Source organism: Dromiciops gliroides, chromosome 1 (genome assembly GCF_019393635.1).
Source record: "Dromiciops gliroides isolate mDroGli1 chromosome 1, mDroGli1.pri, whole genome shotgun sequence".
Classification (NCBI taxonomy): Eukaryota; Metazoa; Chordata; class Mammalia; order Microbiotheria; family Microbiotheriidae; genus Dromiciops; species Dromiciops gliroides.
The window spans coordinates 680,568,307-680,639,836 of record NC_057861.1 but is presented as its reverse complement, the minus strand read 5'-3'; the positions used below and the strand labels follow the sequence as shown (position 1 = coordinate 680,639,836).

Genomic DNA, 71,530 nt, shown 5'->3' with positions numbered 1-71,530 from the left:
TTTCATAATACCAATGCTTTATAAAGTTATTAGTTAAAGGCAAAAGCAGGTAAAGATAAATCAAAACAGAAAGTCAACAAAAATGAAGCATTAACATACTTACAAACATAAAATTTCTTACCCAATGTGAAGATCAGAAGGTTGAGGGGTTCAGCAATCCCTTCGTGGTCACCAAACTGTGATGTTTAAAATCTAAATTGTGGTCACCTTAAATTAGAAGCTTTAGCAACAGTCCTTGGGCATTAAACATTTATTAAAACATACAGATATTCCCATGGAGTTCAGAAAGTTAAGAAAAAAGCCTATTTAGCCTAGAGTTCCAGCCTAGTCTGGTTCTTCCTCAAGTCCTCTGCCACAAGCCTGCTTCAATCATGATCTCTCTCCAGCAAGCTGATTGTGGAAGCTTTTTATAGGTCTGGAACAGAGGCAATCCTTACACACTGCTTCAAGCTGATTGGTTGGCATCATCCAAATCCATTGGTTCTGAAGGTGTTCTCAAGTTGTGATTACAATCCAGTTAACTTGAAGTAGGCTAATCAGCAGTTAATCACTCTCACTTGATTCAATCAGTCTAGATTAATCTCCAGGTGGGTCTTTGAGTATCTGCTAAATCTCATTATTTCATCACACTAATATGGATAGAATGGGGACTCAAACTGGTAGTATTAGAGAAGAGAGACCTAAAACCCCTCAGAAGTAGCCCTAGAACCAGAAAAGAGAAGTATAGTTGCCTAACTCTGAGATAGTGAGCCCAGAGCCAGAGAGTAGTGATTACACATATATCATTTCATATTTAGCATTTACAGGGTTCAGTATCAGTAGCAAGACATTTTCTCACGGAAGCCCTCCTGCTGTTTTGTGGAAAACTAGATTTCTGTACAATAAATACAGTGTAGGAAACCTGTCCCACATGATCTCTGAGGTCCTTTTTTCCTATACTAATATTCTGTATTTCCAAAATAGAGCTAAACCTGTCTAAATAAAACCCACTTTATTCAGCATCATAAATTGAAGGTAGGAATGGAGAGTTTCCTAAGTGCTAGGAGGGAAGTGAATATGGCAGGTTCGTTGTAGGACTACGGAATCAGAGTGTCAAAAATAGAAGGTATCTTACAGATCAGGTAACACCATGATCAATTTTCAAAGGAAGAAAGGGAGGCCCTGTCCCTTGTCCAAAGTCAAACAGTTAACTAGGGATGAATGTGGGGTTCAAACCCAGGCCTACTGAGCTTGAAAACCTTGGGTTAGTCAAAGGTCTCACAAGTGCTCTTGCTGCCACACCACAAACTAAGATGCTGACCAAAAAAAAGTACTAGAAAGGTCTCTTTTGGGGGCAGCTAGGTGGCGCAGTGGTTAAGCACCGGCCCTGGATTCAGGAGGACCTGAGTTCAAGTCCGGCCTCAGACACTTGACACTTACTAGCTGTGTGACCCTGGGCAAGTCACTTTACCCCCATTGCCTGCAAAAAAAAAAAAAAAAGGTCTCTTTTAGCTCTAAATCCATGATTCTATAATGCTAAGAAAATACAAATTATGAAATACTCTAGATTCTTCTAGTCTTTCCAATCTTTTCCTTCAATATGTCTGATCTTGGTCTCTTCCTCACCCTATCCAGAGTCAGTGAAGTTGAAACAACTGTATTTGAAGTCAAAGGACATGAGTTTGATTACTACCTTAATGACATTGGGCTGACCTCTCTTGGCCTCAATTCCCTCATCTACAAAATGAGGATGTGATTCTGAGCAACCTCTAAGGTTTTTTCTTGGTCTAAATCTATAATCTTGTGATTCTGAGATTCACCACCACTAACTCCATAGTCCTTATGATCTCAAGCCTAATGTTCTCTGACCAGTTCCTTCTGGACTTCCATTTCCATTTTTTGTTCCTTCCAAACAATGTAATATAGTACTTCTAAACTCACCCTTATAAAACCACTACCATTTTGTTATTATATTGTTCAGACCCTATAATGTCACCCTATAATCTATAGTGCCAAGTCCAAACTCCTCTGCCTGGTATTCAAGGCTTTACATAAACTGGATCCACCAAACCCAGCCAAACTTATCTCCTACAACTCCTGAGTATGAACCTTCTACTTCAGAATCTGACCTCCTGGGGGCAGCTAGGTGGCACAGTGGATAGATCACCACCCCTGGAGTCAGGAGGACCTGAGTTCAAATCCAGCCTCAGACACTTAACCCTTACTAGTTGTGTGACCCTGGGCAAGTCACTTAACCCCAATTGCCTCACCAAAAAAAAGAAAAAAGAAACTGACTTCAATAACGTTCTCACAAAAAGACCTGTTTACCATGCATAACTTTATTCCCACTAACTCCCCACCACCACAACCACCACCTCCACTTCTGAAAAACCTTCTGCTATTCCCTTTTCCTGCTCATATCCTACCAGTTTCTCTTAAATCCTAACTTCTTAGGAACTCCCAGCACCAAAGAATCCTTCCTTCCTTTGCCACCCACAATATTCACTAGTCTCTATAATATTAAATCTCATAGTTGGATTCTATTTAGAAACTTATATACTGCCATGTACCGTGTTTCATGTGTGGCACTCATCTGCCCAGTTAAATTGACTTTGGGGGAAGAAGGAAGTCATCTGCTCCTTTTGTTTCACACACATTCTTGTTTTTTTTGTTTTTTGGGGGGTTTGGGGTTTTTTTAGTGAGGTAATTGGGGTTAAGTGACTTGCCCAGGGTCACGTGGCTAATAAGTGTTAAGTGTCTGAGGCTGGATTTGAACTCAGGTCCTCCTGAATCCAGGGCCAATGCTCTATCCACTGCGCCACCTAGCTGCCCCTCACACATACATTCTTAGAAGCATCCTGGGCACCTAGAAGATGTTCCTAAAAGACAGTCATCACTCATTATCCAGCATGGTTGGGATGTTCTATCCACTACTTCAGGGGTCATGTATTAATTTTCCACGTAAATAAAGTTTACCCTTTTTAATACCAATTTTTTTATTGGGAATCTTTTTTTAATGTATCACATACTTCTCCACCATGCTTTTTCTTACAGGTAATCACTGGTCAAAATACTATAAAACAATTGATGTGACCCTGCAAACATATCAGAGGTCATACATATGCCAGAATAATGTTTGTACATTGAGGCTAAAGTCAAGCTTGTCTATCTCAACAAGTTCAAACAACCGTTATCCTTCAGCTGACCTTGTTATGAAGTGTTCTTCATTCCCCTCAGCAGTAACCCAGGGCAAAGTAGCAGCCAATTTAAGGGGCAGCTAGGTGGTTCGTTGGATAGAGTGCTGGGCCTGAAGTCAGCAAGACGAGTTCAAATCTGGCCCCAGATAATCACTAGCCGTGTGACTCTGGACAAGTCATTTAACCTCTGTCTACCTCCGTTTTCTGCTCTTTAAAACAGAGATAATAACAGTACCTACTTCCCAGGGTTGTTGTAAGGATCAAATGAGATATTTGTAAAGTGTTTAGCAAAGTGCCTGGCACCTAGAAGGTGCTTAATAAATGCTCATTTCCTTCCTTCCTCTGTGATTTGACAATTTGATGGGTAATAGATGTTACAGACTGAGCTCAGTGTCATTTTTAACCAGCATCACATCATGCTCCTCTCCCTTGACTCCCAAGGTAATTTCAAGTAAGTTAGTTTTTTAAATTCTGAACTGCCTGTTGATTTTCCTCCTATTTTGTTTTTTCCTCTCTTGTTCATTAGTGGGACTGGCAAATGAGGTTTTGGTTTTGGCTTGGGGGTGGGAGATTGCTGTTTCTTTGCCTTCTTAAAAAGAATATATTGAGACTCCCAGGAATTATGTGACACAACCATGGTCATTACTAAGTAGGATTAAAACCCAAGTCTTCTAAGTCCAAATCAAATCTCCTTCCTTGAGGTAATATTGACATTTTCAGTGAATGAACAGTACATTTTATGATGAAGAATCAGCACTGTATGCTTCATCTTCTGTCAACATTGTTTCCTATGCATGAGGGAATGGGAGGTTTGATTGAGGGGGAAGAGTGATCTTATCTACATGGACAAGACTTCAGGAGATAAGTAAAACTATCATGGTATGAAATCATAAGATTTAGACTTGAAAGGGGTCCTGGACATCACTTTAGAGTTGAAAAAAAAGACCCAGAAAATAAGACCCAAAAAAAGGAAGAGACTTTCCCAGCAGGAGATAAGTTCTTTGAGGACGAAGATAGTTTGATTTTGGACGTTACATTCCAAGCACCTAACATATGTTAAGGGCCAAAATTCTAGCTAGTCTGTCTAAATATCTAATGAGTGGTCACCAATAAATTATAAGTTGTAGCAAGAGTTAGGCTGTTAAGCATTTATTAAGGAGAATAAGAATTTGGTAAAGAGAGAGAGAAAGGCCTAGATTCCTATCTATTAAAGGGAGAGCACATTTCTAGCTCCCTTCTCCACCAGCGTCCTCAGGAAAATAGAGTGAGACAGAGCGCCAGTCTCTTCCTTCTTCCTCCCACTAGCCAACGTCACTTCCTGACGCCAAAGAAAAGACTCCTGGTCTTGCCCTCAAAGACCGTCACTTCATGGGCTGAACTCTTCTACAGTAAGTCTCAAGCAGGTGGCGTCATTCCAATCATTACACATAGGACTTTGTACATGGTAAGTTTTTAATAAATGCTTATTGGATTGAATTTTGTTGAATTTCCCCATGGTCACACAGGTAGTAACAGAGCTGAAATTCAAATCTAGATCTAATGACAAATTCAGCACTTTTTACACTAGGGTAGGCTGTTCTGTCACCACCACCACCACCATCTCCATAAAGTTAGGGTGCTATACTAAGGACCTTGGAGTACCATGGAGGCAATGAGGTGATGAGGGAGGGGGACAGGGAATAGAAACAATGTAACATAGAAGGGGATTGCAGAAAGGAAGGTGAGAAGGTTCCAAAAACAAATTTTACCTAATCTGAAATGCTCCCTAGCAGGTTCTAAGGAGCTTGGTTCACCAAATAAAAGAGAAGAATATTTCTTTCCTCCTCCTTCTGCTATTTCTTCTGGTACACAGAATTCTGACTAATGCTTTAATTTAGCTATATTTTCCTCATTGTTATTGTTATCATCCCCATCTCATCATCCTGAATTTAGAGATGATGTGCTAAACAAGCTATTAGGACAAGCATGGGAATCTGACTGTCATTCATAAGAAATAGTATTTTACAGGGAAAGCATTTCATAGAACATTAGAACTCTCAGGGGTCACTAAGGTCACCTAGTCCAAGGGTTTTGAACCTTTTTGTCTGTCAAGGACATCTTTGGTAGTTTAGTGAAGCCTATGGACCCCTTCTGAGAACAGTATTTTTCAAGGCAGAAAAATACTGCCTTGGACTACATAGGACTACAAAGGAAAGCAATTACATTGAAATATACTTATCAAATGTTTAAGTTTACAGACTTCAGATTTTTAAAAATCCTGAAGTTCAGCCCATTCCTTTCTTATAAGGCAAACTAAGGTCCATTCATATATAATGACTTGTCCAAGGTTAGATGAACATGAGGAGTTAGTGAGCCAGGACTAGATATAGTCTCCGGTAATGCCCAGAATACACAGAATACAGAAAGGCCAAGAAGTAATGACATTGTATTACAAGGTTAGCAACAGCTGCAGCCTTGCCAATACCTGAGCCCTTCCCTATTCTCAATCAGTCAATCAATAAACAGTTATTAAGCGCCTACTTTGTGCCAGGCACTGTGCTAAGAGCTGCAGATACAAAAAGAGACACAAGACAGTTCCTGCCCTCAAGGAGCTCACAATCTAACAGGAAAGACAAAATGCAAACAAATATATACAAAGAGGGACAGCCAGGTAGAGCAGTGGATAGAGCACTGGCCCTGGATTCAGGAGGACCTGAGTTCAAATCTGACCTCAGACACTTGACACTTACTAGCTGTGTGACCTTGGGCAAGTCACTTAACCCCAATTGCCTCACACAAAAAAATAAATAAATGCAAATCAATCTATATACAAAATAAATAGGAAATAATTAACCAGGGGAACTATTAGAATTAAGAGGTACTGGAGAATGTCAGAGGTTACAGGGCCTGAGTAATCAGAGGTCACAGGGCACTAACACATTGATTCTAATCTCTGATCTCCTGCTAAAAATGTGTGACTTTGAATAAGACATTTCCTCTTCCTGGGCTTTAGTTTCTTCTTTTGTAAAATTAGAGGATTGGATTAGATCACCCCAAATTAACTCCCAAAGGCAGCCAGGTGGCACAGTGGATAGAGTGCCCAGCCTGGAATCAAGAAGACTTCCTGAATTCAAATCTAGCCTCTGAAATGTACTAGCTGTGTGACCCTGGGCAAGTCACTTAACCCTGTTTGCCTCAGTTCCTCATCTGTAAAATGAGCTGAAGAAGGAAACAGTAAACCACTCCAGCATCTTTGCCAAAGCTAAACACAATTGAAAAATGACTTAATGACAAAACTACCTCGCAGTTCTAACTAGCTGTTATTTTAATATCATTTCTGTAGGAAAATGTGCTCTAAGATCCAATAGAACAATATCCGAAATTTCTGAACACAAACTTTTCATAATTTAGGGACTGCCTATATAAAAACCTAATGGAATGTGAACAAGAAGCATAAAGGCCCTGTTAAATCAGATCCTGACCTTAATTTCTTAGGATTTTTTAATGCACAGAAGTAAGTTGAGATTACCTAAACAGTAATTAATCAACAGTAAGAGAAAGGTCTGCCAAAACAAAAGGTCTTTCATGGACATAATTAATGATTCCAACTAATTTTAGAAATGTGGTTGTAATTCGTTAGTAAATGTATTATTAGATGCAAACGTCTTATTACACTCTCTACCATTAAATCATCAGGGAATATTTTAGCTCACGGATTTGATGTCATTTTAATACATAGCTTTGTAGATATATATACCGAGAGACCTGGCAGCATCAGATACATTTTTCATAAATTGAGTAGATAAATTTGACACTAATTATAGTTAGAAAATGATCAGCTAACCATGAAATATTACAAGTCAGAATGATGAAATAACAAGTTAACCATTTGAAAGAAAAAAAATTGAGAGGAACAAGGGGGCAACTAGGTGGCAAAGTAGATAAATCACAAGCCCTGGATTCAGGAGGACCTGAGTTCAAATCCAGCCTCAGACACTTGACACTTACTAGCTGTGTGACCTTAGGCAAATCACTTAACCCTCATTGCCCCACAAAAACAAACAAAAAATAATAATAATAAAAAGAGAGGAATAAGTATTTATTAAATGCCTACTATCTTCTAGGTGCTAGGCTAAGTATTTTATAAATATTATCTCATTTGATCCCCACGACAACCCTGGGAGGCAGGCGCTATTATTATCCCTGTTTTACAATCGAAGAAACTGAGGCAGACAGAGGTTTAAAGATTTACTCAGGGTCACACAGCTAATAGGTATCTGAAGTCACATTTGGATTCAGGTTTTCCTGACTCTAGGCCCAGCACTCTATCCCCTTTACCACCTACTTACTTTGAAGGGCAAAGTAACCACAGGCGAGTAAAAATGTGACACCAAAATAAGCCGATGAAGTAATCTGAATAGTTTTATCATCTCCATTTTACAGAAGAAGAAACTGAGAGGGGTAGCATGACATAAAGGAAAGACCAGTGGCCCAGGTATGAGGGAAGACCTGCATTTAAATCCTACTTCTCCAATGTACTGACTAGCATGTCACCTCTGGAAAATCATGTAATCTTTCTGAGCCTCAGTTTCCTCATCTGTAAAATTAGGATAATAGTACCTGTAAGTATCTACTTTGCAGGATTTTTGCAAAGATCAAATGAGGTCATATAGAATGTTCCAAAAGGCTTAGGACAGTTTCAAGCTTTAATTGCTTTAATAGCTTATGCCCTGTATATGTTAAATGCAGCCCTTAAAGCACTACAAATATCAATTGTTATTAAATTTTTAGTGTAATGATAACATTTAATATTGTCCTTTAGGACTAGTGTATTGGGAAAACCAAAGAATTTGGAGTCAGAGGACCTGAATTTAAATTTGTCCTTGACACAGCACCTGTGTGACCTTAGGCAAGTCACTGTCCCTTTCTAGGCTTCAGTTTCGTTCTATGTAAAATGTGTATATATTAGGCATTAACAGGACAAATCAGTCTCCTTCACTGGTGTCGAGTGAAGTAAGAAATGCTGTGGGCCTCCTGTTTGGGGAGGGGCCGTGTATTCACAGGAAACAAGGTAGTAGTCCAGGTAGGTCCTATAAAGTTACCATTTAGCAAAATGTCAAGGCTGATTTGAATGATGTGGCACCTCCTTTACCTCCTTTTACTTCCTCTACCTATAGTATCACTTTCTTTTAAAAGCCAGATGAATATTACCTTTGAGGGGCAGCTAGTTAGTATAATGTATCCAGTTCTGGACTTGGAATTAGGATAGACCTGAGTTCAAATCCTACCTCTGACATTTACTACCTATGTGACCCTGGGTAAATCATTTCACTTCTCCCAGACTCAGTTTTTTTCATCTATAAAATGGGAGTGATAATCGTATCTCCCTTCCAGGATTGTTATAAGGATGAAATGAAATCATGTGTGCAGAGATACAAACACTTTTAAGTGCTTACTACAAACCTTAAAGTGTGTTATAAGGAGGAGGAGGATTGGGGAGGAGGTAGAGGAAGGGGAGGAGGAGGAGGAGGATTGAGGGATAGCCTTATTATCATCATCATCATCATCGTCATTATTATTACTACCACGACCTTGCAAGTAATAACACTCTAATACAGGTCCTTCCCTTTGGTCTCATCACCAGGCTTGCTTGCAATACTGTCATTAATGGGAGGAAAAGATTTTCAATCTTCTAACTCTTTCTTCCATGAAAGAGCTCTTTCTTCCACGTTGTTAAAAAAAAAAAAAACCATTCCAGTTCAATCAACCTGGGGCTAAACTGTTCTAGGAGATAGAAAAAAATATGTCTGAACACTAGGGCAGCCAGTTGTTTGGAAAGTAAGCTTATTATCCACAAACAAAACTGACTTTTTCTAAAGGGCATGTTAATGACCCAAGTCATCCTGATTATTTTCCTGGATTGAGCTCCTTATTAAAAGCAAACATGCTGTGTGGAATGTTTTCTTTCTGCCTTCAACATAACACTAGCCAAAAACAAGGAAGGGGGAAGGAAAGGAACAGAGGCACATAATAAAACCATTAGGGTTGGTGGGGTTTTTTTTTTTCAATTTATTTTCATTTCCTCCAAGAATATTCTATTCTGTTGCCTCATCCTGGCATCAAAACCACCCAGGGTTCTTGAAGCCTATGCCAAGTGCACAGTGCAGGTCATGATGAGGTGTCTGACAAACCTATAATCTCCACAAACAGATATGACCACTCCTACCACAAATCGTGGATCTAGTCAGATCTTAAATGTCTGGGGTTCCCTGGAATTTTCTCAAAACCTCATCAGCCTTTTAGGGCTCTCAGAAGAAATTCACATAGCATTCCACAGTAAGAATCCTGAGATTTGAGAGCTAGAAGAGAACTCAGGAAAGGGCTAGTCCAACTCTTTCAATTTATGGATGAGAAAAATGAAAGCCAGAGGTGAAGTGAAGATCATACAGTGAATAACATTTCTGCAGTGCCACTGGCTGAATCCCATCCCCCTCCCCCAACTTGTGCTTTTTTATCTTGAATTTGTCTAGGAGGCCATGACTTCCTGGAAGGCAAAGAACCAGGTGCTTTAAAGTAATAGCAATGTATACAAGTGCTTTAATAAAACGATGATGATGATAGCTGTTGTTTACAAGACACTGAAAAGTTTGCAAAGCACTTTATAGGCTCACTGTGTGTGTGTGTGTCTGCCTGTCTCTCCCTCTCTGTCTCTCTCTGCCTCTCTGTCTCTGTGTACGTCTCTGTCTCTGTCTCTCTCTGTCTCTGTCTCTCTCTGTCTCTGTCTCTGTCTCTCTGTCTCTCTGTCTCTCTATCTCTGTCTCTCTGTCTCTGTCTCTGTCTCTCTGTCTCTCTGTCTCTCTGCCTCTCTCTCTCTCTCTCCCCCTCCCTCCCTCCCTCTCTCCCCCTCTCCCCACAGCAGCCTACTGAGGCCAGTGCTATTATTAACCCCATTGTTGGGGGATACAAATACCTACCATAATCATTCCCAGCACATGGTCTCATTCACTCTCACCCTTTGTTTCCAGAAATGCTCCTTGGGGAAGGTCCTCTGATTAAATACAAGAAGCCAGGTCACAAAGACATGTTGTTTTCTGTGTGGTGAGGACCGGGCTCTATTGTTAGACGCAAAGTCCCAGGCCTGCTGGCGCCAGTGGGAGCATGCTGTGGCCATACCCAGAGACCAAATCCCAGCCCCTAACATCCAGGGTGAGCCCAGCTCTTCCATCAAGGGATTCCATTCTTCCCGAACTCCTTTCAGTTACCTTAGCCATCCTACACAAGTGAAGACGCACTAAGGGAAGTCACAGCTTCACTGACTACACTTTTTTTTTCCTCAAGAAAGGCAGTATTGGAGGCAGCTAGGTGGCCCAGTGGCCTGGCCCCAGATTCAGGAGGACCTGAGTTCAAATCCAGTCTCAGATACTTGATACTTACCCTGGGCAAGTCACTTAACCCTCATTGCCCCACCAAAAAAAAATTAATAATAATGCAGTATTACTAAAGCCTCCTGTTGAGTTTTCATCACCCTAGTGAGAAATAGATTACAACCAGAGAGTTATGTATGGTGCTCTGGCTGAAATTTCTCCCAAGCTTTTCGTTTCCAAGAACACCTAACCAAGTCATACAGACTCAGAATTCCCAGTGAGTCCATTGGCTTTGGAATCCATTAGAATGGGAGGTCCTTAAGGGAAGGAACTATGGTTTTTTGCCTTTCTTTTTATCCCCAGTGCTTAGCCCTGTGCTTAGCACATAGTAAGTACTTAACAAACGTTCATTGAGAGACTGGTTTTGGCTTAGTAAAGGAAACACTGGTAGAAGCTTGTGAGAAATTGATTTAAATACACTATTACCCCCAACAATATCAGGGATAAAGAGAACCTGGGACCAGTTACAAGGAAATCAGCAAAAAAAAAAAAAAAAGCCAGATTGTAACACTGGTTTTAACTTTAAAAATATATTATTAAGGGGGCAGCTAGGTGGTGCAATGGATAAAGCACTGGGCCTGGATTCAGGAGGACCTGAGTTCAAATCTGACCTCAGACACTTAACACTTACTAGCTGTGTGACCCTAGGCAAATCACTTAACCCCAATTGCCTCACCAAAAAACAAAACAAAACAAAAAATAAAGTCACAGGATACAAGCATAATGAAATAATTCATTTACAGGTTGAGAGTAGATGAATAACAATAATAAGGGCTAACCCCTGAAATAATAGATCTTAAACTCTTGTAAACCTTAAAGGATTATATAAATAGGAGCTATTAAATATACTACCACCCCAACCACTTTTAAAAAGTGAATTTGGAATGATATCCTAAAAATGTGAAAATAGATATGAAAATATATTAAATACATAAATTTTGAAATATAAAAATATATTAAAAATACATAAATCAGAAGCTATTTGAACCTAACAAATAAAAATTTCTACTGCCATGAACCCCACCCCCCATCCCACCGCAAAAAAAAAAAAAAAACACTGCTTTGAGTGCCTCAGAAAAAAATGATGAGCAATATGACATCAGGTCATGGGGGGAGAAGGGAAAATAGGAGAAACCGGAGAAGAATAGAATCAGGTGGAGGAAACCAGACTATGGGTACAGGACTGTATTCTTTAGTAAGATTATGGAAAGTGAAGAAATAAATGAACTGAAAATGCAATAGTAAAATGAAAAAAAAGGGGGAGAGAGATGATAAGGCAACCTCCAGAACCAAGAAATGCTCCAAAGTGCTTTAGCAAGAGCCATGTCATTTATTAATTAGACATGTCCTATACTGAGTTTGTTCCTTTTAAAGCCAGAACTAGCACCAGCTGCTGTCAATAAAAAGAAATATTTAAATTGGGGTCAAAGGGAAAAGAATGTTGAGATATATGCACTGAAAGGGTAAAGAAAATAGACAAGTAACTTCTGGGAATTGATTTTTAAATGGAAGTAGTTTCAATGTCAGACATGATGTGTCCCAGATAAAGAAAATAATGAACAAGTTCTCACCAGGGGGAAAAAAAAAACTTGTAAAACTGAATTCTTGAGCTAAATCATGGAGAGCTTTAAATGTCAGGTAGGTAATGGGGAGCTACTGAAGGTTTTGAACAAAAAGAGTCACTCCAAGCAAGAAACTTTGAGACCAGAAGGTAGATGAGAATTCTTACAGTTTATAAGAAGTATCTTACGCTTCTCTCAGCTTCTTTTATCACATTGTTTGTATAGGAAGAAGCCATTTCTGTAAACTCCTAGAGGGCGGGACCATCGTCAATATCTATTTTTATAAATGAATCAGTATGGGGGCAGCTAGGTGGTGCAGTGGATAGAGCACTGTCTCTGGATTCAGGAGTACCTGAGTTCAAATCTGGCCTCAGACACTTAACACTTACTAGCTATGTGACCCTAGACAAGTCACTTAACCCCAACTGCCCTGCAAAATAAATAAATAAATAGATCAGTGAGGGGCAGCTAGGTGGTGCAGTGGATAGAGCACCAGCCTTGGAATCAGGAGGACCTGAGTTCAAATCCAGCCTCAAACACTTGACACTTACTAGCTTGTGACCCTGAGCAAGTCACTTAACCCCAATTGCCTCAAAATAAAAATAAATGAATCAGGGGCAGCTAGGTGGCACAGTGGATAGAGCACCTGCCCTGGAGTCAGGAGTACCTGAGTTCAAATCCGGCCTCAGACACTTAACACTTACTAGCTGTGTGACCCTGGGCAAGTCACTTAACCACAATTGCCTCACCCAAAAAAAAAAAAAAAATGAATCAGTGAATCAAGAAGCACTTATTGGGGCAGCTAGGTGGCGCAGTGGATAAAGCACCGGCCCTGGATTCAGGAGTTCCTGAGTTCAAATCTGGGCAAGTCACTTAACCCCCATTGCCCCGCAAAAAAAAAAAAAAAAAAAAGCACTTATAAAGCACTCTCTGTGGGCAGAGAATTATGATAAGTACAAGGGAAACAAATACAGAAGAAGCAAGACAGTGCTGGTTCTCAAGCAGCTCCCATTTTAATGGGGAGAGAACACACCTGGGAGGTTTCAGCTGAAAGTCAAATGGAAAGCTTGGGGTAAAGAAGCAAAGAAAATGCAAATATGTCTTCTTTAATGTGATTCTCACTGCAAAAACCATATCCATTTATGATCTTGAGCTATTTGACTTTCCATGTTGAAAACTTTCTTTTCTCCATGTTAAGTGGCTGTGGCTACCTAGCGAAGAAAGTTTGTAACACCTATGTAGGAAGCTTCCAGGTCACATCTCCACAAAGGTAGCTCCCTTTGGATGATGGCTATAGGGACCTGGGTGGAAACAGGCCTGGTGGTCTGGGCAGCACTGTTATTCCCTGGGCTTTGGGGCTAACCTGCTCCTCCATGGCAATTGGTATTGCTATCAATGGTAATGGTGGGTTGAGGGGTGGATAGTGGACCCCTTCTCCCCCAAAAGTCCCTCCCTTTTATGATCATTGGCTGACCTAGAAGAAGTGTCAGTGGTCTAGGGAGTGCTACTAGACCTAGGGCCCTTGAGCTCTCATCCCTGGGCTATCTCCACCAGAGAATGAGGTAGAAGGATATCATCTTAGCTCATGCTGCCTTCTGTGTCTACTTCAAGACGCTTTTGCTGCTTCAACCAACTGCTCCACACACTGGGGCTGGGTCTAATGCCTCCAAAATGAGCCCAAGAATGATAAGAAGAGAATACAACCAAGGATGTCTTCAGGAAGCCACCCACATGACAATAATAGCTGTCATTTATATATTGCTTTAGGGTTTTACAAGTGTTCTCTCTCTACATACATGATATATATTACATATATTTATACACATCCTGCACACACATATTTATTTGTTGTTGTTCAGTTGTTTCAGTCATGTCTGACTCTTTGTGACCCTATTTGGAGTTTTCTTGGCAAAAATACTGGAGTGGTTTGCCATTTCTTTCTCTAGCTCATTTTATAGATGAGGAAACTGAGGCAAAAAAGTTTAAGTGACTTGCCCAGGGTCACACAACTATTAAATGTCTGAGGCAGGATTTGAACTCAGGTCTTCCTGACTCCAGTCCAGGCACTCCATCCCCTGTATCACCTGGCTGTCCCATGCATATTTATACATATATGTGTATATATAAATATATGTATATATACACATATATGAAATCTCATTTGAGTTTCTCAGTAACACTGTGAGGGAAATACTACTATTATTTCCATTTTAGTAATGAGGAAACTGAGGTTAAAAGGTTGAGTGACTTGTCCAGGGTCACACATCTAGGGAATTGACTAAAGCAGAACTAACACCAAGTTTTCCTAACTCCAGAGCTAGCATTTCATCAACACCACACTGCCTCCCTGATAGTTGTCAGTCATAGCAAAGAGAGAGCATCTGTGATGATCTTCTGAGAAGTTCTTCCCAGGACTTGCCATATCACCATATCAAGCCTTGCTGATGCTCATAGCAATGGACAATCCCCAGCCCTCTCTCCTAGTCAAGAGAAGGAAAATGAATTCCATTCACCCCTTACCTGCCTCAAGGCAAAGTCCATGTGTCAAACCTCGCACCCCATGTCAGACCCTTCCACTGAGTCTTTTTGCAGGAAAGGAAAGTACAAATGGGGAGGAACAGGGGGCATCTAGATGGCACAGTGGATAGAGCACCGGCCCTGGATTCAGGAGTACCTGAGTTCAAATCCGGCCTCAGACACTTAACACTCACTAGCTGTGTGACCTTGGGCAAGTCACTTAACCCCAATTGCCTCACCAAAAAAAAAAAAATGGGGAGGAACAAAGATGGTGGCCACTTCTGGCACTCATACGTGATGACAAAGGTTCATGAACCCATTAAACAAATGTTTTAAATTATATATGATCAGAATTTTACTTATTTTGAGTCAGTCAAAGTGAGATCAACAGAGCAAAAACTAGGCAACTGGTACTTTGCCCTGGAGTATAAACATTCAAGGAGACATGATGCTTCCTCCCCACAGATTTATTGCGCTTTGCTGACCTGTATTGTTCCACACAACTGCTCCTGCTCCTTCCTTCAGCCCCAGGCTGCCACCCTTAGGATCCCATCACTGTGTCACTCTCCCAGTGTCTGCCTTCACCCATCACTATCCCCTCCCCCATCTTCTCCTGAGGCCTGGAGATTGAGGGATGCCTATCAATGATATCATGAAAGTTGGAATTGGACTCTCTGGGGACAAGCTACCCTTTCTCCCAATAATGTCACACCCAGGAAGATCTGTTTTCTGTGCCCCTACCCCCACCACAATTAACTGAATCTTCCCTGAATGTAGGTATTCCTAATTGTGGCTCTGAAAATCCAGCTTGCAACACAGTTATAGCTCTTAAAATGAGCTAAGAATCATAAATATGGATTTGTAGGATACAAAATTTAACTGAGAACAATTGTTTGACGCAAGTGAATCATCCTATGGAGACTGAACTGCCTATCACATTTGCTTCTCCTGGAGGCCACTTTTCAAAGGTTCCATTACCAATTAACCATGGTAATAACTTTTTATTCTCACTTCCTTCTATTTCTTTTCTTTTACCACTAAATGAAAAGAATTGATTCCAAATAAAAATTATTCTGAAGTTTTCCTGTTAAATTTCAGGCCATCGGGGATTCAGTTAAGTAGCATTTACTTGACCTTTGTAATATTAGATACTCCAAATGATCAAATTTGGAACTGTGATTATATGCTCCATTTGCCAAGAAGAGGACAACATTCTCTGATACTGTTTTTGGGGGGGGGTGTTTGTTTTTTGGGGGTTTTTTGACAAGGCAGTTAAGTGACTTGCTTAGGGTCACACAGCTTGTAAGTGTCAAATGTCTGAGGCCGGATTTGAATTCAGGTCCTCCTGACTCCAGGGCCCGTGTTTTATCCACTGTGCCACCCAGCTGCCCCCTCTAATACTATTTTTAAAGTCTGACAATTGAAAGTCCATTTTTATTTTTTGTTATTTTTTATTTCTTTTTATGGGGCAATGGGGTTAAGTGACTTGCCCAGGGTCACACAGCTAGTAAGTGTCAAGTGTCTGAGGTCAGATTTGAACTCAGGTCCTCCTGAATCCAGGGCCGGTGCATTATCCACTGCACCACCTAGCTGCCCCGTGCCAATTGAAAGTCAAATTTAAGTCTATCTTCTGAAATATTATCATCTGATTCTTTATCCCATTCTTTTCAAATTAAATTCTATTTATTTTCAATTAGGCAAAAATCTATCTCCTACCTACCTCTCCCTGTCCACCAAAAAAAGAAAGAAAAAGTATAGACTTTGACAATTATGCATTAGCAAGTAAAAAAAATTCCTTCATTAACAATGTCTAAAAAATATAATCTTGATGCCAGTGAAGAGAAAGATGGCAATAAAAAGAAATCCCACAGAAGAAGTCTTGGTCATGGATAGTCACTGCATTGATTATAGGTCAGAGGTCTTTCAAATTGGTTTGATTCTACAATATTATTATTTTATAAATTGTTCTAGTCTGCTCTTTTCACTCTACATCAGTTCATACAAGTCTTCTCTGGTTTCTCTGAAACCATTTCCTTCATCATTTCTTACAGCACATTAGCAATCCGTCACATTTACATACCATAACTTGTTCAGCCATTCCCTAATTGATGGGCACTCTCCTACTCTCAACAACACTGCCCCAAGCCTCATGCAGGGGAAGATATTCATCTCCACCAATGAGAAAAAAACCCATACAAGTGGGCTTTGGGACTTGCTTTACTTATAAATAAATATACCTGGGGCAGCTAAGTGGCACCAGCCCTGGATTCAGGAGGACCTGAGTTCAAAGTTGGCCTCAGACACTTAACACTTACTAGCTGTGTGACCCTGGGCAAGTCACAACCCCCATTGCCTCTTAAATGAATAAATGGGTAAATGAATAAATACATAAATAAATAAATATACCTGTCTTATACCAAGGGCAAGAGAATCGTCTCTTCATATTTAGCCATAGCTATTCCTATTCAACAGGTGAGTGTATGCCCACATGTGACAGTTTATCCTTTCGGGAACACCAAGTTAGTGAAAGCAAATGAACAGTCAATCACCTAGCATGCCGCCACTTCCCTTTTTTAAAAATATCTTATGATTCAACTTAGAATACCTGTCAAACATCTCTTATTTGAAACTTTGTTACCATTGGCTTTTCCCCACGACTCCAGTGGCCATTCCTATTCCTTCTGGATCCAACAAGTTATTTATGTCACTCAAATATCAAAAACAGTCAGTCAATTAACATTTATTAAGCAACAGTTATATGCCAGACACTATGCTAAATGCTGAAAATACAAAAAGAAGCAAAAAACAATCCCTGCCCCCTAGGAGTTCACAATCTAATGAAGAAGAAAACAAGAAAACAAATGTGTACAAACAAGCTATATACGGGATAAATGGGAAATAATTAAGAGAGGTTGGGAGGGGGGCAGCTAGATGGCACAGTGGATAGAGCACTGGCCCTGGAGTCAGGAGGACCAGAGTTCAAATCTGGACCCAGGCACTTAACACTTTCTGGCTGTGTGACCCTGGGCAAGTCACTTAACCCCAATTGCCTCACACAGAGAGAGAGAGACAGACAGCGAGAGCGAGACAGAGAGAGAGACAGAGAGACAGAGACAGAGAGAGAAGTTGGGAGAGGCTTCCTGGAGAAGATGGGGTTTTATTTAGGACTTAGAGGAAGCCAGGAAAGTTAGCAGGTGAGTTTAGAAGGAAGAACTTTCCAGGTATGGGAGACAGGCAGAAAAAAATGCCTGGAGCAGAGAGATGGAATATTTTGTTGGTGGGACAGCCAGGACGTCAGTGTCACTGAATCAAAGAATACTTGGCACAGGAGTAGGGTGTAAGAAGACTGGAAAGATAGCAGGGGGATAAGTTAGGAAAGGCTTTGAATCCCAAATTGCATTTTGTATTTGGTCCTGGGGGTGGTGATAACAACAACAACAAAAACAACAACCAGAATGTATATAGCATTTACTGTGTGCCAGGCACTATGCTAAACAATCTATAAATATTATCTAATTTGATCTTCACAATAGCCTTGGGAGGTAGGTGCAGGGAACCATTAAAGTTTATTGAATAAGAGAGTGATGAGGTCAGACTAGCACTCAAGTCAAATCACTTTAGTGGTTGAATGGGTGATGGACTATAATAGGGAGAGACTTGAGGCAGGCAGACCCATCAGCAGGTTATTGCAGTAACTCAGGCATGAGGTAATGAGGGTCTCCCCCAGAGTGGCAGCAGTGGCAGAGGAGAGAAGGGGTCAGTTGCAAAGGCGAAATCAATAGTAAATGGAAGAGCTCTCAGACAGCTCTCTTGGCTTTTAACGCTCAAGGAGACCAGATGCAGATTGTTCTCTCTCCCCTCTTTCCTAGGCAGGCCTTCTGATCTTTCTGAGCAATGTGTTATCTCTTTACTAATATTTAACATGCTTTAATAAATGCTTAATGTCAAAAAACAGTAAATGGAAGACCTAGGAATCAAACCGGGTTCCCTGATTCCAAAAAAAAATGTTGGGGTTTTTTCCCCACTATTCAAGCTGCAGGACCAATACATATGGGAAGAAGTTGTCAGAGAAAGATTCGTGGAGGATGTTAGACTCAATCTGGGAACAGAGGACTATAACAATCCTCTCCCCACCAAAACCGCCATCACCCCACTCACTCACCCCAGTTTCCCCTAGTTTTCAATCGGCTTCTCAGCTATGAGATGACAGCAAGGGTCACCATGTAACACATGCCCAAATGCTCAGCTTGGTCCCTTTTACCGAGCAGTGACTCATAGGATGTCCTGAGTGCAGCTGGAAGCAGCCACCATAGAGACATCCCATCTCTACCCAGCACAGGCTCCCAAGGCCTCCAAGCAAGACAAGACTCTTGTTTCATCCACTAGGAGTATTTCCTGCCAGGCTTTACCTTGCCTAAGGACACAGTGAAGTGCCCACCAATCTAAATAGTCATTGCGTAATTCACAGCCATAAGCCCCCAAGACAGGGCTTTCCTGAAGTAGCCAGTGTTCTCCCGTCTTCTGCAGCACAAGCCACCTGGATGGAACAGATGGAGACTAGGACACTTTCTCAAGTTTCTGAAGAGCCCCTGAATACCTGGAAGTAATGAACTTAGCAAGGTCTTCCATAAGCCCCCAAAAAGAGACTCTCCTCCTCAACCTCCCCTAGATATCATATCAGCAAAGATATTCCCAGAGTGGTGTAGTGAAAGTAGTAATGTCTTTGCAATAGAGGATGCAATAGAGGATTTGATGACTGTGTGACCTTGGGCAAGTGATTTAATTTTTCCGGATCTCAGTTTCCTCATCTGTAACATTGTTTTTATTTTTATGATTCAGAGTGTAAATTGCAATTCTTTTCTTCTTCAGCCAGAAACTGTGGGTCTCACCCTCAAGGATCGATTCTTTTGTGATAGTAAACTAGGGTGTATTTTGTCTCAGTTCTTACCTAACCCTTTAGTTACTGAATGGGTGTTGCCTCAGAGAAACTGAGACTTGGAAAAGGCTTTAGTTTCAAAAAGCCAAGGTCAAATATAACGAAAAAGGAAAATGTTGGATGTCAGAGGGGATGTGGAAATGCTGGGATGCTTTTGGAGTTGTGAACTAATCCAACCATTCTAGAGAGCAATTTGGAACTATGCCCAAACTATACCCTTTGATCTGGCAATACCATTGCTAGATTTATATCCCAAAGACATCCCAAAAAAGGAGAAAAAGACCAATTTATACAAAAATATTTATAGCAGCTCTTCTTACAGTGGCTAAGAATTGGACATCAAAGGAATTCCCATCAATTGGGGAATGGCTACCCAAGCTGTGGTATATAATTGTGATGGAATATTATTATGCTGTAAGAAATGACAAAAAGGATGATTTCAGAAAGGCCTGTAAAGACTTACATGGGGGCAGCTCGGTGGCGCAGTGGATAGAGCACCGGCACTGGAGTCAGGAGTACCTGAGTTCAAATCTGGCCTCAGACTCTTAACACTTACTAGCTGTGAGACCCTGGGCAAGTCACTTAACCCCAATTGCCTCACTAAAAAAAAAAAAAAAAGACTTACATGAACTGATATATAATGAAGGGAGCAGAACCAGGAGAACATTGTGAACAGTAACAGCAATATTGTTTGATGAAGAACTGTGAATGACAACTATTCTTAGCAATACAATGATCCAAGATCATCCCGAAGGACTGATGATGAAGCATACTATCCACCTCCAAAGAAAGAACTGATATTAATGGAACACAGACTGAAGTATGCTATTTTTTTTTCTTATACAAAATGACTAATATGGTAAAGTCTTACATAATTGCACATGTATAACCAATATCTGATTGCTCAGCACCTCAGGGAGGGGGAGAGGAAGAAGGTAGGGAGGAATAGAATTTGGAACTCCAAACTTTAAATAAAAATGTTTACTATTTTTTGTTTGTTTGTTTGTTTTATTTTTTTAGTGAGGCAATTGGGGTTAAGTGACTTGCCCAGGGTCACACAGCTAGTAAGTGTTAAGTTTCTGAGGCCGGATTTGAACTCAGGTACTCCTGACTCCGGGGCTGGTGCTCTATCCATTGCGCCACCTAGCTGCCCCTACTATTATTTTTAAAAAGAAAAGGAACTTATAAAGTGATGTTTTGCCCTCCTGAAAAAAATTAAAAGGTCAGGGTCACCCACTGCATCCTGGGCCATTGCCAATCATCTTGATTTTTGTCTTGCCACTGGACTCCAATGACTCTGGAGGAGACAGTGAAGCCCTCTCGAACACAAGTCAAGACATCATGCTCGTGATGTAGTTAGTCCTCTTTGTGAACAAAGGATGAACAACAACAAGAAGTTTGGATTAAGTGAATTCTAAAATCTCTTCCAGCTCTAAAACTTAGGAGGCTTTTGGCCCTTGGGAGGCAGTCAGTCACCCATGCCCTGTTGAGTTGTTGTTGTTGTTGTTGTTGAGTCATTCAATCGTGTCTGATTCTTTGTGACCCCATAGACAATAGATAGCATGCCAGGCCCTTCTATCCTCCATGATCTCCTGAAGTCTGCCTAAACTCATGTTCATTGCTTCCATGACACTATCTATCCAGTTCATCTTCTGCTGTTTCCTTCTCCTTTGGCTTCCAATCTTTCCCAACATCAGGGTCTTTTCTAATGAAATGTGTCCAAAGTATATAAGCTTCCGCCTCAGTATTTGACCTTCTGGTGAATAGCCTGAATTAATTCTTTAAGTATCAACTGCTTTGGCCTCCTTGCTGTCCAAGGGACTCTCCAAAGTCTTCTCCAGCACCACAACTTTAAAGCTTCAACTCTGCCACACTTAGTTTTCCTTATAATCCGTACTCCCATAGAAGACACTAGAAGACAAGACACAATACACACCTTTCTCAATCTTGGTATTTCTACTACACTCTGAAAAATAAAAAGCTGTGACTTGATCTAGACCTACCACCTTGTGGCAGTATTAGATATTGCAACTATCTGGTTAGTAGGCACTCTGCTCCCAGAATCAGCTCCTGACATACTTGTTCCACTAAAATACCAACCCAGAGCCGGGCATCTCTCCCTCAGCAAGTCTATCACTCTATGGTCAGATGGACTAAGAGCCAGGAAATATGGAGAGAGAGCAGATCAAGATTACTGATCCTCCCTTTCACTCAATTCTGCCTCCAATCCCCAGGGCTGTCTCTTAAGGAATAGGACATTTAGAAGGGACCAGGAGAATCCACCCATCAAAGGGATGTTAGAAATTCTCTTTTGAAGTAGACCAAAGCTTACAGCAGCCCAAAGTGGTGATGATTTAAAAAAGTGAGGTCAAGACTTTCCAAGATTCTTCCTACTCTGGGTTGATCCTCCACATTCCTCTGCCTTGGTGTTTTTCCCTCTCCCCAGTGGTTGCTGCCACTGTTGCCAGTACCACCCTGTCTGTCCATTACAGAAGAGATGATATTAATGGTGAATCTGACCAGGAAAGCCAAACATTATGATGACAAGACTGGCCACCTGAATGAAGGCAATAACTGAGGCAGAGGCCTAGATCTCTTACAAGAAGTCCAGATCCTCTGACTACAAACTTAAGGTTGTCTCCTTTATGGCATACTGCTCTCCAGTTAATAGGCCCCAGTATACATGGTCTTATCCTAAGCACTGTGAAGTTGCTTTTCCAAGGTCTTAGTCTTAGGTTAAGACAGAAAGTGCTTTAAAAGAGTGTCTCTCTAGGACCAGGTAGGTGGTGCAATGGATAAAGCACTGGCCCTGGATTCAGGAGGACCTGAGTTCAAATCCAGTCTCAGATACTTGACACTTACTAGCTGTGTGAGCCTGGGCAAGTCACTTAACCCTCATTAGCCCACCCAAAAAAAAAAAAAAGAATGTCTCTGAAGTATTATTTAAATTCCACCGTGCCTTATAGAAATTTATCTTGTTTTACAGCTTCAAGCATGTTGTTCATGTTGATGTTTTTCCTTTGTATTCGAAGGCCAAAGACATGATGAGTGATGTTTTGACTCATACAAGTTGGATTTAAATAAGGACTAGTGATGCCCAGGATGTATGGCTTTGGCATCTTCAATGTCTGACCAAGCTCTACTCACTCTACAATGCCCTCTTCAGCTGCCTTCATAGCCTTTGGAACAAATTGTTCTCATGGTTCATTCTTCTAGGGAATGTCTTCACATGCTTGGAATAAACACTCCTTAATTCACTGATGGGTTTAAGGCCTGTCAGTTGTCCTCAACCTGGTTTAGCCCACCCAACAAGTTGAGCAACAGGTAGATACCAGAGTGGATGAACAGCCTTGAAAAGGGCTCAGCAAGCCCTCATACCACAGGTGCTAGTCCTCCCTAAACACCCCATACACCCCAAGTTCAAACATAAGGGAAAGGCATAAGAATGCTTATAAAGCAGTGGTCTAGTTAGTGTGCAACACTCACCTCCAAGCTTTTGAAGACTTCCCCTGGCAGAATGGGCAGATGAAAACAATTTGTTCCAATGGCCATGGAGGTGGCTGAAGTAGGCACTGCATCCCAAGCCATCACCAGCTGTCTTGACTTTGGTCTTGCCACTGGATTTTGATGACTCTGGAAGAGAGTCTGAGGCTGATTAGTACTTTGCATAACTCAGCCTCACTTAAAGTGCAAATTCAGACCACCCTCCTGATGCCATTGGTCCTCTTCAAAAGGTAAAGGTGAAGAACAGCTATTACTGTCCCTTTAAATGTTCCTACCCTGTGACAAATTTCTTTAACTTTGGAAATTTTCCAACCCTAGGTGAAAGTTCATTAGCCAGCCTGGTCATGCTCTGATGTCTCCTGTCTCTGGCCACCAAGTCCTTACTTCCCTGGGGTAAAAACCCCTGTTCTTTCAATTACTGCTTTCAAGGCTTCACCATCCATCCTTGCTGTTACCTTCTTCTGGACTTGCTCCAGTTTAGCAATTTCCTTGTTAAAATATAATACCCAGAACTGAACATAATATTCCCTTTCCCTTTGACCTTCAGCAGTTCCCACAATGTTCATTAACAGTCTTGGATCACCTTTCAGTCTGTGCTCCTGGGTCATGGAGATATGCTAAAAGAAGACGAAGAACCAAGTAAGCCTCTTACAGATTCAGGTTTTGCACATTCAATGGGTTAAAATCCTCCTCCATAGTCCTTTTAGTCAACTTACAGGGGATATCCAAAAAAGGCTGTTTGAATAAGTGGATTGAATGAATGCTCATTACCAGATATATACTCAAAACCTTTCCAATATGGTAGAACCTTCCAGAGCTTGCTTAATCTTCACTGACATAGTCTTTGAGAACCAAGGGCCATCATCTCAATTAAATTAACTCAAATTCAATTAAATCAAATAAATGATAAGCATTAGGGGACATAAAACAAGACAGTCTCTGCTTTTAAGGAGTTTGTAATAGAATTAAAGAAGCCTCCCAACTGGTTTACTTGTTGTCATTCTCTCTCTCCCTCCTTCTAATGAGTTTAGGTGCCTGGTGAGGATGTATTATATTCTTAGATTGATGGATAGACAATTTCATGCCACTTAAGAAGGAACTCTTTTTTTTGTTTGTTTATCTTTTTTCCCCATGGAGGTAAGAGAAGTTTGTCATAGAATTGAAGGAAGGAAGGAAGGAAGAAGAAAGAAGAAAGAAAGAAAGAAGGAAGGAAGGAGAAAAGAACAGAAAGAGGATTATTGAAGTTTTTTTAAATACATAGAAGAAAACAGAATGTAGGCCAAAAGGAAACACAGACAAGCAGGTCAACTTTGAAAGTTACATGTTGGGACAGCTAGGTGGATAGAGCACTGACCCCAGAGTCAGGAGGAACCGAATTGAAATCCAGCCTCAGACACTTACTAGCTTTGTGACCCTGGGCAAGGTACTTAACCCTGATTGCCTCTGAAGAAAAAAGTTACATGCCAAACAGTATGTACTTCCGGGGGGCAGCTAGGTGGTGCAGTGGATAAAGCACTGAGTTCAAATCTGGCCTCAGACACTTGACACTTACTAGCTGTGTGACCCTGGGCACTTAACCCTCATTACCCTGAAAAAAAAAAACCCTTAGTATGTACTTCCAAGGAAAAGCAAGTTATATGTAACAGAAATGCAGGTTCAAACACAATCCTTTTTTTCCCCTTCTCTACTTTGTATCTGAAATGTTCAGGGGATGTGTCTTTTGGTCACTGTTAAGTATTTTTTTAAAAGAAGGAACCCTATAAGAAAAAATTTACAGCTATACAATAATAATCTCCTTTTCTCTTAGTCCTTACCCTTACTACACAGAGTCCAGAGACAAAACAAGTAAAAGGAAGGTGGAGAAGAGAAGGTGTGGATGGACTGTCATGTTCTTCTCCATTACTACTGAGTTGTCTTCTTTTGCCTAACCTGCCCTCTTAGAATTATAGTGACAGACTCTGGTAATACAAAGTAATAATCATAATAATAGCTGCCATTTCTAGAGTGTTTTAAAGTTTGCAAAGTATCTACTTTCATTACCTCATTTAAGTCTTCCATTAGCTCTGTGAAATATTATTCCAGTTTTATATGATGAGGGCTATCTCCCCCCATGTAGCATGGGGTTGTTGTGTGGCTCAAAGGAAAGCAGAATAGACATCACTAGCCTTTTCTCCTCTCCTTTCTTCTCCATGGAAGATGTTAATTCCTGCCAAGATGGGAAACAGGAGGTTGGAGCCAGAAGCTTAGCCAGAGAGAAAGGCTACTGGGCTAGTTACATCTCTCTTCTCCCTTAAATATTAGTAATGTAAGGGATGTGATTTTCAGGGTCAGTCTAACTTCTGATCACTGTTTTGTTCATTGGAAGCAGGACCCCAAGCTTTATATTCAAGGCTTGATAGCTTTCCCATCAGATACCAATTCCACAATGAACACACAGAGGAAGTAGCAAAGAAACTCATTTATCCAATTTGATATCAAAAAGAAATCAAAAGTAAACATGGAATGTATACCAGACAGTACAGAGTGAAGTACACACACACACACACACACACACACAATTGAGAAAAAGATAACTCCAGGAAAGAGAGTCCTAGATCTCACTCAAGAGGAAGTTCCCCAAAGTCTCTAGTGTAGCAAGCTGGGAATGAGGAAATGATGGAGACTATCAACTCCTCTCCTATCAGCTTCTTCCCAGTCTTATTCTCCCTTCAGTAGTTTGAAGTAGGGTTGGCATCTCCCATCTTCTCTTCTCCAACCTGGAAGCCAGAAGCACCAAAAGGAGACCTTTGAGCTCAAAAAAGAGTGAACCAGGGCAGCTAGGTGGCACAGTGGATAGAGCATCGGCCCTGGAGTCAGGAGGACCTGAGTTTAAATCCAGCCTCAGACACTTGATACTTACTAGCTGTGTGACCCTGAGCAAGTCACTTAACCCTCATTGCCTCACCAAAAAGAAAAAAAAAAGGAGTGAACCTCTCCTTTCTCCTGCTTGTACCAACTCTATCCCCCAGCCCTCTCACAGAAGCAGGGCATTGATCTTGTGGGATAAGAAAAGAGTCCCATACCAATGGGTTCAGGTTCTATTTATAAGGTAGAAACAAGCTCAGAAAAGTTAGGTGATTTCCCTGGAGTAACATAACCAGTCACACACAGAACGGCCAGTCCAGCAGTATTTGAACCCAAGTCTTCCAAATACAAGTATGTCACTCTATACAATTAGATGTCTTTTTGCAATGGGGATCGCGATTCACAGGATCATAGTATTTAGAGTTAGAAAGGACGGGAACATGAGACATGGATCGTCAGAGTGGAAAAGGACAGCTTTGCAAGGGCCCTGAGTTTCTTCATCTATATGTAAAGGGAGTGGCTATCTGCCCAGAGCCAGACCACTCCCTAGCTGGAGTGAGATGCAGATTGAGAAAAGTAACGAAAGGCCATTCCACTGAAGCCTTGGGATGCACATCCCTGTGGAACTAGAGATGATGTTTCCAGTCCCACTATCCCCAGAGGCATTCCTTTGGTGATGGGCAGCAGATATACTGGGACTCTGGAGGAGTGATCCTATTTTTCCGTTTGCCTATGTATCTGCGGCCATGAGAATCCTGGATGTTTTTATATAGGACCAATACCGTGTCAGAGCAAGCTCCTACTGCTCAGCAGATTATTAAATTTTCAGTGTGCGCGTTTAAACCTCAACAATGGATAAAGGGTCCCAATCAGGGCTTAGTGTGTTGTTTGTCGACTGTTTAAACTTAAGAAAGGGATGGAGAAACTCTTAATAATACAGACAACTTAAAAGTGTATTGTGCGTACAATTTTTCTTCCAGGGAGTAAGTTGTGAAACACTAAGCAGCACCCTGTTGAGTGTAAAGGCCCCAGAGACCCCCAAAGTCCTAGTAGGACCTATCCCGGGTGCCCGATTCCGGTCATGGCAGGGGGCACTAGAACGAAGCCTTGACCTGCAGGGCTAGAGAGGGATCTTTTTCTTCTCTGGACCTCGGTGTCCTCGTCTGTAGGATCGGGGCGTTCCATTCTTATGTAAGTACAGGTTCGGAAGCAAGCTGGGAGAGAAGCTGCCCAGCAGAGGGAAGGGGGCGAGGCCGTGGGTCGGGGGCGTTCCCCCTCCGGCCCGCAGCGGGGCACTATGCTGGAGCAACGTGGGAAAAGGAAGGCCCCTCCCTGCAGGGAGGTGGGCGTGACCTGGATGGCGCGCGGCCTGACTAAGGCAGAGGCCGGAGCTCAGCGGGGGACTGACAGATCTGGGGCTGGAGGAGAGGCCATGGCCCCGGGGACTCCTGCTCGGGTAAGTGCGACTGGGCCTGGCCTCAGAGGCCCAGGGCGAGGGAAGCGGAGCTCTTGGGGAGGGCCCGCGGGGCCTGCAGGAGAGACAGCGAGGATTCAGATACAGACCAGGGGGAAGCCATCGAGGCCCCACCCCCTCGTTTACAGAGAGGGAAACTGAGGCCCAGAGAGACCGAGTCTTACAACCAACAGCGCCAAGCCTACACGGGATTTGAACCCGGGCCTCCCTGACCCTGTGCCCCATCCACCGCTCCGAGGCTCGGGGGTGGGAGGGAAGACCCCCGGGGCCGCGGCCGGCAGGGAGGTGGGGGGAAGCGGGAGCCCATCCAGCTCACTCCCGAGCCCCGGAGTCTTAGGACTCGGAGCAGGCATGGAACATCAGGAGGCTCTCGGGGTACCCCTGCAGTTTGCCCCAGCGAGCCCCTTCCTCCCCGCCGTCATAGCCAGCCCGGATAGAGCTCCGTGTTGGGGGTTTGCAGGGTGCTTCACGGATGTCACCTCGCTTTGACATGACAGCGTCTGCCTTGTCCGGTATTCGCTGCCCAGGTTGTTGCTCCTCAGAGCCTCGGGACCAACCCCCGCTGGCCGTGATGAAAGTATTCACAACATACCCGGTGGGGATCTTGAGTGGGTCATTTAAATGGGTCAGATCATTTAAAATGCATAAATAAAATGCCCGTGTCTCCAGGCGCCTGTGTCGTTTGACGATGTGACCATGTATTTCACGGAGCAGGAGTGGAGAAACCTGGAGGAGTGGCAGAAGGAACTTTACAAGCAGGTGGTGAAGACCAATTATGAGACCTTGGTCTCACTGGGTAAGCTATTATCTTGAGGGATTTGGGGGGAGGGGAGGGTTATAGAGAATCGGGTGCTGGAAGACCCCTCAGGACTCAATTCCCATTCACAACCTGAAACAGGTTTCCTGAAACTCAGTTCTAAATTATTCTTTTCATATCATTTAGTTTCCTTTTGGTTTTCTTTTTACTAAGAAAGCCATTAAGCAAAACAGACACCCCCACCCCCGCAAAAAAAGTTTGTTTATAGTGTATTTTAACATTCTGCTTCCTTGTCCCACCTCTCTGCCTAGAAGTCTTCAAAATATAAAAGTTAATATGTTCTGATTTGTTTGCAAGAACAATTGATTGACATCTGGAAAGATGGAAATTTACAAGTGGAATTTAAACAAAAACCTCTCCATAAGTATTTCATAAGAACAGAAAAATGAATAAGCCCAAACAAAAATTTACATCTTCCATTTACAGCTGCATATATGTTGGGGAGGTATCATTTTCAGCTCTGACAGCCATTAAAACCAAGTGTTGAAATAAACTTAACTTTAAATGATACTTTTGCTGGCTCATTACAGATCACTAAAACAAAAATTTGCTAAAACAAAATTTCTAAAATACAGAAGCATATTTCTTTCACCAAAAATATTTTTAATTATAGTGATATTAACAATGTTTTAATGCTACTAAAAAAGTTTTGTACTGTTAATAAGTATTTAATATAGTTTACTATAGCTCATCCTTTAGTTTTTTTATTTTATAATATACATATATGTGTGTAATTCATAAATAAACATACATGTATTCAGAGTACATACTCATTTTTTTACTAATAGGGGTACACAATCAAAAACATTTAGAGGGGGCAGCGAGGTGGCGCAGTGGATAGAGTACTGGCCCTGGATTCAGGAGGACCTGAGTTCAAATCCAGCCTCAGACACTTGACACTTATTAGCTGTGTGACCCTGGGCGAGTCACTCAACCCTCATTGCCCCACCAAAAAAAAAAACAAACATGTTTGGAGATCACTGGGGTAAGAGAGAAGAGGACCTAGGACAGAGCCATGCATTAGATGCCCACTTAGGCAACAGGACAAGAATAATGACCCAGCAGAGAAGAATAAGGAACATACACATGGAATAAGGGGAGAGCAGTATCACGCAAACCCAAAGGGGAGAGGAAGGAAAGGATAATCAATAGTGCCAAGTACTACAAAGAGATCAAGGAGGATGATACCTGAGAATAGGCCACCAAATTTGGCAAGTAAAAAGTCTTTGATAACTTTGGATGGAGTAGTGTATACTGGGAAGAGGTAGTAGAACCTACCTGGGTTCAAATGCTACCTCCAATGCTTACCCAGCTATCTGAAATTGGCAAGTGACTTCATCTCTGTGAGCCTCAATTTCCTCATCTTTAAAATGGGAATTTCAACACTTATCATTACCTGCTTTATAGGATTGTTGTAAGGAGCATGTTTCACAAATGTTATGGCACCATATAAATAAGATGCATTAGTCCATCCCTCATCATAGCAATTTGTTATTGCAAACTAATCAGAAAGTGTTGCGTTTTTTAAAAGTGGGCTCAAGGGGGCAGCTAGGTGGCACAGTGGATAAAGCACTGGCCCTGGATTCAGGAGGACCTGAGTTCAAATCCAGCCTCAGACACTTGACACTTACTAGCTGTGTGACCCTGGGCAAGTCACTTAACCCTCATTGCCCCACCAAAAAACAACAACAACAACAACAACAACAACAAAAGTGGGCTCAAAATCCACCAGAACTTTTGGGAGATTTTTAAACAGGCTAGAAAATTTTGTTTCTAAGTTAAAAATGAAGATATGAGGGGCAGCTAGGTGGCGCAGTGGATAGAGTACTGGCCCTGGATTCAGGAGGACCTGAGTTCAAATCCAGCCTTAGACACTTAACACTTACTAGCTGTGTGACCCTGGGCAAGTCACTTAACCCCAATTGCCTCACCAAAAAAAAAAAAAAAGAAGAAGATATGAGAGTGTTTAAGTGACACACCATTTTCAACAACAAAAGCTTAGTGTTTGGTGTCTTCATTTGAATCATCCAGCTCTCCTAAGGACATGGTCCATCCATTTACTCTGAGTGGTAATGGAAACTGTTCCCAAGAAAACTATAGCAAATGTTTCTTCTGAAGTCAGTTGCTTTCAAAACCTTGTGATTTGAAGCCTCATTTCTTGATAGCCCAGAACATCTTGAGTCTACTCAAATGGATCTCAAAGAATTCTCAAAATAAAAATAATTTTAATTGATTTTATTAAGTGGTTATATACTATGTAATGGTATTTTGGGGATGGGAAATGGGGAGATATAAAACAAATCATGGGTGGCTTAAAACCAAACCTACCTGCTGGAGTATTCTGCTTTATGGCACCCCAGGGCCTACATATATCTGCATATGTGATCCTATAATTTGTGCCTCTAATGTACATTTTTTTAAATAAATTTAATTCCTTCTTTGTGGTCTCTGTGTAGGCTGTGCCATTCCCAAGCCAGACTTGATCACCTGGATTGAACAGGGGGAAGAGCCATTCGTCAGAGATCAGGGAAACTTAGGAACAAGAGACCTGGCAATTGGCTCCAGAGCTGAGGAGCATCTTGACTTGAAGCACACCAAGATACAGCTGCTTTGTGGTAGGTGAGAAAGGAAGAGAATGATGGAACCAGAAAAGTATCTTCATCTTTTCCTAGCTGGGAAACTTAAGTCTTCCTTTAATGCTGGGGTGTGGTGTCTGGACAGGATGTGCTTCAGAAGAGTGGTCGAGAGACTTAATTGTTCAGGGCTCAGGACCCAAAACGAACTTCACTGTCTCACTGGGGACTTAACTTAGTTTGAACATACAGAGAGAAGTCCGTCTCTATTTTTCCTGCATGATCAGAATCCCTGAAGTTCTACATTTTGAAAAAGACATCATGAGGGGAGATGTTATTATTTTACTTTGGGCTGTTGATTTCCAATGAGTAATAAGCCAGGGATGCTATTGATGTTAAGTTCTGAAATTTTGTCCCAGGATAAGAAAAAGGAGGGTTTAAGAGGTTCCTGGTTATCTCTATGGGTCTGGGAGGAGAAGAATTTAATGAGATTTCTGCCATCTCCTTTACTTAAATAAAAGACATCTGAAATAAAAGAGGCTAGAAATCATAAAATACAGCCAAGATTATATGTCTCATAGTAGTCAAAGTTGAGCCCTTATATGATTTGCTTTCTTAAGGGTAGTTCTACCACTTCTAGGAGCCAAAGTTTTCTGGGGACATGTGTCCTAGATCATCAGGATTTGAAGGAGAGAGGTCAAGAGGGAACTAATAACTGATATACCCTAGCTGAATATGAGCAATCAGAGTAAATGTGGCTAAATGGTTCTCCCCCCCCCTTATCTTTCTCTTTCCATGAGCTTTGGAGAGGCAATAATTCCATCTGTACCTAGGTAGCTAGGTGCCACACTGCACTTGGAGTCAGGAAGACCTGGATTCAAATTCTGCCTCAGTTATTAACTATGTGGCCTTGGGCAAGTCATTTAACCTCTGTTTGCCTCGATTTCCTCATCCATAAAATGGGGATAATGATAGTACCCACCTCCCAGGGTTGTTTTAGGATAAAATGAGATATTTGTAAAGCCATTAGCACAGTGCCTGGCATATAGTAGGTGCTATATAAATTTTAGCTATTATTACTGTTATAGTTATTCCCCAGAAGTTGTGTGACTTTAAGCAACTCAACCCTCTCTAAGTTTGTTTATTCACTTGTGAAATGAGGATGAAAACATTTGCATCACACACAAAGCACTTTATGTTCATTATTTGACAGAGTTGTTGTAACGGTCAAATAAGGTAATGTGTTTAAAGTGTTTTGTAACCATAAGATCTCATTTACATATTAATTATTACAGTTTACTTCTAAGGAAAGTGAATAAAAACTTTAAAATGATAACATAACATTTTATCATTTACTATTTTTTTATTATCATAAACATTGGCCAAGCCTGTTTGCCTATTAGAGATCATAAGACATGTATAACCTATATGGAATTGCTTGCCTTCTCAAAGTGGGGGGCTGGGAAGGAAGGAAGGGAGAGAATTTTGAACTCTTAAGTTTTAAAAATGGATGTTAATTGTTTTTACATGTAATTGGGGAGAAATAAAATACTTGAATTTTTTTTTAAAGAGAGATGAGGGACAACTAGGTGGCACAGTGGATAAAGTACTGGCCCTGGATTCAGGAGGACCTGAGTTCAAATCTGGCCTCAGACACTTGACACTTAGTAGCTGGGCAAGTCACTTAACCCTCATTGCCCCGCAAAAAAAAAAAAAAAAAAAAAAAAAGAGGGATGATAGGAAAATCAATCACAGTTTCTGAGGAATGTCCCATGCACATTGTTTAAGTTTCTACTTCTACCCCTTGTAGATTTAGCATTCCCCCAGCACTGCATCTTCCTGGAAACTTTCTTGAATATGATGGTGAAATTCAGAGGGTAATGATGATCCTGAGTCTGTCAAAGACCTCTGTGTAAGTCAGTCCACAGATTGAGGAAAGATGTCCTCAGTTCTCCCAAAGTATTTCCTCTCCACATCTGACTGGCTCCATTCAGGGGGTAAATACAGAGACTAACACAGGTTTTAATGTCACTTGACATTGTCTACAAGGCCTTAGTACTTGTTCCCTATCATCCTAGGGTTTGTATCTCCAGTCTCAATCCAGTCTCAGCAACCTAATTATATCCCATTGAATTAATTAAGAAGTTAATTTAGGTGAGGAGTGATTGCTTCTCTGGCAGTGAAATAGAGTACAGAGACTGGATTTTTACTGCAGAACAGGCCAGAGAGTCAGTGTCTAACTGGGATAAGGGCCTGGAATGGTAAATTCCATGCCACAGACATTCATTAAAGGTTTGCATTTATATAGTGCCTTTTAGGGTCTTGTGTTTAATGGACCCTTTGGTCCACCCAGCAATACAAGGATTATTATCACAGGAGTCACAGCTGGTAAATGTCAGAGCTAGGGCCCAAACCCAGGTTGTCTAATTCCAAATCCAGTGTTCCCTCCGTTATAGCCTGCCAGGCTCCATACTGTGCAGACTACAGAGGTAAATAAGACATGTTTCCTACTGATGGTAAGAGCTATCATCACATAAAGAAATGAGCACTGGCCTGAGTGCAAGATTTGGGTTCAAATCCTGCCACAGACACTCACTAGTTCCATGAACAAAGGCAAGCAACTTAACCTCTGAGCTTCAGTGTCCCCATCTATTGAGCAGCAGCACCTTCTCCCAGAGCTGTCAGGGGTCAAATAAGATAAAGTATGGGAAGCACACTGAAAAACTTAGAATGCCACTGATGAGTTTGTGGTTACTACCTGATCAAGTCACGAGTACTAACTGGATCTCTTTTTTATTCCAGGGGACTCTGGATCTTCAAGTTCAGGACAACAGGAAGGCCATGGACCTGACCCTCAAAAGCAGAACTTGTCTGGGCCTTTCCCATTCCGATGCAGTGAGTGCAGCAAGAGCTTCACCCACAAGGCTCAACTAACCAAACACTGTAGGATTCACAGACGAGAGAAACACTTCTGGTGCACGGAGTGTGACAAGAACTTTGCTGGAAAATATGAATTACTCCGACACCAGCTTCTGCATACTGGAGAAAGACCCTTCCAGTGCCCCAAGTGTGACAGGAGCTTCCGCCAAAAGGGACATCTGCTCAGGCACCAGCGCCTGCACACAGGGGAGAGGCCCTTCCAGTGCACAGAGTGTGATGCGTGCTTCAGGCTAAAAGCTGACATGAAGTCCCATCAGCGCCAGCACAGGGGAGATAAGCCATTCTCCTGCAGCGAATGTGGTAAGAGCTTCACCAAACATTGTTATCTCACTGAGCACATCAGACTGCACACAGGGGAGAGGCCCTTCCAGTGCCCAGAGTGTGGCAAAAGGTTTCGAATGAAAGCAGACATGAGAGTCCACCAGCGAAGACACATCAAAGCCAGGTCATTCTGCTGCAGTGAGTGCGATAAGGCATTCCCCAAGCAGTCTAAGCTCACTGCCCATGTTAAGGTACACACCAAGAAACAGCACTACAGGGCCCTGCTGTTCGGACTGATGGACCTTGACTGGGGTTGAGGCAGAGCCATAACATGCAAAGCATGATTGTCAAGCACAGCCTCAGAGTCAGTGTTACAGTTGGAAGGGACTTAAGATGTTATCTAGTACAACCCCTCTACAGCCTTCTTAGATGGAACTAGAATCGCATCCTGGTAACTTCTAACCATTGGTTATAGTTCTACATCAAGCAAGCAGTCGTTTGGTCTCCTGCCTGCATAGGATCCCACCAGTTGTTTAGAGTAAAGTCTGGCCAATAACATGAGTGACCCAACTGGGTAATGCTGTCTTTGTTCAAAAAATAGGTAAAATGAAGAAGTTTGGAGGCTGGTGTTCTCATGGAGCTTATCAGCCAACATGGAAGAGGTTACCAAAATGGATCATTTCCCTGTGGGTGAAATATTCCTATTCTTTGTGAAAGCCTAGGAAGTCAGGCCCTAAGTGACTGAGAGACAACACTGAATAAACTTATATGGAATAGTCAGTATGACGGGGATAGAAATCTTTCCCCTACCTATCTCAAATGGGAATGGGTGAAGCTGATACTCAGCTGGACACCCTGAATGAAGATCATGTAAAACGTGGTCCCAGTTTCATCCTATTGTAGTTGAGGAACTTGTTGGTGGGGTTGTTTCCTTGATGTGGTTTGCTACTGACACAGCAGTAAATGGAGCCTATCTTAAATCTGAGAGCTCATCAGTTGGTGAGGAGATTCATCCGACTGCAGTGAACCCATGCAATCTCCCCAACTTGTGCAGAGCTCTCTACTGAGGGAGGATATAGTGGAAATAGGAGGCATAGTCCCTGCTGGCTCAGTCTAATGAATAATATTCCTCAAATATAGTGACTCTAGGAACACTTACAAAGAAACGCATGACCATGGATGAATATAGGCAAATATATCCCAGTAGTTCCCATGGACATAAGAGCACTAAAGCCACTAGCTAACATTGTGGAAATTTACCTGAAAGCCTTCATGGAGGATTTTGAGCTGGGTTGGGAAGGTAGGTAAGAGACATCTGAGGCCAGAGTGGCCTGCAGAAGCCCATCAAGACCAACTTTAGCTGAAGAAAAATGACTGGGAGTATTAGAGAGGTTTTTGTAGTGGGAGGAAGGCATTGAAACTGAGGCTCAGGAGGTTAAATTTGATATGATGCAAAGGCATTGAAGTGTATCTGATAAAGTATTTTGGAAATCTGAGGGTTTAAATCTGCCCTCTGATATTTATTAGTTCTGGAACCACAAACATGTTATTTAACTCAGAACATCAGTTTCCTCTTGTGTAAAATGTAGATAATACCTACAGACATCTCATAGTTTTGGTGAACTTAAACTAAAAACCTATAAAGCACCTTATAAACCTTAAAGTACTATATAATTGGCAAAGGCCAAGTCATTAGTTTTGAAAACTTGTCTAAATTCTCCACTGTGCATTTTTGGCCCAGTGACCCTTACTTGGGGCATCAGCCCAACTAGTGTTTCTAACTCCCAACAAATATTAATCTTTCAGATTCCAGAATGAGAAATGATTCCTGGTAACTTGTCAGGGATTCATAAAAGCATGAGTTATTCTGTATTTTTCATAACATTTTATTTTGTTTTTAAATAATAATGAGTAATCATAATAAACATTTTTCTATGATAGTGTTTTCTAAAAGTTTCAGTTTTGTTTTATATATATACATATACACATAATAAATTCATAGTTTGTTATTACTATAAACCTATATATATTGTGATATTGATTTTAAACCTATCTGGTAATGAACTTATTTCCCTTATCTTTCCTAAAATACTTCCAATGTTTGTTTGTTTTTTTCCCTTTTTGTTTTTTTTTTTTGCAGGGCAATGGGGGTTAAGTGACTTGCCCAGGGTCACACAGCTAGTGTCAAGTGTCCGTGGCCCGATTTGAACTCAGGTACTCCTGAATCCAGGGCCAGTGCTTTATCCACTGCACCATCTAGCTGCCCCCAATGTTTTTTGTACTTTGTATTCAGCATCATAAATATCTTTAAATTTTATTTAATAAAGTATTTTATTTTTTCCTGTTACATGTAAAGATAGTTCTCAACTTTTGTTTTAAATTTTATTTAATGAATAAGAAATATTTAGTAGTATTAGTAGCCCTTCATAATCTAACCCCTCTCCTACCTTTCCAGCTTTCTCACACCTTATCCCTGACAAACACATTCTCTGACCCAGTGATTCTCACCTCCTTGCTGTTCCACTTGTTAAAGGGCTAAAATTCTAACTAAACTATTTAAAATATCTAATGAGTGGTCGCCAATAAATTATAAGCTTTAGCAAGAGTTAGACTTTTAAGCATTTATTAAGGAGAATAAGAATTTGGTAAAGAGAGAGAGAAAGGCCCAGATTCCTATCTATTAAAGGAAGAGCACATTTCTAGCTCCCTTCTCCACCAGGGTCCTCAGGAAAAGAGAACAAGTCAGAACACAGCAGCTCCCCCTTCTTCCTCCCACCAGCAAACGTCACTTCCTGACGCCAAAGACCCATGGTCTTGCCCTCACAGACGGTCACCTCATGGCGCAGCTTTTCTACAGTAAGTCTCCAGCAGGTGGCGTCATTCCAATCATTACACACAAGTTTCTGCTCCAGGCATTTTGTCTGGCTGTCTCTGGTGCCTAGAATACTCTCCCTCCTCATCTCTGCCTACTGCCTTCCCTGGCTTCCTTTAAATCTCAAAGACAGTCCTTTGCCCTCAAGGAGCTCACAATCTAAAGTACAAATATGTACAAACAAGCTATACACCGTATAAAAAGGGAATTAAGAGGGTTGGGAAAGACAGAGATGAGGAGGGAAAGCATTTCAGACATGAGGATCATTTGGAAGATCTGGGACAAAACAACAGTACAAGTATATAGGAGGGTCCTACCACCTAGCAAGGTAGCCTAATCCACATTAGGGTACTCCTAATTATTAGGAGGCTTTTCCTTACCCAATTCTTCCTAAGTCTGTCTTCTAGGGGCTGAGCAGAAAAAGTCCAATTTCCATGACAGCCCTGCAGATAAGAAGAAAACCTTCGCATCGCCTCCCCCCTCCCCCCCAGCCCCAGTCTAGCCTTCTCCCGCTTGACCTAGAGCCGTTCATGACTGTGCTTTGGCTCCAGGCGGTCCGCCGGTTCTGGAGGTGTCAAAACGCTCTTCTAGTCCCAGTTCCTTTCACTGAGTCACGTGGCCCTAACACGAAGCCCTCTTCCAGCAAGGCTCCGGTTTGTCAGTGTCTTTTTTTTTTTTAAAACGTGCTGCCCAGAGCTGGAGGCCAGGCGCTTAATAAACGTTGTTTCCAATCGAATTAAGCCGAGCGTGCCACGGGCCAGCCCAGGGTCAGAACTGCACGGGAAGCATCCGAGGTTTCTGAGCTCTCCACGGGGAGAGGGCCCTGGAGGCTGGGACAAAACCGGGAAGTTCGCGGTCACTGAGCAGCGGCTGGAAGAGAACGTACCACCAGGACCGCGCAACCCAGAGTCTTGGCGAGAGCCGCCCCTGCCCCGCTGGAAGTCGGGGACCGCCTTCTCCGCCAGGCAGGAGGGAGAGAGGAAGGTCACCCCCGGGAGAGGAGGCTGAGATTGGCGCGGGGGGGGGGGGGGGGGGGGGGGGGGCGGGGCCGAGAGAAGCCGGCGGGGGGGAGGGGCGTTCCCTCTCGCGTCCACAGGCTGGCACGCTGTGGGGGCGGGGCTTGGGGAAGGGGCGGGCCTTCTCTGTGGCCGGCCGGTTGCGTCCCCGGATGCAGCTCGTGGCCCAGCGCGCCGTGCCCCTGACAGCTAAACCGAGCTCTGTACTCGGTGCTCCCGGGCCGGAGGAGACTGGGAGGCCATGGCCCCGGGAGCGCCTGTTCCGGTAAGAGCGACCAAGGCCGGGCTTCAGAGGCCCGGGGCGAAAGGAGCGGAGCTCTCGGGGAGGGTCCGCGGCCTGCGGGAGGGACCCGAGGATCCCAGATCCCGAGCTGAAAGGGACCTGGGAGAAGCCACCGGGGCCTCATCCCTCGTTTTGCAGAGCGGAAAACTGAGGACCAGAGAGACAGAGTCACCCAGCTAACAAAGCTGATACGGGATTTGAACTCAGACCTCCCAGACTCCGACCTAGTGCCCCATCCCCTGACCCAATCGGCCTCCTGGACCTGGGTTCCGGGGAAGGAGGACAGACCTTGGGCCGAGGGTGGCAAGGAAGGGGGGACCCTGCTGTGATCCGGAGAGAGGCAGAGCACTTGCAGCCACACAGTCAGTCGACAAGCATTAATTAATCGCCTACTATGTGCCAGGCACTGTGCTGCTAACTCTGGGGATACAAAGAAAGGCCCTCAAGGAACTCAGGGGGAAACAGCATACAAACTACTATGGACAAACAAGCCATGTGCAGAATAAATAGGAAAGAATCAGAGGGAAGACACTAGAATTAATAGGAATTGAGAAAGGCTTCCTGCAGAAAGTGGGATTTAAGTTGGGACTCGAAGGAAGCCAGGGAAGGCTGGAGGCAGCGATGAGGAGGGACCGAATTCCAGGTATAGGGGGCAGTAAATGCCCGAGCTGATAGATCGTGTTATAAGGGGAACATCAGGGAGACCAGTGTCTCTGGATCGAGATTATGTGGGAGTAACTTAAGACCGAAAAGATAGGGAGGAGCTAGATTTTGAAGAGCTTTAAAAGCTAGATAAAAGGTTTTTTGTTTTTTGGTTTGGTTTGGTTTTATCCTAGAGGTAATAGAGAGCTTCTGACGTTCCTTGAGCAGGGCAGTTGCATAATAAGAACTGTGTTCTATGATCATCACCTTCACAGCTGAGAGGACTATTGACTGGAGTAGAGAGAGACTTTTGCAGTAACCAGCAGACCCACCATCAGGTTACTTTAATAGTCCTGTTGTGAGGTGATGAGGGCCAATAGCAGAGTTGTGGCAGAATCATAGGAGAAAGGGGGTCATATATGCAACTTTGTAGGAAGGTAAAATAAACAGTCCTTGACAACAGGATTTAGGGATGAGAGAGAGTGAAGTGTCAACTTCACTTACAACACCAGGTTGTAAGCATGGGTGACTGGAAGAATGATGATTTCCTGTGCAAGTAATAGGTAAGCTAAGAAAAAGGAAAGACAATGAGTTCATTTTGGGGCATGTTGAGTTTTTTGGGTTTTGGGGGGGGGCATGTTGAGTTTAAGATGTCTTTGGGGGGCAGCTAGGTGGCGCAGTGGATAGAGCACCGGCCCTGGAGTCAGGAGTACCTGAGTTCAAATCCAGCCTCAGACACTTGACACTTACTAGCTGTGTGACCCTGGGCAAGTCACTTAACCCCCATTGCCTGCAACAACAACAAAAAAAGCTACAGAGAGGTGAAGAAGGATGAGAATTGAGGAAAAGCCATTCAATTTGGCAATGAAGAAATTGGTAACTTTGGGGAGACTACTTTCATTTGAATGATGAGGACAAAAGCCAAGCACAGACTGTAGAAAGTTGATTCACTAAAGGGAATCTACAGATAGGACAATAGCTAACTCAAAGATTCCAGAGGTGACAATTTGCTGGAGCAGATGGGATGGGATGGGAAGGGATCCGATCCAAAGAGCATATAGAGGGGACTGCCTTCACTAGGAGAAGGGTCCTCTCTTCATGTGAGACAGAGGTGAAGGACGTGGGGGGGGGGGAGGCATCTTAGTGAGGTGAGGAGAGAAGAGTTCTCAGCAAAGGGCCTCAGTTTTTTTCAGTGAAGTATGAAGGAAGCTTCTCAGCTGAGAGGGTTTGGAAAGGAGGGGCCATAGGAAGTTTGAGGAGGGACTGCAAGTGAGAGCCCATAACTTTGGGGAAAAGGAGAGAGGTGAGAGATCATCATTTCTGTGCTCCAGGAGCAGAGGCTCAGCAACCCTGGGGTTTGGGGATTTAGAACAGGGATGGAGCTGGACATCATCTCCTGGTCCACCTAGCGGAGAGGTCAGGTGATTCTCCCCAGGCTGCAGTTTACCTCAAGAAACTTTTCACAAAGTGCATTGAGGGGCAGCTAGGTGGCACAGTGGATAAAGCACTGGCCCTGGATTCAGTAGTACCTGAGTTCAAATCTGGCCTCAGACACTTGACACTTACTAGCTATGTGACCCTGGGCAAGTCACTTAACCCCCATTGCCCCGCAAAAAACAAAAACAAAAAAACAGTGCATTGACTTTGATTAACTGTTTGCTACCCACACTGATCCTACCACACCTTGGGAAGAGATGCCTTCTAATCTTGGAAGATGAGCACCCAGGGCTTCTCCTTGTTGGCTGTGATAAAAGTATTTAAAATATACCTGGCCGGGGGAGGGGGGGACAGCTAGGTGGCACAGTGGATGAAGCACCGGCCCTGAATTCAGGAGGACCTGAGTTCAAATCTGGCTTCGGACACTTGACACTTACTAGCTGTGTGACCCTGGGCAAGTCACTTAACCCTCATTGCCCTGCAAATATATATACATACACTTGGCGGGAATCAGTTTATTGTATCTACCTTGTGTGAGAGAAATGAAATAGAAAAAGATATTTTCTTAGTTGAAACTGTGACTCATGCTTGTGGCTCCAGGTGGCTGTGACATTTGATGATGTGACTATGTATTTCACGGAGCAGGAGTGGAGGACCTTGGAGGAATGGCAGAAGGAGCTTTACAAGCATGTCATGAAGACCAACTATGAGAACTTGTTCTCACTGGGTAAGATCATCAGGAACTTTGAGGGGGCTTAGAGAATCACATCCAGGAATAGAGCTCCAAAGATCATCCAGGGGCAGCTAGATGGTGCAGTGGATAAAGCACTGGCCCTGGATTCAGGAGTACCTGAGTTCAAATCCAGCCTCAGACACTTGACACTTACTAGCTGTGTGACCCTGGGCAAGTCACTTAACCCCCATTGCCTGCAAAACAAACAAATAAACAAAGATCATCCAGCTCTTCCATTTGCAACCTGGAAGTTGTTCTGGAAACCGCACGCTGATTCATGCTTTCTACCATTTCACTTTATTTAAAAGTTTTATTATACCTTTTGTTTTTAACACCAATAATTTCCCAGTATTGGTACCACCTTCTCTTATAACAAAGAAAAACATTTAAGCAAAACAAATCAACAAAATGACTTCATATACAGCGGATGTAACATTCTGCTCCTTTAGTCTACTCCTTATTTACTGAGTGGAGGGAAATGTACTGTGTCATCTGTTCTCCTGGATCAAGATTGAGCATTGCGAGTAATCTGAATTCTATGTCTTTTTAATGTGTTAATTTATATAATTGTCATTTTATATATTCTCCTACTTTTGTCTACTTCACTCTATCATTTCTACAAATTTTCAAATGTTTTTCTGAATTCCTCCACCTTATTCCTTGTTTTTGTTGTTTTGTTTTGTTTTGTTTTGTTTTTTTGTGGGGCAATGAGGGTTAAGTGACTTGCCCAAGGTCATACAGCTAGTAAGTGTCAAGTGTCTGAGGTCACATTTGAACTCAGGTCCTCCTGAATCCAGGGCCAGTGCTTTATCCACTGTGCCACCTAGCTGGCCCCCTTGTCTTTTATTAACAGTATTTTATTACATCCATATACCACTATTTGTTCACCTGTTCACCAATCAATGAGTACCTGTCTTGTTTCCAGTTTTGTGTTAACACAGGAATTGGTGCTCCAGATATCTTAATATGTATGGAATAGAGTTCACATTTTATAGTTTTTGTAAAAATCTTTGGACCTTAATGACTAGATGGACAGATGACAATATTATTCAACATAACATTAGAAGTATATGATGCAATGCAAAAAGGAAAGGGTAAATTAACAGCAGCCATCATTATATAGTTGAAATGCATCACCTACAATTAGAAAGGTTTGTTCACTCTCCCTACACAGGGTGTCATGCTAGTCTATCTGTCACTTCAGGTCTATAAAGTGCCTTTTTCATCCTATGGCATCTTTTTTCCCTATGATGTTCACTGAGCCTGGCTAATATTAATCTCTGCTAGTCGTGGGGTCTCAGGTGCTATTGCAAATCATCTCACTGCTTCTCATTTCAGGGTTCCCAAAATATCTACTAGTGAAAAATGGCTATTCAAATTTTCTAGCTCCCCATGTACCTTTTAGTTTTCCCTTTTAACACCTTTAGTGCATAATAACTCACAAACAAAAATTTTCCCCAGTGTGTCCAACAAGAATATCATGTACCGTATGTTTCTGCCTATTGCAGCAGTGTGGAGGAACATTAACTCCACTAGTCGGTCAGTTGATTAATGCTTGTTTCATGCCTACTGTGAAGGGCACTTTATTAAATTCTGTAGGGAATATATAGAAGTATAAGATACAATCTGTATTTGTTCTCAAGGAGCTTGTGTTCTGTTTGGGGAGATCATTAGCAGGATATAAACATATAAAGACAAATAACAATACAAAAGGTCAATAACAGTTCAGTACAGTCATATAATACATGTCAGGGGGCAGTACCTGATTAATTGTCAAATACATATTATAAGGGCAGCAAATGTACAGGGAAAGAAAAAATAATTATGATCCTGAGTGTGCTAGAAAGGGTACACACAGAAGGATAGCCAGGTTTTAAATATATACATGTGTGTGTGTATGTATGTATATGTGTATGTATGTATATATGTGTGTGTGTGTATATGTATGTATATTTGATAAGCAAAAATTACAGAAAGGACAGAGAGCATGGAAAATGAATAGTGACCAGTAATTTGAGCCAAAAGATATTTCCTGGCAATGAAGTTACTGGCTATGAAGGAACTTGAAAAACAAAAACAATTATAATTGATATTATTTAATCACCATATACAAAAGATGTGAAGAACTTAACTTATGGACAGCTCAGAGCCAGACAGGTTGGCCATCACTCTAGGAATCTAATGCTAAGGTGCAGACAATCATTTTGTTTTATAGGACCATAAGGTCCCCATTTATTATAGGTGTTCCTAAAACTTGTGTTTCTAGGAAGCTTAAGGAAAATAAACTTAATTGCCGTCTTGTGGCCTTTGTCCAGGCTATGCCATTCCTAAACCAGACTTGATAACCCTGATTGAACAAGGGGAGGAGCCATTCATCAGAGACCAGGGACACCTGGACATAAAAGAACCAGCCAATGGTTCCAGGGCTGATGAACATCCTGACTTGAGCACACAGGGGCAGCTGTTTTCTGGTAAGTGAGAAGAGGTGAAGGGAGTGAAGGTGAGGGTGACACCTTCAGCTTCTCCTCCTTCTGGGACTTAAATCTTTCTTTCATGTTCCCCCGAGCCAGGGTTTGATGTCAGGGTAGGGCGGGGTGGGCAGGGCTTCAAAAGAGCAGTCAAAGAGATTAGCTGTCCAGAGCTGATAATGAAATCTTTGGGGGCTGATGGGGTCAACAAGTAAAATAGCACAGAGAGAGAAGAAAAGAGAGCCTAGAACAGAGCTTGGGAGACACCTGTGGTTAAAGGATGGGATGAAGATGCGGCAAAGGAAACTGAGGAGGGGCCAAGTCACATGGGAAGAGAACCAAGTGTCATGAAAACCTAGAGAGAAAAGACTGTCAAGGAGAGGATGATGACAGACAGTGTCAAAAGCTACAGAGAGGTCAAGAAGGATGAGAATTGAGAAAAAGCCATTCAATTTGGCAATGAAGAAATTGGTAACTTTGGAGAGACTACTTTCATTTGAATGATGAGGACAAAAGCCAAGCACAGACTGTAGAAAGTTGATTCACTAAAGGGAATCTACAGATAGGACAATAGCTAACTCAAAGATTCCAGAGGTGACAATTTGCTGGAGCAGATGGGATGGGATGGGAAGGGATCCGATCCAAAGAGCATATAGAGGGGACTGCCTTCACTAGGAGAAGGGTCCTCTCTTCATGTGAGACAGAGGTGAAGGACGTGGGGGTGGGAGGAGGCATCTTGGTGAGGTGAGGTGAGGAGAGAAGAGTTCTCAGCAAAGGGCCTCAGTTTTTTCAGTGAAGTATGAAGCAGCTGAGAGGGTTTGAAAAGGAGGAGCCATAGGAGGTTTGAGAAACTAGAGTAGAAAGAATTAGGAAACCCAAGTTTGAATGGTAGCTCTGTTATATACAGAATGGACCATGAACAAGTCAAAGTTATATCATTCTATGAGCCTCGGATTCCTTAACTTTAAATGTACTTGGACTGCCAATTTCACATGGTTGTGGTAAATAGGATGTTTTGAAAACCATGTAAATATGAATTTGGAGGAGGGGGGGGAGTGATGCAGTTTCTTCTGAACAGCACAGTCCCATCCCATTGAGGGACAATGGAAACTTTCACTAAGAACACTGTTGGGAACATTTCAGCTGAAGTCAATTACTTTCTTTCTTTTCTTTTCTTTTCTTTTTTGGTGGGGCAATGAGGGTTAAGTGACTTGCCCGGGATCACACAGCTAGTAAGTGTCAAGTGTCTGAGGCTGGATTTGAACTCAGGTCCTCTTGAATCCAAGGCCAGTGCTTTATTCACTTCACCACCTAGCTGCCCCGTAGGTCAGTTACTTTAAAAGCATAGCAATTTGAAGATTTTTTTTTTTTGTGACAGCCCAGCATGTCTTGAATCCCCTCAAATCAGTCTCTAGGAATTCTTTTTTTTTTTTTTTTTTGCGGGGCAATGGGGGTTAAGTGACTTGCCCAGGTTCACACAGCTAGTAAGTGTCAAGTGTCTGAGGCCGGATTTGAACTCAGGTACTCCTGAATCCAGGGCCGGTGCTTTATCCACTGCGCCACCTAGCCGCCCCTCTAGGAATTCTTAAAAGCAATTTTAGTTGACTTTATTAAGTCAACATAAACTGCACAGTCCTTTTAGAAGTGTGGGAAATGTGGAGAAATCAAACAACTGGTTGGTAGCTAAGAGCCAAAGGAGTTAGACATCATTCTGCTACAATATGAGTGCTTGTATTGTGCTTTATAGCATGAAAACCCCAGATTTTTGTGTATATGTTCCTTTACCATGTACCTCTAAAGGAGAAGAAATTTAATTGCTTCTTTGTGGCCTCTGTCCAGGCTGTGCCATCCCCAGCCCAGACTCCATAACCCAGACTGAACAAGGGGAAGAACCACCCATCAGCAATCAGGGGAACTTGGAAACGGGAGACTTTGCAGTCTGCTCCAGTAAGAATGAGCATCTTGACCTGAAGAGTACAGAGGTGCAGCTGTTTGGGGGTGAGTTAGAAGGGGTAAAAAATGTGAAACTGAGGGTGGCATGTTCTGATTCTCCTCTGTCTCGGACTTCAGAGGTCTTCCTTTCATGACAGTCTGAGCTGGAATTTGATATTGGGGCATGACTGAGCTTCAAGAGATCTCATAAGGAAACCCCCTAGTGAGGGCTCCTCCACTGTGCCCTGATCTTCACTTAAAGAGATGAAGATGAGCTCTAGTCTGGTTTTTTTTTTTATCATAATTGGGAGATCCGAACTTAATTCTGAGAAGTAAAATGAAAACTGTCATTGGTTGAGGAGGCCCGTGTTCAGCATCATGAAGAGAGATATTACTTCTTTTTTTGCTGCTGCTTGCCAACAAATAAATAACTCTATAAAGGATAAGATTTGATATTCTGCCCCTAGATAAGGAAGGGTTGGCTTTCTGGTTAGCTCTGTAAGTTAAGAAGGAGAAGGCAAGGGTTTTTTCACCTATTAAGGTAATGAGATTTCTACCATCTTTTTTCATTTTCTTAAAGTATACTTGAAATAAAATAAGATATATAAAATAATAAAAGTGTACTTGAAATAAAATAATAAGATAAAAGTTTGGAGATAGGGCTAATTGTATCCATTCCAGAACAAAAAGATTGTACTCTTATCTGATTTTCTTCCCCACTTTCTCCCTATCTACTGTTTCTTCCCCTACTGCCTGCAAACATGTCCAAGTCTCCTCAGTCATCAAAAAACTTTTTTTTTTCAGTCCTCATCCTGTTCTACCTCTCTGCAGCATTTGACACTATTGACCACTCTCTCTTCCCAGATACTCTGTTGTTTGGGGTTTTGTGACACTACTCTCTCCTTCTCCTACCCAGTTATCATCCATAAAATGTGGGTATATCCCAAGGCTCTATCCCAGACCCTCTTCCCTCCACATTTTTTGTCTTTGTGACTTTATCAGCTTCCATGCATTTAACTATCCCTATGCAGATGTCTCCAAGATCTAGCAGCCTAGCCCCCGTTTCTTTCCTGAGCTCTACAAACGACGTTTTGGACATTTCAGGCTGGATTCCCATGGGCGTCTCATGCCCAAAATGTACAAAACATAAATCATTGTCTTCCCTCCCCACCTCTCTTCTCTCAAACTGGCCCTTCTTTGCAGATGGTACCCCCATTCTTGAGTCTCCCAGGTTCATAACCCCAGTGTTATCCTCAAATTCTCAGTCTGCCTCACCCATATATTTGACTAGTTGCCAAATGTGGCATTTTCTACCTCCATAACATCTCTTCCCACGTGTGCCATTTTCACGGCTTATACACCTACAACCTTAATTCAGGCCTACTCATCTCTCACAGAAACCAATGCAGTCAGGGGCAGCTAGGTGGCGCAGTAGATAGAGCACCAGCCCTGGAGTCAGGAGGACCTGAGTTCAAATCCAGCCTCAGACAACACCTACTAGCTGTGTGACCCTGGGCAAGTCGCTTAACCCCAATTGCCTTACCAAAAAAAAAAAAAGAAAGAAAGAAAGAAAAAAAAAAAAGAAACCAATGCAATCGCCTCATATCTGGTCTCCCTGCCTCAGGGCCATTCCAGCTCAGGTCCAGCCTCCTTATGCAGCTGCCAAAGGAATGTTCCAGAAAGGCAGGTGTGAAACTTCTCTGGTTTTAAAGCTCTCCATGGCCTAGCCCTACCCTCTCTTTGCAGGTTCCTTATGCATTCCTCCTCTTCCCTCACTCCTCAGTCTAGCCAAAATGGCCCTCTCACCAACCCCCACACAAAACCCCATCTCCCTTCTCCAGGCCTTTGTGCTAGCTGCCCTCCATCCCTGAAATACACTCAGTCCTCACCTTACCTCCTCCTCCTCGAATCCCACATTTCCTTCCAAACTCATCTCAAATGCCACTGTCTACACAGAGCCTTTCTGGCCAGCCTCCAACCACTGGTGCCCTCCATCTCTATTTTTGTTTTTTAACTGCCTTGGATTTATTGTGTGTTTATTCTGAATATTCTTAAATATGTATTTGTCTCTCCCTGCAGAATTTAAGCCCCTTTAGAGTCGGATCTCTTTCATTTTTTTTTTCTTTGTACTCCTTGAGCCTGGCACATATATATATAGGTGTTTAATAAATGCTTGTAGCTTAATTGGTTGATTGTAGTAGGTTCATAGATTTAAAGTTGCAAGAGACCTCAGACCCTCAAATCCAGCCCCCTTATGTTACAGCTAAGGCAAAGCCAACTTCATTCAGAAGTAAATGCTCACTGATTGGTGTACCCAGCATTGCACAGGTAGTAAGCATTGGAGCCAAGAAGTTCCTTGGACCTTCTGTAGGGCAGCCATGAGTTCCTGACTAGATCTTTGTTCTTAATTCCAGGGGATTCTGGATCTTTAAGACAACAGGAAAGCCATGGATGTGAGCTTCAAAACCAGAACTGGTCTGGGCCCTTACCATTCCGCTGCAATGTGTGCAGCAAGGGCTTCACCCACAAGTCTCAACTAGCCAATCACATTAGAGTTCATAGGCCAAAAAAACACTTCCAGTGCACCGAGTGTGAAAAGAACTTTGCCCAAAAGTCCCGCCTGCTCAGGCACCAGCGCCTGCACACGGGGGAGAGGCCTTTCCAGTGCCCTGAGTGTGACAAGAGCTTCCACCAGAAGGGACATCTGCTCAAGCACCTGGCCCTGCACAGAGGGGAGAAGCCCTTCCAGTGCCCCGAGTGTGACAAGAGCTTTCGAGTAAAAGGGGATATGAAGGTCCACCAGCGCCGGCATAGGGAGGAAAAGCCATTTTCCTGCGGTGAATGTGGTAAGGGCTTCACCACGCATCACTATCTCACTGATCACATCAGAATACACACAGGGGAGAGGCCCTTCCAGTGCCCAGAGTGTGGCAAGAGCTTTCGAATGAAATCAGACATGAGAGTCCACCAGCGAAGACACATCAAGGCCAGGTCATTCTGCTGCAGTGAATGCGATAAGACATTCCCTAAGCAGTCTGAACTCTCGGACCACATCAAGGTACACACCAAGAAACAGAACTACAGGGCCCTGCTGTTCGGACTGATGGACCTTGACTGGGGTTGAGGCAGAGCCATAACATGCAAGGTGTGATTATCAAAGTCAAAGAGCATTGATCCAGTGCAAATTCTACTACATCCTTGGTCATTCACGACCTCATGAGGCAGGCCAGCCCATTCTGGCATAGCTCTCATTGTTGGGAAGTGTTTTCTTAGCTCTGACCACATCAGGCTCTCTATAACTTAGACTTCTTGGTCATGGATCTCTTCTTTGACCAAGCAGAGGGTTAGTACACACACTGTCCACATCACAACTGTTCGGTGCAATCTGGCCAATAAAGTGAGGGATGAAACTGGCCAATACTGGGCTTTGCTTGTTTGCTTTTCAAAAATAAGCTACAACCAATAGCTCATAAGCTGGCTCTAAAGAGGTTACCAAGATGTTACAGATACCATCGATCCATTGCTGAAACTTCCTCTCATTCTTTCATTCCTCTCTAAAAGCCAAAGAATTTCTTCCTGAAAGCCTGAGACCCGTCTTATAATAAACTTAAACAAGAAATTGTCAGGCTGACAGGAATGGAAATCTTTCTCCTGCTAATCCCAAGCCTAAATAGATGAGGCTGGGGGTCATCTGGAGAACCCGAACACCCTGTAGAATGTGGTTCTGAATGAATCCAACTGCTGCCGAGGCACTGGACGGTGGGGTGGTTTTCCCGCAGTGGTTTGTTACTGACAATAAGTAGAATATCTCTGAATCTGGACAGATCTTTCAGGGTGAAGATCCAGCTGCTCTGTGTAACATCTGCCCCAATCTGAGGCAATCTATACTAGATAGACATTGAGGGAATGTGTGATCGAAATAGAAAAAGTGGTGTTGCTCTCATTCTGAGAGAGTCCTCATGTCTGGTGTACACAGGAACCTTCCCAGGGGAAGGTAGGCAAGCAATTACTGTGATTGTAAAAGCTTTGAGAACAAACACCCTGTAAAAGAGTCGGGGAGCCCCTGGGTGAAATATACCTGGAAAGGCTTCATGAAGCCTTTTGAGCTGAGTTTGAAAGAAATTAGGAAACATTTTCAGCAGGAAAGTGTCCTGGAGAAATCTGGAAAGACCAAATTTGTTTGGCTGGAGAAAAGGAACTATGGGGATATTATTGAGAAGTGAGATTTTTGCAGTGGCAGAAAGACAGAAACTCAGGTTTAGGGGCTTAGGGTTGAGAGACACATTGTGATGTGGAGGGGGGAAAAAAACCAGGATTTGGAGTAGAAGAGGCATGAAGCCAGATAACTCCCCCAAAAAGTATTGGCTTTCAAAAGCATGCTATTTACCAACTCTTAACTTCTACTTCCCCAATTTAACTCTCTCAGATGGAGATAACAATACCTATAGACCTATTTGCCTTCATTATTGTCAGGCTCAAACTAGATCATACCTGTAAAGCAACCTTCAAAAGCACTCAATAAATGTTATCTATTATAAAGAAAAGAGAAGCCTACAAATACCTGTGGAAACACGTCCAACTCTGCCTCTTCACCCTGACTTCCCTGTTGTCCAGTTGTAGCCCAGGGCCCCTTGGGGCAGAGTGAAAATGACTATAACATCCTGACTTGCCCACAGTTCTTAAAAGAAATTGACAGAGCCTGAGGTGCCGCTACTGGGGCAAACACATAAACAAAACATTCATAATTCATTCAGAAAATGTTTACCGAGCATCTTCTGTGTATTAGGAACTACAGCGTACTCAATGCATATCTCACATTAACAAGAATGGACAAGCCTTTGTCCACCAGCCAAGATCTCTGAGACTGTCTCTGCCTTAAATCTCTCCTTGCTTTGTCCTCTCAAATTCAGCTGCAAGATTACTGTTTCTCAAGCACTGTCTTGATGCATTATTTCTGTGACCGGAAGCTTCATTAATTCTCTATTGCCCTTATCAAATGCAGGCTCAGCCCACCTTTCAGAGTTTGCCATGACCTGGCTTCCTGCATACTCCTAAAACTCCTATTAATCCCCCATTCTGGATCATCTCCTCTGCTTGCTTTGCCCACTCCTGCATCTAGAACAGTATTTGAGGAGGGCAGCTAGATGGCGCAGTGGATAAATCACCGGCCCTGGATTCAGGAGAACCTGAGTTCAAAATCCAGCTTCAGACACTTGACACTTACTAGCTGTGTGACCCTGGGCAAGTCACTTAACCCTCATTGCCCTGCCCCCCCCCCAAAAAAAAACAGTATTTGAAGGAAGACTCAAAATCATATTAACTAGACTCAACGCAAACTTGTGCGATTATCTATAGTTGAATCCTAACTGATGATGTTCAGCATTCGTTTTATTTGATCTTTTTGTTCCCTTATGTTGCTTCTCACGTTTGTTGCAAAACTAAACACTCTTCAGATTCCAGGAATACCCCCTTGTAAGCAGCAGCTAGCCTCTTTGCATACTTAGCTGGAGAGTATAAAGCCATCTGGCAAAATCTCCAACCCTCCTTGCTTCAAAACAGTTCATCTATACCTTCCTCTCCATCCTAAAATAGCTGTGTCTGCACCTCCATCACCACTCCAGCAATCTTGATTTAATAGACATCCTACCTCATGAGGACAATTTATTCCTTACAACCTGAGACACTCGATGAAGGCTTTCCACTCCCACTACTTACAAGACTAGGAGGTGGTGCCATTTTTTGGACTCTACTTACTGCCATTTATCAACAATTGCTGTGCCTAATATCCCTTTATGACCTTTAGATGACATTCATTTAAACCACCCAATTTCCCTGTTATCTACCTCTAAGTTACTTTCCCATCCTAAGTGTTTTAGGACCTGGTTCAATCAATAAGCACCTACCTTGTGCCAGGCATCGAACTAAGTGTTGGGGATCCAAAGGCAAAAAATGGAAAAGTCTCTATCTTCAAAGCCCTTCATAACCTATCCCTCTCCTGCCTTTCCAGTTTTCTTTTTTTCTTTTTTTTTTTTTGCAAGGCAATAGGGGTTAAGTGACTTGCCCAGGGTCACACAGCTAGTGAGTGTCAAGTGTCTGAGACTGGATTTGAACTCAAGTCCTCCTGAATCCAGGGCCAGTCCTTTATCCACTATGCCACCTAGCTGCCCCCCTCTACAGTTTTCTTACTCTCCAACATGTACTCTTCAATCCATTGATGCTGCCCTCTTGGTTCTTTCATGAACAAGACACTCCATCTCTCAGTCCTGGGAATTTTCTCTGGCTGTCCCCTATGCTTGGGACTTTCCCTCCTCTACTCTGCTCTAACTGCTGACCTCCTTGATTTCCTTTAAGTCCCAACTAAAGTCCCTTCTCTTCCTGGAAGCCTTCCCTATCCCCTCTTAATTCTAGTGCCTTCCATCTGTTATTTCCTATTTATCCAGTATATAGTTTGCTTTGTATATATTTGTTTGCATGTTGTCTTCCCCAGTAGACTGTAAGCTCCTTCACGGAAGGGACTGTCTTTTACCTCTTTTTGTATCCCCAGTGCTTAGCACGGTGCCTGGCTCACAACTGATGCTTAATATTGATTGACCAACTGATTAAAGGTGTTTACATTCTTTTCAAAATTTTTAAAATCTGAATTTAATTAACACCAAAAAGAAACATTCCCATATGCAAAGCAGAACATAAAAAGAGGATTATATGCAAAATTGTGAATCTATTATATATAACTTGCTTTTTAAGAATATATATAGAAGTAATGCCATAGGAAAATGCTCAGAGCAGCAAAACTCACAGAAGAATGTGCTGAAATCATCTTCTAACTAAGAATTGCTTGGAAGGTCAGAAGGAGGGAGCTGCTGTGCTAATACAGGAGTCAAGCCCAACCCCACAATCACCCTGACACAGATCCAGTCCCAGGAAGGCCTCACCAGAGAAGCAGACCCCCAGAGCCTTTGAATCAGCTGAAGCGCCAGTGTTGTCTAGAACTAAGCCCACAGTCTGGTGAGTGGGCTGAGCCCTGGGCAGGGGGGAGACTACAGGGGTCTATTCTGGTGCTAAGGAAGAAATTGGATTTTATACCCCTGCTGAGAACCAGGAGGTAGGCTTGAGTAGCAGTGGCCCAGGTGGGGGAGGGGCACAGGCTCCTCAGAGCTAACAACCACAACACACAAAGCTGGTTGATTAGCAAGTTGGTCTGGGGTCATCTAAGGACCAGGGAACAGGCCAGGTGAGTGAAGAACCTGATCCTCCTTAAATCATACCACCTGGGACTTCTGAAGCTTGGGATACTGCAGCCTGGAAACAGTGCCCCACTTTAAGGAGCTAAAAGTCTAGTAAAAGAAAGGCAAGATGAGCTGACAGAGAAAGGTGAGGAACATAGAAAGTTTCTTCAGTAACAAGGAAGACCAAGGGGCACCCTCAGAGGAAGATGTCAACATCAGGGCCCCTATATCTAAAGCTTCCAAGAAAAATATGAATTGGTCTCAGGCCATAGAGGGGCTCAAAGAGGACTTTGAAGATAAAGTTAGAGAGGTAGAGGAAAAAATGGAAAGAGAAATGAGGGTGATGCAGGAAAGACATGAGAAAAAAGTCAACAGCTTGAAAAGTCAAATTGGCCAAATGGAAAAGGAGGTACAAAAGCTCTCTGATGAAAATAATTGCCTGAGAATGAGGATTGAACAAATGGAAGCCAGTGACTTTATGAGAAACCAAGACACAATAAAGCCAATCCCAATTAATAAAAAAATAGAGGGCAATGTGAAATATCTTCTGGGAAAAACTGCTGACCTGGAAAATAGGTCCAGGAGAGATAATCTAAAAATTATTGGTCTACCTGCAAACCATGATCAAGGAAAGAGCTTAGACACCATCTTCCAAGATATTCTCAGGGAAAATTGCCCCAAAATTCTAGAATAAGAAGCTAAAGTAGAAATTGAAAGAATCCACCGATCACCTTCAGAAAGAGATCCCAAAAGGAAAACTCCTGGGAATATTACAGCCAAATTCCAGAGCTCTCAGGTCAAGGAGAAAATATTGCAAGCTGCCAAAAAGAAAGAATTCAAGTACTGTGGAGCCCCAGTCAGGATAGCACAAGATCTAGCAGCTTCTACATTAAAGGACCGGAGGGCATGGAATATGATATTCCAAAGGGCAAAGGAAATGGAATTACAACCAAGAATCACCTACCCAGAAAAACTCAGCATAATCTTTCACAGGAAAAAATGGGACTTTAATGAAAAAGAAGACTTTCAGATATTTGTGATGAAAAGACCTGAACTGAATGGCAAATTTGACTTTCAAATACAAGACCCTAGAGAACCATAAAAAATTGGAGCTGGGGGACATACCCGGGGTCAGGGTCGTACAGTGGGTGACTGTCTTGTGTCTGAGGCTGGGTTTTGGCTAGGATACCCTGGGGTCCAGGGGTGATGTTTTGTCCACTGTGTCACTTGGCTAGGTGATGACATCTTTAGGGTTAAATTGAGGGGTGAAGGGAATTCACTGGGGGAGGGGAAAGGGCAGAAGTGAAATCCTACATGAAAGAAATAGGAAAAGGCCTATGGAGTGGGGGAAGAGATGGGAGAGGAGCAGGGCAGTAAGTAAATTTTACACTCATCAGAAAAGGCTCTAAGACCTTAAACTCATCAGAGCTGCCACAAGGAGGGACTAACAGACACACCCAATTGAGTGGAGTAATCTGTTTAATCTGGGCAGTAAATGAGCCTAACAATCATCAGAATTGGCTCAAAGACTTCAATCTCATTAAAACTGGTTCAAGGAGGGAATAATGTACACACTCAATTGGGTGGAGTAATCTCTCTAACCCTGCAGGAAAATGGGAGAGGAAGGGGATAAAGAGAGAGGGGCAAAAGAGGGAAGGGCAGAGTGGGGGAGGGGACAGACAGAAGCAAATCCCTTTTGAAGAATGATAGGATGAAAGAAGATGGATAATAGAATAAATATCATGGGGAAGGGAATAGGATGGAAGGAAAATAGTTAACAATAGTAATCATGAAAAAGACAAAAGGGGGAAATTGTACAAAAAAATATTTATAGCAACTCTTGGTGGAGGCTAAGAATTGAGAATCAAGGGAATATCCATCAATTGAGCAATGATGGAAAAAGCTGTTATATGATTGTAGTGGAATGGTCTTGTGCTACAGGAAATGACAAACAGGATGATCCCCGAAAAACCTAGAAAGACTAATGAACATTGATGTATAGTGAAGTGAGTAGAGCTGGGAGGACATTGTGCATAGTGACAGCAGTATTGTTCAATGAGCAATTATGAATGACAACTACTCTCAGCAGTGCAATGATCCAAGACAATCCCAAGGAACTAATAAGGAAGCTTACTATGCACCCTTATAGAAAGAACTGATAAAAAGAACACTTGTGGATTGTACATATATAACCTGATTGCAATCTTGTGGAGGGAGAAGGCAAGGGAGGGAGGGAGGGAGGGAGAAAAATTTGGAATTCTAAATCTTATGAAAATGAATGTTGAAAACTACCCTTACATGTAACTGGAAAATAAAATCAATGTTTGTTGCTGAAAAAAAAAAAAACAAGAAAAAGAAACTACAAGCAGGATGATTTCAGAAAGACCTGGAAAGACTTGTATGAACTGATGTATAGTGAAGTGAGCAGAACCACAATGTTGCACAGTGACAGCAATATTGTTTGATGAAGATCTGTGAATGAATTAACTATTCTCAGCAATACAATGATCCAAGACTATCCCAAAGGACTAATGATAAAGCATACTATCCACTTGCAAAGAAATAATTGATAATGATTGAACACAGACTGAAGCATACTATTTTTCACTTTCATTTTTTTATTCAAGTTTTCTTATACAAAATGACTACAATGGTAATGTTTTGCATAATTTCACATGTGTAACCTATATCTGATTGCTTACCACCCCAAGGAGGGATAGAATTTGGGACTCAAAACTTTAAATAAAAATTTTTATTGTTATTTTTTAAAAAAGAATATATATATAGGGGGAAGCTAGGTAGTGCAATGGATAAAGCACCAGCCCTGGATTCAGAAGGATCTGAGTTCGAATTCGATTTCAGACACTTGACACTAAATAGCTGTGTGACCCTGGGCAAGTCACTTAACCCTCATTGCCCTGCAAAAAAATTAATTAAATAAATAAATGTGTGTGTGTGTGTGTGTGTGTGTGTGTGTGTGTGTGTGTGTGTGAAGAGAGAGAGAGAGAGAGAGACACACACACACACACAGCTAGATGGCACAATGGATAGAGCACTGGCCCTGGAGCCAGTGACTGACTTCAAATCCAGCCTCAGACACTTGACACTTACTAGTTATATGACCCTGGGCAAGTCACTTAACCCTAATTACCTTGCCTCTGCTCAAAAATAGAATATATGTAATAAATTCAATTTTTTTTCAAAACTGTCTTATTTGTGTTTCCTTTTGAACTTCTGTCCTCTTTTGTGTATTTCTTAAAATGTTTCAATGACCTTCTTTTCTTTTGGAGGGTAATATTATCAGTAACTTACATCTTCCCCCTCAAATCCTTCCGGAATCAAAAAGTTCACATTTCTTGCAACAAATAACCACAGTAAGGCAAAACAAATCCAACATTTGCCATGTCCAAAAATATGTGCTTAATTCTGCACCTTGCATCTATCACCTCTTTTAGGAATTAGGTGACATGCTCCATCATCAGTTCTTGGGAGTAATTGATCAGAATTCTTAAGTCTTTTAAAGTTGTTTTTCTTCATGATCGTTAAGGTGGTTTGAAGGGTTTTGGAATTGTGAAGAAGGCTAGTGGTTAAGGAAGAGAAATTTGGGGAAACTTTTTTAAGTTATAGAACAATTTGAACTTAGGGAGGACATTCTGAAAAAGTACACTTGAGAGTAAAAGCCTAAGGAAGAAAGACTCAAGGAAAAAGTAGTTGGTAAGCCAAAAAAAGTAAGAAAAGATAAAATTATAAGAGAAAGATGCTAGTGAGAAAAGGAAAAGAAAGTTGAGTGAGGTTATCTAATAGTTTAGGGGTGCTGCAGAGGCAAGGTGTGATTACCTGAATTGAAATCACTCACAAGCAGTTTGAAAGACAAAAACCCAAGTTCTTGCTTTAGTGAAGAGAGAAGTTGGTGAGAGCTTGAGAGAAGAGAAATTCTGCCCTTCAGTCTTCAAGCTCACAGAGAGAAGACATGCTTTTTCAGACTCTCTTCAAGTTCCTAGAAGGGGAAAAAACTGTGTAGAAGATTAGATGTAGAGGAGGCAGTACCTCGATCATGTTCCTGACCCCAGCTTAGTACACTAGAAACCTGAGATCTGAGATTCTCTTGGTTGAGCTGAGTTATTTCACCCCCCGTAAGAGAGATCATTCACTCTATGTATTATCTGGCATATATTCTTATATCTATACTTTCTCTAGTTTTTGGCTTGACATCTGTTTGGATACATTCACCATGTATGTTCATTATAGAACTGGCATCTGGTGAGAAAGGGAGTCATGACTTGGATACATAGCTTGGGACACGCCTTTCCCATTAAGGGATAGTGATCAAAGTACAACTTGAACCAAAAAAATACTTCCTCTAGACTAACAATATTTAAGGCAGATAGATATAATCCTACCCTGGTATCCCCACTCTCTGAGGAGAGCACAGTGGCCAACTTCTGGCCCCAGCCCCCTGCTTCCTGGCAAGAATCAACATCTCCCTTGGAGAAGGAGACTCAAGAGGCATCTATCTATTCTTGCTTGTGAATTACATCCAGATAGAACCATGTGGATGTTCATAACCTACATGGATATTTACAGATAATGCAAAGCTGGGGGGGGGAGGGAGAAAGGGAGGGAGGGAGAGAGAGAGAGAGAGAGAGAGAGAGAGAGAGAGAGAGAGAGAGAGAGAGAGAGAGAGAGAGAGACTGAATGGCAGTCAGGATTCCAAAAGATCTTGATAGATTGGGATCTAGTTGTCTTACTCTAATAATGTAAACTGTAATAGAGAGACATGTTAAATCTTGCACTTGGATTTAAAAAAATCAACTACATAAAAACAAGATAAAGGAAGCATGGTTGGATGGACATTTGTCTAAAACAGATATGGAAATTTTAGTGAATTGATAATGGGATTGTGATACAGCAGTCAAAAAATGTAATGTGACCTTGAGCTAAAATTAGGCAGTACAGCAGTAGTCAAGGAGGTGATGGTCCCACCATACTGGACCATACTAGTAAGACCACATCTGAAATATGGGTTTCAGTTACAGGCAGTTTATTTTAGGAAGGTCACCAATAAACTGGACAAGGACGGTTAAGAGTCTCAACTTAATGTCATAAAAGCATCAGGTGAAATTAGTGCTCAACTGTGGTACAATTAGAGGGATTAAGAACTGGTTGGGTGATTGAATCTGAAAAGTAGTCTTTTTTCCTTTTTGGTGAGGCAATTGGGGTTAAGTGACTTGCCCAGGGTCTGAGGTTGGATTTGAACTCAGGTCCTCCTGAATCCAGAGCCAGTGTTCTATCCACTGCACCACCTAGCTGCCCCTAGTAATCTTACTACGACTTTGCCAACCAAGAGAAGAGAAAATTTGGAAGAATGTAACAGCTGTCTGATTATTGAAGGCCTTTCTTTTGGAGAAGAGATTAGGCTTTTTTTCTGCTTGGCCCCAGAGGACAAACCTTGGAGTAATGCATGGAAGTTACAAAAAGACAAATTGAGGCTTGAAGTGGGAAAACGGGAAATTTACGTGTGTGTGTGTGTGTGTGTTATACTAGGCATAATTGTGTATATTTCTTTATCTTTGTTGTATCTCCTAGCAGGAGAATGTTAATTCCTTGAAGACAAGCTCAGGTTTTTCTGTCTCTCCAGTGTCTAGAGCACTGTGTATTTCGCACTTAAATTTATTTTGTTTTTTCAACAGAATCGAAGGTAGCCTATACAGGCCAGCAATGGATCAGAACTGGAAGCGAAGGATCCGCGGCCCTAGAGAAACCAGGGCAGGAGGGGCGGGGCCGAGGGAAGCCCGGGCAGGAGGGGCGGGGCGGGCTTCTGCTCGGGGGCGTTTCGCTTCCGGCCGCAGGGGGCGCTGTGAGGGCGGAGGGGATTCCGGGGGGCGAAGGGCAGCCCCTCCTTTTGGCCGGCGGGGCGCGTGTCCCATACGCAGAGCGGGTCCCAGCGCGTGGGGCCGGCTGGGCGGACCGACCGCGGGGCCGCTCTCCGCCCGCCGGACAGCCGGCTCGGGCCGAGGAGACGAAGAGGCCATGGCCCCGGGGGTGCCTGCTCCGGTAAGACCGGCCCCCGGCGAGCCGGGCCGTAGAGGCTGGAGGCGGGGCAGGAGGTCCGGGACGAGAGGCGGGAGGGAGGCGGAGCTCTCGGGGAGGGCCCGCGGCCTGCGGGAGGGACTGCTCCCGGCCTCAGGACCGGGCGCCGAGGATCCCAGAGCTAGAGCTGGGAGGGACCTGGGAGAAGCCGTCGAGGCCCCACCCCCTCATCTTGTAGGGGAGGAAAGAGGCCCGGAGAGACAGTCACTGCTAACTCCGCAGAACTGATGCGGGATTTGAACCCATGCCTCCTGCCCATCCATGGCCCAGGGCTTGTGGAGGGAAGGGCAGACCTAGGAGCCGCGGCCCCGAGGAAGGAGGCGGGGAGGGCGGGGGACGCCGGCAGCCGTCCACCGAAAGGGAGGGAAAGGCTTTTGTGAAGGATTTCGGCCGGCCCCACTCGGGCCTAGCCCTACCAGGACGGGCCCGCCCTAGCGGCCACGTGGAGATGAATCTTTTTGGCCCTGGACGCAGTAAAATAATATTAAAATACGCCGCGGCCCCACCCGAGGTCCCGCTGTGAGCGGGAGGCGGAATGAGCATTTATTAGGCACCTGCTCTGTGCAGGAGGGAGAGGGGAGGGGCAGAAACTGACACGAAAAAGGGTACTTCACACTAGGAAAGCCTGGAAACCACCAGTGAAGAGGCACGGCATCCCACAGTTTGTTTCTGTAGATTATTAAAAAGTAATTGTGGAGCAAAATGCGGCCTTACGGGCGATCCCCCGGCAACGTGCCTTCCGTGTCCATCTTAAGGTGGTGCAAGTGTCCGCAGAGAGAGGAATTTGTTCATTGAAGCTCTGATCATCACCATCGGCCAAGGCAAAAAACTCACCTAGGCTTCCCTCAATAGCGGAGGAGCTGACCTCTGTTAAGGAGAATGGCCTAGGTGGGCAGCTAGGTGGCGCAGTGGATAAAGCACCAGCCCTGGATTCAGGAGGACCTGAGTTCAAATTCGACCTCAGACACTTGACATGTACTAGTTAGCTGTGTGACCCTGGGCAAGTCACTTAAATCTCATTTTCCCTAAACACAAAAAACAAACAAAAAAACCCAAGGAGAATAGCCAAGAGTCCGTGTGGAAGAAAGATTTGCTTTAGATGGAATAGCCTGAATTTACCAAGCCCCAGAATACAGAAGGTGCTAAGAATCACAAGGTTTTAAAACAATGAATTAATGTAGCTCGTACTTTAATATGAGATCCTTTTCTAAATGCCAGCAAGTTAGACAGGTTGCTGGAGGGACTAAAGGCTATGGATTTTGGCATTCTTGCTAAAAACAAAAACAGTCAAGATATAAAAGTTATGAATGAGTAGGAGGATAAAGAATGTTCCACACATGGAAAACAGCCTAATAGTGTTGAGGCCAGAGGTAGAATGCCATGTGCAGGGAGCATCAGGTTGGCTAGTTTGAGTGGAACCTGGTCTAGGTTGGGAAGCTGGAATACTCCTTGCTCACTATTTATATTTTCAGATTCACAGCCGTAGGATTATCACTGTCCACACCTCTGCTACTAGTAACTGCCTGGCTTTGAAACAGGCCTTGGTCTGTGGTTTCAGGAAGGCCAAAGCAGGCTCCTCAGGGCAGCAACACAGGGGTCCCTAAAAGTGGTGCTGCCCCTCCCCAAAGTATAGCTGAAAGAGCATTTAAGGCCATATCCAGGTGCCTTGAGCAGTGGGAGGTTCTCAGGTAGTTGGCCCACACCATGCCCAAACCTATTCTGTTGAGGCTAAAGAGCTGTTCTGGTGGTTCAAACTAGAGTGTGATTGGTGTTTGTCATTCCAGGAGTCCTGGCACTAGGAACATTCAGCCTTCTCCCAGGCAAGCTTCCTCCAGCCCTGGACATGCCTCCAAAGGGCTCCAGCTCCTCAAAAAGCCTTCCTGGGCCCTGCTACCCACATCAATCTCTCCCTGTCCACTCCTTCCCTATCTTGTCTGCCCTTTTCACAGACTGCCTTTCAGATCAGTCAGGGAAGTGCCTGGCACTCAGTGAAGCTCTGGGGGCACAGAGACAAAAGTGAACCAGCCCCTGCCCTCAGGGAGCTTAGAGTCTAATGGAACTATACATATCTACAAGATACTAAGTAGATATAAGACTGGATAACTTTGAAGGAAAAGACATTCACAACTGGGGTTTGGGATCTCAGGGTAGAAACAGGAAAGGTCTCCCAGGGATTCAAAGAGTCAGAAATGAGGGAGGAAAGCTTTCCAGGCAGGGGGCAAAGCCAGTGCAAAGGTATGGAGATGGGACACGGAGCATCCTTTGTGAACAACAGCACCTCAGAGTGCCAGGAGATGAGTAATGTGTATGAAAACCAAAATGATAGAAAGGGGACGTGTGAAGAGGTGGGCATGCCAGACAGCAAGCAAACTTCATATTTCATCCTACAGGTACTAGGGGGAAGAATAAATGACTCAGTTTTGAACACAAGAAGTAAAAATTCCTCAGGTAAATACTGCCTGTGCTGTGAAGAGTGAATCAATATATACACAGCGGGGCAAATAGAATTCCTATTAGAACAGAACCACATTTCAGGCCTTAATGAATCATGATTTGGGATTTTAGGGAAGCAATCCAGCTAAGTTGTTTGTTGTAGGCTCTTGGAAAGTACTCAAGACCTTTTTCCACAGACCTTTTCCCCCATTTAAAAGAACATGAATTGGGGAGCAGCTGGGTGGCACAGTGGATAGAGCACCAGCCCTGGAGTCAGGAGGACCTGAGTTCAAATCCAGCCTCAGACACAATACTTACTAGCTGTGTGACCCTGGGCAAGTCACTTAACCCCAATTGCCTCACCCCCCCCCAAATAACATGAATTGATTTCTGTGAGCTTTTGTGCTTGAAAATTATTAATCCACTTTATAAATCTGTGTTTGGGTTCTATTCACCAGAAGGACAAAATGGCATCATTTTTCATACTGAATTTATTCAGATTTAATCATTCCCTGTCCAAAATATTTTTATTTCTATCCAATTTTCTTGCTGTATGGGTCAGTTTTCCAGAGTACTTGAATTATGTCTGGCTCCCCAACACATCCTCCTACAACACTAAATGCTTGTTTTTTATTTTATTATCTATCATCAGCATGTTAGAAAGATTTGATTGGTACTGGAGAAGGGAAGGGGACCATTCTGTTCATCTGACTTAGCACAGACAACTTACTGACTAATTAGGTATTCAGGAATTGAAGAAGAGTGAAGAGTCAGGGATGACTGCAATTGCAGACCTAGGTTTTCTGGAAGAATAGTCATACCCTTAAAATAGAAATAGAAATATAAGGAAGGGTAGGTTTGGGGGAAAGATAACAAGTTCTGTTTTAAACTTGGTGAGTTTGAGATACCTATGAATTATCCAAGTGGAAATCTCCTGCAAGCAGGTGATATGGAACAAGAGCTCAGGAAAGGTAAAAGGGTTGTATATATAGATTAGGAAACTATCTAAAAATGAGTTGACATATGCAGACTGATGAGATCAATAAAGGAGTGCAGAGAAATACCCAGAACTAAAACCTAGAATACTCTCACACTTAGGATAACACTCCTTCAAAGAGACTAAGCAGGAGAGCAATGTCATGACAACCCCCAAAGAGAGTACCCTGACGGAGGGGGCGTGTCATCAAGTTCTGACACTGCATGTAGGCCAACAGGATGGGGGCTGAGAAAAGATGTAACAAGAGGACAGGATGAGTCAAGTGGTGAGGTGGAAAAATGTGTAAGAGTTAAGAAGTAAAAGGCAATGAGTACAGATAGCTTCTTCTAAAAATTGGTTGTAGAATATGAGAGAGGGATGATTATTGAGAGGAGATGGTAGGATAAAGTGAAGGTTCTTTTTTAAACATGAGTGAGATCTAAACATTTATAGGCTGTTGGGGCAGCTAGGTGGCACAGTGGATAAAGCACCAGCCCTGGATTCAGGAGGACCTGAGTTCAAATCCAGCCTCAGACACTTGACACTTACTAGCTATGTAACCCTAGGCAAGTCACTTAACCTTCGTTGCCCCACCAAAAAAAAAAAAAAATTATAGGCCACAAGGGAGGAACCAAGAGATAAGGAATGACCAAAAATAAGAGAATGAGAAGAACTGAAGGAATAAGCTCCCAGACAACACTGGAAGGGGATTGTAACAATAGCACAAGTATAGGCCTTGGCCTTGGCACTTCTCCTAAGACTAGAACGAAGAAGGGGAGAATGGATGTGATATTTTAGGGATTTTAATATGTAGAATGTAGAGGGAGGATGGGATAGATGATCTCATTGTTTTCAGTAAAGCATAAGCCAGTGTCTTATGCTGAGGTGGCATGGGCAGGAGGTCAGATGGCAAGAGAATTAGTGTCTGGGCCCTGGGCCTTGATTGACCTTGAAGGAGAAGAGCAGGGATAGACATCAGAGTAGGATTTTTTAATAGAGAGCCAAAAAGGAACTTAAAGACTGTATAGTCCAACTGCCTTGTTTTATAGATGAGAAAACAGGTATGAAGAGATGAGACTTGCCCAAGGCTCTCAGGATATCCCTAGGAAATTCTGTCTCCCTAGGGTAACAGGTCTTAGGTTTGGGGTTTTTTCCCACAATGCAAATCACTTGATTTGCCACCACCATTATTACTGCATTTGAAAAAAGAGTCCTTGTTGTTTTGGAGGCTGTATCTACACCCAAGCCTTCTTGTGGCCTGAAGTCAGCTTTAAAATGATAAACATTCATCTCGTGGAAGGCACTCTGTAACATCCACCATGTGTGAAAGCAATGAAATGGAAAGCAAATTTATGAACTGATGCAGATTGAAGTAAGCAGAGCCATGAAAACAATATACACAATGACAACTTAAATAGAATAAAAAAGAAACCTAATTGTAATGACCCAATAGAAGAACTGAAAAACTCCATCTCTCCGCTTTTCATGAGTAGGGGACTATGGGTATCATGTTGTCAAATCCCATTGCCATTTTCCTGTTGCACCATCCTCTTGCCTTGGACATAGCACCCCAGCTTCCCCCGTGGAGTCCTGCACTCTCCATTAGAACTGTATCCATCAATTACCTGTGATTTTCCCTGACCACCAGTGTTCTTATGTGTTATCCTTCCCTAGGAGAAAGCAAGTTCCTTTTTGCATTTTTATCCCCAGTGCTTGGCACCTGGCATACCATAAGCACTTAATAAATGCTTTTTTTCACTTTTTCATGTGTTGGTTGGTTTTGCTGAGCTGCTTTTTTTTCCTCCTTTTTATTCTTTGTGACAGAGTGTTTTACTGAGTAGGGGAAAGAAGGACTACTTTCAGAAATTATAGCAACAGAAAAACGAAAGATATAAAAGTGGAATTTAAGAAAGAAAAAGATGTTTCTGAATTAGTGGTGAAGAGTGAAGGTAAATGTATTTTATGCTTGTGTTTCCAGGTGCCTGTGACATTTGACGATGTGACCATGTATTTCACAGAGCAAGAGTGGAGGACCTTGGAGGAATGGCAGAAAGAGCTTTACAAGGATGTAGTGAAGACCAATTATGAGACCTTGATCTCGCTGGGTAAGATGTTTTCATGAGGAGGTTTGAGGGTGTCTTATGGAACCAGATACTGGCAAACACTTCAAAAAGTCACCAAGCTCAAGTGCTTGGAGCTTAATGCATGGATAGGTAGCTCTTCAGTTTGGGTAATTACTCAGTTCAGTTCAGTTCATTACATTTATTAAGGTGGTAAGTGCTAGGACTACAAAGACAAAAGTGAAACTGTTAACACATAATAGCTGTCATCGATATTGACAAAGATCACTTAACATTTGGAGGTGTTGGTTACTGTACATGCTCAGGCTGGCACACTGGTCTAACTTGTCACCACACCAGCTCCAGCCTAGCAAGTGAAATATCTGCCCTACAGCATTTTTCTATATTTTTGGTGGTGTCTGCGTCTTTTGCTTGGCTAATAGTCCTCAGGCCAATCTTAGTTACCTCACTTCTCTCGTTTGGAGTCATCAGTCATCATCTCCTTTTAAGTTCTATAAATATCTCATGAATACCCACAAGGACAAATGACAACTCAAGTTTTCCATCCTGAAGTGCATCACCTCATTCTTTCCTTTTAATAGCTTTATATCTTCTAAATTTTAGGACCCATTTTGTCAAAAACAGCAAACAGAATTTTACACAGGCCTCCTGCTTTGCCATGTGCCATCAAGGAAAATTAACCTTATTATGACTGAAAAATATATCCCTATTGTATGAAGAGCACTATATTTGATTTTGTGGATAATACATAGATTATGTATGTACATATGTATTTGTGTGTAATTAGATACAAAAGAGAAAGGGAGCAAGAGGGTAGGGGGAGAACTTGAACCTAGATCTTCCTGACTCCAGGTCCAGTTCTCTCTGTCTTCTGTAAAGAGGTATAAAACACACATGCATTGGGAAACCAGATTAAAACGTAACTGGGAAAACTTTAATAAAATAAAAATACAATGCAACATAGATAATGTTAATTTGGGTTTGGGGGAGGTTTTTTGTTGTTGTTTGTTGGGGTTTTTTGCAGGGCAGCGAGGGTTAAGTGACTTGCTCAGGGTCACACAAGTAGTAAGTGTCAAGTGTCCGAGGCTAGATTTAAACTTAGGTATTCCTGAATCCAGGGCCAGTGCTTTATCCACTGAATTTGGATTTTCTAAGTCAATATTCTGACAAATTTGTTTCTATTTGAATTTCATTACCCCTGCTTTAGTCCACTCTGCTTCTCATACTTACCAGTATAAAACACACAACCTGCTAACTCTACCAGGAACTAGTAATCTCTTTAAAAAGACCTAAAACATAAACAAACATCATAGGATATAAATATACATATGTAACTTGTAGGAAAGAGCTGAGATTTTGTGAAGATGGGGAAATGCATGGCTTGGGAATTCCCCACTCATGACCATGAGTTAGTAGATAAAATCTAGAGAATGCCCAGGTTCCCACAGCTAGTGTCACTTACATGTCCTAATCCAGCCCTCTTCCTACCTGAACTTCCTGTTTGGGAGAGTTATGTGAAGCTCAGAGGGGTTAGTTTGCCCTTAGCTCCCCAGATAGTGTCAGTGACAGGTGCTGGCTCTTGGGACTTCCCTACCTAGCACTCTGTCCAGTCAGCCACACTTGCTTCTAAATTACAAGAGATACATTCCGCCATGCAAGACTTGTCATGAGGTGAAACAAACTACCAGCTGTAAGTAATGCAGTGTCCAGAAGTGGGAACAACCTCTGTGGGCTGGAATAGAATGGAAATGCTTCCTAGTGGAAGAATTTTCAGAAGAAAGGTTTGATTGCTAAAGTCTGCAAAGAATCCAAATAGAATGTGAAATGAGTAGTGGCTGATCATTTTAGCCAGTGACTCTCATGAGAACAGTTTCAGCAGAGTTATTAGAATGGAAACTAGGTTTGAAAGAGTTAAGATCGGGACAGCTAGATGGTGCAGTGGTTAAAGCACCGGCCCTGGATTCAGGAGTACCTGAGTTCAAATCCGGCCTCAGACACTTGACACTTACTAGCTGCGTGACTCTGTGCAAGTCACTTAACCCTCATTGCCCCACCAGGAAAAAAAAGAGAAAGAGAGGTGAAGAAGCTAGAGTCAGATAGGTTGGGCATCACTCTAGAAACCCAGTGTTAGAGTGTGGACAGTTGTATTCTATTTTAGCATCTGACGGCCTCCATTTTGTATAGGTATACCCAAAACTTGTGCTTCTGATGACCTAAAGAAAAATAAACTTAATTGCTGTCTTGTGGCCTTTGTGCAGGCTATGCCATTCCCAAGCCAAACTTGATAACTCTGATGGAACAAGGGAAGGAGCCATTCATCAGAGACCAGGGACACTTGGACACAAGAGAACCAGCCACTGGTGATGAGTATCCTGACTTGAAAAGCACACAAGGGCAGGTGTTTTCTGGTGAGTAAGAAGAGGTAAAAGGAGTGAAGCTGAGGATGACACCTTCAGCTTCTCCTCCTTCTGGGACTTAAATCTTCCTTTTGTGTCCCCCTGAACCAAGATTTGATGTCAGGGCAGGGCTGGGCTTTAAGAGAGCAGTTAAAGAGATCAGCTGTACAGAGCTCCAGACCCCAAGCAACTTCCCTGACACATGGGTCATACACAGACAGGAGCTCTGTCCTGTTTCTACTGTTTCAGAAACCTGAAATTCTACGTTCTGGGGAAAAAATCTCACATGGGTTAGGGAGTCAAATTTGTAATATCAGTACAAAATGTGTTGCTTCTTTTTGGCTGTTGCCTTCCAGTGGCTAAATAAAACAGGAACTAGATCTCTAAAACTGAAGGCTCTGCTCCAGGGTGAGGAAGCATTGAGTCCTCTTGTTAGCTCCACAAGGCAGGAAGGAAAAGACATATAGTTCTGTTCGGATGTCAGTGGAATTTTGACCCTGCTTTTAGTTAACTAAAATAAATGACATTCTGTTGGGGTAAAAAGGCCTACAATATGACTAGGATAATTATTCCTTACAAGAGGCAAAAGCATCCGATTTCAGTGTTATTATTTCAGTCAATAAATAACTTAAGCATCTGATTTCCTCCCAAAGGGTAGATCCACTTATGTCAGTAGCATAGTATTCTGCTAAGATATTCCATATCAATAAGAGTCGGGGGGGGGGGGGGGCAAGTCAAAACATTCTCAACAGACTTTGGCTCAGTAGTGCAATTGAAATGTCAGCTCTGAATCTGCAAAGGAAGGAGAATGTAACAAGGTGGTTCCTCCTGGTCCCTTTTTTTCTCATGGTCTCTAAAAGAAGCAGCATGGTATTGTGGTTGAGTTACACTCCTGCCTGTACCACTTAACTCGATTCATTTAGTCTCTCTGAACTGTAATTTACTCATCTGTAAAATGTGGGTGATAATGTTTGTACAGCATATAAAGCATTACCTCACAGGACTACTATAAGAATCACATGAGGTAGTATATATAAAGTCTTAGAGACTCACTGTTCTTCCAGAGTTATATCTTCCTGCAAACTTTTCTTGAACTTTGTGGTAGAATTTTTGAGATTAACAGTGTTTCTGAGTCTCCCTGTCAGACTTCAATGAAAATCACATCAGAGACTAGGAAAGATGTAGATAAGATATACTCAGGCCTTCCAATGTATTTTAATTCATATGACTGACCACCTTCAAGAGAGGAATCTATGGACTCATAGGGTTTGATGTTACTAGATAGGTGAATTCAAATCCTTGACTTTATCATATGTAATGAGGAATAGGGAGTATTTAATAGGGTCTCATCAGTCTGTAATTGTTCGTGATAATGAAATGAAAAATGAATTTAGGAGCAAAGCCAGAGCATCTCTGGCAATAAAATTTTGGATTTTTAGGACAGCACAGAGTGAATGTCTTACTTTGCTAAAGACATAGAGATGTTAATTTGCTTAAAAAAAAATTAATGCTTTATAGGTTACAAAGGATTACGTAAAGTCGGACTTTTGATTCACACAATAAGCCCCTTGACACTGGGAGTGTGTGTGTATACACATATATACAATATACATTTATAATGTAGTAAGTCCCTTAGCCTTGACATGACACAGCCATGAATGTTGACAGGATTTTTTGTTTTTAATTCCAGGGAATTCTAGATCTTCAAGTTCAAGAGAACAAGAAAACTTTCAAAACCAGAACTCATCTTGGCTCTTACCATTCCGATGTAGTGAGTGTAACAAGGGCTTCACCCACAAGTCTCAACTAGCCAATCACATCAGGGTACACAGAGAAAAGAAACCCTTCTTCTGCACTGAGTGCAACAAGAACTATGGCCGGAAGGACCGACTGCTCAGGCACCAGCGCCTGCACACAGGGGAGAGGCCCTTCCAGTGCCCAGAGTGTGACAAGAGCTTCCACCAGAAGGGGCATCTGCTCAGACACCTGCCCATACACACGGGGGAGAGGCCCTTCCAGTGCCCTGAGTGTGACAAGAGCTTCCGAGTGAAAGCTGACATGAAGGCCCATCAGCGCCGGCACAGTGGGGAAAGGCCATTCTCCTGCAGTGAATGTGGTAAGGGCTTCACCAAACATTGTCATCTCACTGAGCACATCAGGCTACACACAGGGGAGAGGCCTTTCCAGTGCCCAGAGTGTGACAAGACCTTTCGTCTGAAAGCAGACATGAAGGGTCACCTTCGAATCCACAGCAAGGCCAGGTCATTCTGCTGCAGTGAATGTGATAAGTCATTTCCCAAGCAGTCTAAGCTCACCGCCCACGTTAAGGTGCACACCAAGAAACAGCACTACAAGGGCCTGCTGTATGGACTGATGGACCTTGACTGGAGTTAAAGCAAAACCTCTAGCATATAAGGGGTGGCTATCAAGTGTATACTCCCAAGTCAGAGAGTTACAGTGGGAAGGGACTTCAGATGTTATCTAATCCAAACTCTCTACAACATCTTTGACCAGTGGTCTTTGGACCTCTGCTCGAACACCTCTCATAACAGGAAACTTACTACCTCATGAGGCAGGCCATATCCGTTCTGGGATAGCTCTGATTGTTGGGAAGTTCTTACTTAGATTGCACTAGAATCAAGCTCCCCATAACCTCTACCCATTTTCACAGTTCTTTCTGGATCCAGGCAGAAGTTAAGTACCTTGTTCATAGGCAACTCTTCGACTATTCAGTGAAGTTGGCGATCAAACTATGATGCTGTTTTTTGTTCAAAAACAAGGTATAACTAAGAATGAAACTGGTGTTCTCATGTGCCTCATAAGCTAGCTCTGAAGAGGTTAGCACCTCTTCAGATGTCACAATACCCATCCATTTGCAAATCCCTTCTCATTCAGTACTCCCTAAAAACCAAAGAAGTTCCCCTTGCAAGTGTGAGAGAGAACCTGAATGTAGACTAGTTTGACAGGGACAGGAATCTTCCTCCTGCCCACCTCAGACCTGAACAGAGAAGGCTGATGCTTACTTGGGCACTTTATAGCCCTTGTAGAATGTACTCTTGAGTGAATGCAATTGCATTTAAGGCATTGGTTGCTGAAGTTGTTTTTTTGTTTTTTGCTGTAGTTTGTTAATGACACAATAAATAAAAGATCTCTGAGTTTGAGATGACTGGTTTGCATGAAGAGTTAATGAGTTCTGTGTCACCTACACAAAGTCTCATCATCTTAAAAAGAACTCTCAGCTATACTGAGGGAACATGGAAGTAGGAGCTAGGCTCTGCTTTCCCAGCCAGAGTAAGATAAAGAAACACAAGTGAATATAATATAGCTAAACCCCCTTCAGCCATTACAATAGACACAAAGAGTCCAGAGGACATCCAGTAGGATGATAGGTAGAGCTGGGTGAAATTTGTCTGGGAAGTACTGGAGTACTCTGAGCTGCATTAAAAAGGAAGACATTTCAGGCAGAAAAATGTGCTGGAAAAATTCACCAAGACTAGATTTACATGTCTGGAGAAAAAATACAAAAATTCCCACAAGGGTAGTAGTAAGGAAATTCGTTTTTTGCATTGGGGGAGGAAGGACATGATGCTATATAAAAAGACACTGGATTTGAAGTCCAAGAGACATGAATTTGAAACACTTATTTCACCTCATTAGCTTTGTGACCGTAGGAAAGGCATTTAGCCTCAGAACTTCAATTTTCTCACTTACAGTGTAAATAATACTGCCTGCTGACCTACCTCACAAGTTTTTGGTCAGGATCAATCAAACAACTGTGAAAATCCTGTGAAACGGAAACTAACATTTCATTCACAATTCATTCTGCTAATATTTATGGAGTGCTCCATGTGGGCCAGGCCCTTTAATGCACTTAGTGCACATCACAGGCTCACAGTAATGGATTTCCACTAGCTTCCATCTCATCTCTGCCCTAAATCTCTTCTGGGCTAGCCCTTAGGAATGGAGCTGCATGATTAATTTTTCTCAAGTACCATTTTATCACATCATTCCCCTTTTCTGGATATTTCAGTGATTCCTGGTTGTCCCCATGGCCAGTTTGCCATGACCTGTCTTCCTGCAGGCTCCTGAGTCTCTTAATAGTCCCCAGCTGCCTGTCACTTTCACAGTCCATTTTGTCATTCTGGCTTCAGGGACAGTAAGTGATTCTGGAGAAAGTTCCAAAACCCTGTTGACAGGTCCCAGGACAAATTCTTGGCATCTTACTCTCATTATCCTCTAACTGCTGCTCAGCAATCATTTAATTCAGCTCAGGTGGCTCTCTTTTATTTCTCATAGGAGTTGTTTCAAACTTCCAGATGCTCTTCAATCGTCAGTCAGCAAACGTTTAAGTGCCTATTATGTGCTTGGCATTGGGGAGACACAAAACACGAGTATCCCTGCCCTCACAGAGCTTATACACCATTAAGAGGATGCAACACGGTTCCAGAGCAATGGCCAGGGCTGCCGATTCTCACACCATTCCTGAGATCAGTGGTTGGATTTTTGTGTCCTAAGAATGAGGTGAAAAGCAGGGGTGGGCAGAAAGCAAGATGCTCGTGACTGCTAGGTCATGGTGGAGGGCTGTAGGGGATGAAGCACGGTCTGGGCTGAATTAGCGAGAGAAAGCTGCTGAACTGGTTTTACACTTTACAGAGACGATTAACACCATCCCCAATGAGTTCCCGCACACGTCCGAATAGCTCCATTCTCTCCTTATTTGTGTCAGGACCACGATCTCCGTGACCCACTCAAGCAGTCACACTTACGCCTTCCTTTCACGGCCGTCTCAAAGGTGGTTTACGCTCACCCACTAGGAGCAATCTGGCTCCTACCCTTACCCCCTTCCCACCTCCGCCCACGAGTTAAAGTGTTTTCTCCAAAATCCTAGCACGGACATGTTTAGGGGATTCTGGTTTTCCTCAAATCAGCTACAAGTGT

General features: G+C 42.7%; 3 protein-coding genes across 3 annotated transcripts; all 3 read left to right on the top strand.

Moving 5' to 3' along the window:
• The first annotated feature begins 27,228 nt into the window (after positions 1 to 27,228).
• On the top strand, positions 27,229 to 36,212 carry LOC122735589 (gastrula zinc finger protein XlCGF52.1-like). Its single transcript, XM_043977274.1, has 4 exons — positions 27,229 to 27,398; positions 28,086 to 28,212; positions 30,690 to 30,848; positions 33,609 to 36,212. Exons 1-4 carry the CDS (start codon positions 27,240 to 27,242, stop codon positions 34,322 to 34,324), a joined length of 1,161 nt encoding a protein of 386 aa, XP_043833209.1. The 5' UTR covers positions 27,229 to 27,239; the 3' UTR covers positions 34,325 to 36,212.
• LOC122753555 (zinc finger protein 425-like) lies at positions 35,220 to 50,636 on the top strand. The gene is made up of 7 exons (XM_044000993.1): positions 35,220 to 35,307; positions 37,321 to 37,532; positions 37,621 to 37,863; positions 40,858 to 40,984; positions 43,306 to 43,461; positions 45,298 to 45,456; positions 47,805 to 50,636. Exons 1-7 carry the CDS (start codon positions 35,220 to 35,222, stop codon positions 48,512 to 48,514), a joined length of 1,695 nt encoding a protein of 564 aa, XP_043856928.1. The 3' UTR covers positions 48,515 to 50,636.
• Positions 50,637 to 58,334: 7,698 nt separating this feature from the next.
• On the top strand, positions 58,335 to 69,736 carry LOC122753548 (zinc finger protein OZF-like). Its single transcript, XM_044000981.1, has 4 exons — positions 58,335 to 58,670; positions 64,094 to 64,220; positions 66,455 to 66,604; positions 68,283 to 69,736. Exons 1-4 carry the CDS (start codon positions 58,335 to 58,337, stop codon positions 68,984 to 68,986), a joined length of 1,317 nt encoding a protein of 438 aa, XP_043856916.1. The 3' UTR covers positions 68,987 to 69,736.
• Positions 69,737 to 71,530: the final 1,794 nt, after the last annotated feature.

Coding starts and splice junctions, on each gene's coding strand:
- LOC122753548 (XM_044000981.1), top strand. CDS start 58,335: ATGGATCAGAACTGGAAGCGAAGGATCCGCGGCCCTAGAGAAACCAGG. Junction 64,221..66,454: donor TGAGACCTTGATCTCGCTGG/GTAAGATGTTTT, acceptor GCCTTTGTGCAG/GCTATGCCATTCCCAAGCCA. Junction 66,605..68,282: donor ACAAGGGCAGGTGTTTTCTG/GTGAGTAAGAAG, acceptor TTTTAATTCCAG/GGAATTCTAGATCTTCAAGT.
- LOC122735589 (XM_043977274.1), top strand. CDS start 27,240: ATGCTGGAGCAACGTGGGAAAAGGAAGGCCCCTCCCTGCAGGGAGGTG. Junction 27,399..28,085: donor CCCCGGGGACTCCTGCTCGG/GTAAGTGCGACT, acceptor CCGTGTCTCCAG/GCGCCTGTGTCGTTTGACGA. Junction 28,213..30,689: donor TGAGACCTTGGTCTCACTGG/GTAAGCTATTAT, acceptor GTCTCTGTGTAG/GCTGTGCCATTCCCAAGCCA.
- LOC122753555 (XM_044000993.1), top strand. CDS start 35,220: ATGGACATAAGAGCACTAAAGCCACTAGCTAACATTGTGGAAATTTAC. Junction 43,462..45,297: donor ACAGGGGCAGCTGTTTTCTG/GTAAGTGAGAAG, acceptor GCCTCTGTCCAG/GCTGTGCCATCCCCAGCCCA. Junction 45,457..47,804: donor AGAGGTGCAGCTGTTTGGGG/GTGAGTTAGAAG, acceptor TCTTAATTCCAG/GGGATTCTGGATCTTTAAGA.